Here is a 72,089-nt window from a genome sequence, read left to right as displayed (position 1 = left end):
TAACTGCAACGCAAAGATAAAACAAGCCTCACTCCCAAGTGTCTGCCGCTCCCGTTCCGGTCCTGCTCCTGCTGTGACCGCTGTGCAAAGGGAGCTTGGCCGGAGCTCCTGAAAGAGCACGTGCAACCTCGGTTGGCAAGGCTTTGCGACTGGGTACCAGAGATGCAACTTCACCACTTGGGGGCGCGAGGATCTGTATCTGAAGGACTTCTATCATCCTTTTTTCTCTCCAGGCAGGGACTGAGGGGAGAGGGACCTTAGCGGGGTCACCAGGGCAGCCACAGCAGAAGAAGAAGCAACACAAGTATGAACAAGGTCCAGCCCCAAACCTTTCTGGTGTTTCACTTCCTCCTTTGAGTGCTGAGTAGGTCAATGTATTTGTTCCAGCGACAAGCCTAAAACTGCATTTGGGTAAATAAAGTAGGACTAAGCTACTGCAGGAAAACAAACAAACAAAAAGAACATATCTCAAGCTTTTAGAGAAAAAACAAGCAGCCTGAACTTGTTTCTGGCACTAAACCTACAGGAGAGAAACACTCCACATGTAGCCTTCCTACCCTTAATGACCAAGTGTGATGGTGGGGCTTGGCCAGGTTAAGGTCCCAAAGCAGATCCACTGAACCTTGGCCAGCTTAACCAGGGCAGCTGTTAATAAATTCTGATATCCAACTTCACCAGACAAATCACAGGGTAAGACCTGAGCCTTGGTTATTTTTACAGAAGCTTCCCTTTCCCATCCCCGCCCCTTCATCTACAGCCAGGTTAAGAACCGTTGTCTTAAAGGCTAAGAAGGGAGAAGCCTCAGCAGACCGGAGGGCTCACGGCAGCCACTATAACGTTCAACACAAAGTAGGTATCAGCATCCCTGAACTGCAGACCCCAACTTATGACATCCTGCCCCAGGGGTATGGTTAGTTTCACATTGCTTTCTCTCCATCCGCCGCTCTAGGCTACTCCAAGAGTGGCCGTGCAGTGCGTGGTGGACATCTGCTGCTTTTGGAAACAAACATCTCTGTGTTTCTTTGTGGGCAGTGCTACTGGGACTGTCCGTCAAAGTCCCCAGTTCCTGGCTAAGGGAGGGGCAGATGACCAAAATTAAGACAACCCAGCCCTCTCTCCCAGAAATCTGACTCTTAGGTGGAGTAACACAAGAGCAGAAAATGGTTGGAGCTGAGCTATGCTGGTATGGGCCCAGGAATAACTAAGAGTCCTGGAGTTGTCCTGCCACCTAAGACCCGGACATCTCTTCGAGTCTGTGAGCTGCGCCAGGATCCAACAAGTGCCTCTTTGCTTAAATTAGCCAGAATTGGCATCTATTGGTTGCAATCAAAGAACCCTGATTGATGACTTCATTGATCAGAGTCGGTGAGGTTCTGCTCTGGTAACGCTCCATGCCACCCCGGTCCAATGGGGCTCTGCTCTGTGTCACACCCTCCCTGGTACCCAGGCTGATGGAGCAGCCATCCCTGGAATACTGCCAGTCACTATGGCAGAGTTTGCCTCAGCGGGTCTCACACTGTCTACCAGATGCTCTTGCCCTGAGTGGCACATGCCAGTGCTCACAGCTCATTGGCCAGAACCGGTCAGAATTCCCACGGCCCCGCTCAGCTGTTCCGTGCAACCCCACAGTGCAAACAGCACTAATGGTCTTCAGCGACGCTAATGCAATGATTCAAATATAATGAAGATAATCTGCCGAAGTATTGTTTCAATATGGTTTTGAGGGCTAGCTTGGAAAACTGACCACCGTTCCAAACAACGTTCCTGTAAGAAATGACGTGCCAAGTTCCAAGTAGTTGACGTGCAAAAGGAGGGGTGGAACTCAATCTGCTGAGACGTTGGGCTTCCTATACTTACATAATTATTTGAGAAACGTGGCCTCAGAATCCGACAGGCTGAACTGGATTATTCAACCACAACCATGACAAACAGGGCCGGTTACATAAATTGTAGGGCCCAATTGTGGGATCCCTTGTTCAAAAAGTGAGAAAAAAAATATAATTAAAGTTACTAAAATATAAAGCTTTTTCCTTTCTTCCATCATGGGTGTTTCTTATTTGCTATTAAATGTTCTCGGGAGAGAAAAAGTAAAACTTTAAAGTATTAGCATGAATTTTACTGTTTAACTTTATATCGTGCAAATGATCTTATGTTTGTTTAAATGCAAACATAAGAGCATTTCACAAAACTCCTATTCCAGAGTTGGTACATGTGTATGTATTTTGTGCTGGACAGAACAGTGGAAATGCTGCATGAAACTAATTCAACTACTTTTACTTCGCTTCTTCACTGCAAAGCAAAGTACCAGCCGTCCACCGTCATCTTACTGACAAGTAAGGAGGGGCAGGAGGGGAGATCTCTCTCTCTCCCTTTGCTTCCACAGCATCGTTTTCAGAGCAAGTGGTCGGCTCATCCAGGAGAGGAACAGGACTGAGGAAGGATACCAGCATGTTTCTTGCCTTCTTTCTGTTTTCAAAGCAAGTTCTGATTCAAACAAAAAGCCCGTCTTCTCAAGCTGTGGGAGCCCCTGCTGACCCAGGCGGAGACGCAACGCGCTCACCTCGCACCTGCTCTGAGCTCACCGGAAGCGAACACGCGGCCATCACTGGAGCCGTGTGCTCTGGGGGCACCAGGAGCCATGCAGAAACGGATGCCAGGCACTCACAGTGCACGTCCCTCTCTCCCACGTGCATGATCCGTGGTCCCACTGGACTTCCCTCACAAGGCACAAGTCCAAAGAAAAAATTATTAAGAATTTTGAGACAGTGACGGCAGAGCCTTAAAGCACAGGCTCCTTCTGAGCACAGGTCCCTGTGATGGCGCAGAGCGCAGCCACGGAGACTGCCCTGATGAGACCTTTCCCTTCACCTTTAACTCTGCCACAAAACCAAGGAAGCCTGTAGCTGGCAATTCTGAGGAAGTGTACTAAGAGGTATGAAGTGGGCATGAGCTGTAAGGCCTGCTGTTATTCTTTCATGCCACAGATGTTTATTGAACAGCTACTATGTGCCAGGCACTGTTTTAGGTGATGGAGATAAAACAGTAAAAATAAACAAAACGCCCTGACCTCAAGAAGCTGACTTCCAGCAGGAGAGACAATAAACAAAATGTGTAAACAAAATAGAGTGTTTGTTGGTAGTTAAGTGCTAAGGAAGGAAAACTAAACCAGGGAAGGGGCAGGAAGGATTGGATTGAGGGTGCCACTCTAGGTGTTAATGTTTAACATTTTACAGCCATTTACTGCAATAGTGAAGAACAGAGAAAATATCACAGGAGAAAGCTGAGAGAGCTGATGGGGAGATGGCAGGCGCTGGCAGTGGGAGGGTGGAAAGCTTTTCTGAGGAGGGACTGGTTCTGCTCATGCGGGACCCCTCTCCCCCAACCTGAGGCAGGACACCTGCACAGGGAGCTTCCTGTCTCTTCCAGCCAAGCTGGTCTAGTCTGTGCAAATGTGAAATGAGGTTCATTAAAAGAGAGTTTCCCTGAATGTAAGGGCTGGACAAATGATGAGTTCCCGTAACCTCAGGAAAGTTCAGTAGTCCACATTTAAACCGGGTTTTCAGTCAAAGCTTTCACATTTATGGTTAAATAAGCCAGTTGATTAGGCGCCGTAACTTAAGCCAAAAGTGGTGGGGATCCCCCAACCCACCAGACTGCAAATCAGATGTCCAATTTGCCTAAGTGAAAGCCAGAGGGGGAAGTGTATTCCCCCAGGGTTTTACTATGCCGGCTGAACATAGACCAACACCAAACCTTCCAGAACACTGTACTTCCCAGTCTAGCTTTTCAAACATCTCCAGAAACCATTCAGTTTACTCTCCAAGAGAATTGCTTACTAGCTTCTGATCACTTTTTAAAAATGATTTATAATGCATTTCTTGACAACTATAGTTCCGACAATAGACATTAAGATGGAAAGGTTTAGAAAAAAGTGAAGATTTTCTCTTTATCCCTTGCTTGTATGATGTTTGTACATCAATAGATAAAGATTATCAGGAGGCTCTAGGGACCTTTTTCTTGAGTCATTGTCACATCCCAGGTTCAAATTCCACTTCTATTAATTTTTAAAACGTCTGCTGGTTTGGGAAGATGAAATTATATCATCACTTCTGTAACCAAACCGTGGTGACCTTGCAAAGAAGAAGTCAGCATCAAATATGCTAACCATCCAGACACAGGGCCACGTGTCCCCTCTTTAATTCGGACAGAGCTTAATCTGAAAGTTAACGTTTAGCCAGGTCTTCCTGCTTGGTTCTCCAAGTGTGTCCCCGCGGGTTGGCAAGAGTAGTGGGACGGGGTAGCCTGGATGAGGAAACAGTAACTGGAGGCTGGGATGCTCGCCACCCCAGCCCGGCTTCTTCTGTGCTCTCATGCAGAGCGAAGAGGGCTGGTGGGGACGCCCGTTCCCCATTCACCTCTCCCACTCGGAACTCGGTATGAATGGACTCTGGTGTTGTTATTTATTGGCGGATTCTGTCCACGTCTCTTCAGCATTAAACACTGGCATCTCTGAAGCTGGCTTTGTCTCCCACCCATTGTTGGGTTTGGGCATTTTGAGGCCCTTAAAGAACTTCACAAAGTAGAAGAGAAAAGAAAAGGGGCAGCCAGACAGGATACACTGGTTGTACTATTCTTACCAGTCCATCCAATTCCAAGGAGCTCCTGCATCTTGAATAGTTAATAAAAGGTTAATGTGCAGCTGGGCCCCATGGACCCGCTACCTTTCCCTTAAATGCCTGATAAAGGGAGTCTTTAGGATGGCTCACAGAACCAGAAATGACCGCCTTAAGAAACAATTTACATAGTTAAAAAAATAAAAGGCAAATGTGGGTTCATCAACTGTAACAAAGGTACCTCTCTGGAGCCAGACGTTGATGGTGAGAGAGGGTGTGTATGGTGGGGAGAATGGGGCACATAGGAACTCACCGTACTTTCCCTCAGTTTTTCTGTGAACCCAAAACATTCCAAAAAATAAAGTCCATTAAAAACTAAAAAAATAAAACGCTATGAGGAGATCTCCCTATTCAAAATAGTTTTCATAGCCCAAACTTATTCACATATACTGGGGGGATGAAACAAAGTGAAATTAAAATGAACAATAAAAATATTCTTTATCCTTAGGCAGCAGGTTTTTGCATGCTATTTAAAATACAAGTATTAAAAAACTGATAATCTTAGTGGTTACTATTAATTAAACATTTGCTGTACCCTGAACTAAGCACTTTATCTCATGAACTTAAAAACAACTCTGTCTGGAAAGTGCTATTATTATCCTTACTTCACAGAAGAGGAGACAGGCTTAAGCAGGTGAAGAAAATTGTGTCCAGTCACACAGCCAATAAATGACCAGCTAGGAAATTAGCATTAACTGAAGAGTAAAAAGTAAAGGAGAGGGAAGTCACGCAATATTTTTTGCCTAAAAAGGAACAAATTAAACACATAAAAAATTTTTAATTAAAAAAACTTACTCTTACATCTAAAAGATAAACAAGCTGTAATTAACAAGTTTGGAAGAGAGAAGAGATAAGAGAGGAAAAAGAGGGATGTAGAAAGTGGGTACCATTTTGGGGGTAGAGAGGAGTAAAAGAATTCTGCCTGGGGGTTAAGTTTGGAGAAAAAAAGTGAAGGGGGGGAAGGGAGAACATAAGAAAAGAGAGGAAGAAATATATTAAAGAGTGGGACAATTTAATTTATGTGACTTTCATTTTGGAATGAATTGATTTCAACAAAATGATAGTCTATCGTGGCATCAAATGTGCAAACATACTTTTAAATTACTTAAATTCAATTGTATGGTTACGTAAAAAACCTTTAGTTTTTCGTCTTTGTTTAGTGTGTGCCCTCCCTCCCTAGGACCTAAAGCTGCTGTACCTTATCCCTCAGGCTTGGACCCCCGGGCCTCTTGTGTGGGAGCATCTCACTGCTCAACGTCTAAAGGTATGTGTTTGGGGTACACATGGCCCCAAGTGCAAGCCAGTGGCTTCATCTGGTGCTTAAATGAAGAAACAGCCAATGCTGGAGGAAGCTCTAGCTGTGTTTGTCTTACTGAGCGCCTGTGTACCAGTCTCTTCCTAAAGGATTTTCAGAAGCCTTGACTTTGCTGGATGTTTACTTCCTGTGCTAGTGTAGAAAGTAACCCCCATGTACGGACAAACTTGATAGGCCACTGTACTTCTGCTCACCACCCAACCGCATCCAAACCCTAGAACCATCCAGAACTGTGAGATGAGCCATTAAGAGAGGCCACTGGGCTTCCCTGGTGGCACAGTGGTTGAGAGTCAGCCTGCTGATGCAGGGGACGTGGGTTCGTGCCCCGGTCCAGGAAGATCCCACGTGCCGCGAAGCGGCTGGGCCCGTGAGCCATGGCCGCTGAGCCTGCGCGTCCGGAGCCTGTGCTCCGCAACGGGAGAGGCCACAGCAGTGAGAGGCCCGCGTACCGCAAAAAAAAAAAAAAAAAAGAGAGGCCACCACAATGTCAACAATGAGCTCTCCTGCTCTCTGTTCACTTCATTAAAACATCATTTTAAATGAATGACACATCTTCATTTCAGCATTTTTGAAATCAAAATTACACTGGTGCCTCAATCATCCCAACTAGCAAACGGCCACCACGGAACTAGGAAATTGGGTTCTCCACAGGCCTCTGTTTCACTGCTCTACATGACCTCGGGCAAGTTGCCACCCTGGGGCCCAGATTCCTCAGCTGGACAGATAGAGTCAGATGACCTGAACTCCTCCAGCTACAAACTTCCATTGTCCTGCCTACCTACCGTTTCACAGCAGGTAGAAACTGGAGTTAAAAAGAATAAATCTCAAATTCTGACCAACATATGAACCCACCCAAGACTGACCAGTTGACTCTCACGCATAGGAACACACACACTTGCACACACATGTACACAGCCTCTATCCCATACACCATAGGCAGGCTAAGGAAGTCAGGTCTCACAAAAGAGAGCAAGAGAAACACTCTCTATCACTGCATGGGACTCCCAGGGAACATCTTAGGACAAGCTGATGGTAAGTTCAGACAACAATCTGTCCTTTACCTAAACTATGACTGAACTTCCCAATCTCTGTAGACTGTGTGTTGTTATTTCAAAAGAGCAGAAAGAATAAAGTAGTGAGGAGTTAATGTTTAATTGTTGAGCAGTCACAAAGAAACCCAGAGGAAATTCAGAAAGTTTAAACATCCAAATGGTGAACAGCTCTGAGACCCACATCTAATAACCAGCGCATAATGTATCTATCTCTGTAGCACTTCAGAGCCCCAGATCTTACCTTGGGTCCCTACTTAGATTTTTGTTTCAGTTACCTTTTATCTCTCTAGTCTGTCCTTGTGTTTCTGAATTCCTTATCACCAGGATTTTTTTTTATATTTATAAGTTTATTTGTATTTATTTATATATTTTTGTCTGTGTTGGGTCTTCGTTGCTGCACGCGGGCTTTCTTTAGCTGCAGTAAGCAGGGGCTACTCCTCATCGCGGTGAACAGGCTTCTCATTGCGGGGGCTTCTCTTGTTGCAGAGCACGAGCTCTAGGCGTGCGGGCTTCAGTAGTTGTGGCTCGCGGACTCTAGAGCGCAGGCTCAGTAGTTGTGGTGCACGGACTTAGTGCTCCGCGGCATGTGGGATCTTCCTTGACCAGGGCCCGAACCTGTATCCCCTGCACTGGCAGGCAGATTCTAAACCTCTGTGCCACCAGGGAAGCCCATCACCAGGATTTTTTTTGTTGTTGTTGTTGCGGTACCCGGGCCTCTCACTGCTGTGGCCTCTCCCGCTGCGGAGCACAGGTTCCAGACGCGCAGGCTCAGCGGCCATGGCTCACGGGCCCAGCCGCTCCGTGGCACGTGGGATCCTCCCGAACCGGGGCACGAACCCGTGTCCCCTGCATCGGCAGGCAGACTCTCAACCACTGCGCCACCAGGGAAGCCCTGAAGTTTTCTTTCAAGGAATCCTATTAAAAAGTCAGTTCTCAACTTTCTTAAACGAGAGTGATACCAAGTTTTAAAGCTCTTATTTTTCAAACTCTGATCACCTCAACGTTTTGTGAAAAATGTCTAAGATCTTGAGTTTTTCTTCAGCCATAGAGCCTACAATGGAACACTGACTAAAATTTTAGTTATCCCTGGAAGAAGATGGCATTTCTCACCATACATCCCTATAACGTGCATATTTTTTGAAGTTACCAGTTGATCACAGTCTTGGCCTCTGCTGACCTAAATCCAGCCATAGGCTTCAATAAAGAGGGAGCTTTTGACCTCTCATGTCACAGGAAAATACAGCAATGAATCCTCTAAATTTAAATAAACAGATTCAAATTGTTCCCAAAGAAAGGTTACTAGAAAGGCTTTTCCTCCTGAGAGGCAGCGGAAGTCCACTGGAAGTCTGCCTGAAGCTTAGTATTTATTCTTAGACTGGTCTGAGAAAGGATTTGAGTAACCTAAATAAGAGATTAGGAAAGAGGTGATGATGAGTAGAAGAAACAATCTTCACCTTTGCTACAGCAGATTCCATTTCCGAAGCTCACGTGCAAAAGGAAAAACCTATGGAACCTTCTTTTGCAGAAATGTGAAAATCGGGAAAAGGCCCTTGCTCAGCAAAGGCGGAGCACAGACTGTGAAGTGGCACAGACGCCTTTCCAAGGGCAGTACCACGTGTGCTTGTCCTTCTGACATTGGGAACACAAGCTGGGCCAGCCGCCTCTGCTGTCATGCCCATAGAGCCAGCCTGTTGGGCAGGAACAGCCTGGTGTTCCCTGGCACACTCAGGAGACATTTACCTTTCTCCTAAGAGAGGATGCTCCAGTGGACACTGGATGCATTAAATGGTCAACAGGCAGCAGTGCTTCCAACACTTGCCTAAAGGAAACGATGTCTGTGTGCAGCCTCAGGAGACATTTACTTTCTCTTTAGAGAGGATGCTCCAGGGGAGATTTGTATCACATTGAATTCAACAAGCAATTATTGCACGCTTACTGTATATCAGGCATGGTGTGAGACACTGGGGACAAAAGGATGAACAAGGTGCCCTCCTGCCCTGAACGGTCCCCAAACAAGACCAAGAAACAGGCACAAATAAAGCAACTCTAAGACAACAGGAGCAGAATAGACCAGCGGATGAAAACGGTTCTGATGGGACGTGTGGAGAAGGTGAAGGGTGAAGCGGACAGTGCTGGGAGAGTGCCTCAGAAGTGGTCACACTTGAGCTGGGTTTCCTCCAAACTTCCAGCACCAGGAAGCAAATCCCAATCTTTTCTTCCAAAGCTCGCTGTTCTAAGAACTGGCAAAGGCTTGGAAAGAGCTGCATTCTTTAGATACATAATGTCCTAATTAGTGGCTATCCTCCAAAGCCAAACAAAGAGGACAGCAGACTTCAAAGCCACTCATCTGATGACAGACTAGGACACAGAATGGCTTGAAATGAGAATAAGCCCTGACTGAGCTACATTTTGCTAGCATTCCAATTATCACCGCTGCTGGCATGCCTAATTTATTCACTCAAAAGAGCCTTTTTCTCTTTGTCATCCCACAGCAAGATAAATCTTTCTTCAGTAGTCCCCAAAGGGGAATATTAACAAATTCAATGATTAAAAGATGCTTGTAAACTTGGCCCTGAAAACTGTCATTCTGCTTAAATTCAGTTAAGAGGGCAAGTGCTTGCAACCAGGTCAAATATTTCCTAGCAGGGCCTAGCTTCCTCTAGGTCTAGAGGCCAGCTTTATTTTTTAGCATGAGTTACTTAAACAAATGTTCATCCTTCAGAATGGAGTTATAACCTAATAGTTGATTCTAGTCTAGGACAGTAAACTAAATTTCTATCCTGAGCTTTAATTTTCATTCATTCCAGCACTTAGGAAGCACCCGTTACGTACACAGTAGAGATTCAAAAAGCTCCTTCCACCACTTTCAAGGCCGCTCATTTAACCCCATTTTCATCACAGCACTTACCCTACCTGCCATTGTATTACACACTAGAACATAAGCTTCATGAGGACAGGAGCTTCAGACTGCTTTGATCACTGCTATAATCCCAGAGCCTAAAACTGCCTGGTGGAAAGTGTATTTGCTCAGTGAGACACTTGGTAGTTGACTCAGGTGAATGAATGAGCCAGGCATTGTGCAGTGCAGGGTAGGCAACTAAAGTTACAGAATGTAGTGGTAGCTCCATCATTTCTATATGGAAGGAGTGGATAGGGCTCAGTCTAGGGTTGGAAGGAATGGTTGTGCCTTAAAGCTGGTCTACACAGCAAGCACACTGTTTCTACTTAGATCATGTTGACTTGGAGTGATTTGGTGTGGAAAATAATGGAGATTTTGGAGGAGTAGCTAAATTCCTGCCACTAAATGAATAAAAGTGTTTTTTGGGGTTTTTTTTTTGCAGTACGTGGGCCTCTCACTGTTGTGGCCTCTCCCATTGCAGAGCATAGGCTCAGCGAGCCCGCTCCGCGGCATGTGGGATCTTCCCTAACCGGGGCACGAACCCATGTCCCCTGCATTGGCAGGCAGACTCTCAACCACTGCGTGGGCCACCAGGGAAGCCCAAGAATAAATGTGTTTGACTGAATGAATATCACAGTTTCTAAAATAACAATATGAGATCCTTTCCCTCAGAAAGTCACATTTAGTAGGGTAAACGTGGTATATGCAAAAGTGTTAGAGAAGCCCCAGAAAATCAACAATGAAATGAGGAAGACAGATGAGGACGACTGAACTGAGGCTTATATAAGAGTGGGAATTTTTGCAGTGTTGCCCGTGTGCAAAATTCATCAGTAGTTCCCTCAAATGCACACAGAGACCTCCTCAACTTTGGGTAGCCTCTTTAGGTGAGACACAGGAACGTGAACTCGGAGCGAGGCCACCTGGGTTCACATCCTGGGCCTGCCACTTATTAAATGTGTGACCCATCTCGCTACCCCTCTAGATTAAGGCTAATAATACTCTTCCTACTTCAGAGGATTGATGTGAGAATTAACTGACTTGATAGATGTACTTAGAACAGGGCCTGTCATAGAGTAAATCAAATGATAGTTGTTTATTATTATTAATGGGATAACTATTATTATTGTTGGTGTTATGAATAGAATAGTACGCCTAAGGATGAAATAAATTACCAGTTATGATTTAAAGGCAGTTCTAGTTTCCACCCTAGGCAATGAGGTCAACTGGGCCTCCAAATGAGGGCCCACAACAAGAGAGGGCCAATTTTAACAGTCCAGGTAAACCTTGCCTAAAACACACGTAGCACAACTTTTTATTTTTATTTTTTAATTTTTTAAAATTTTATTCTATTTTTTTCATTGAGATACAGTTGATTTAACATAGCTTTTAATGTAAAGGGAAATCAAATTAAATTATTCATACATATACCTCATGAGCTTAGAAAAAAAGAGACATTACATAGAAGGGAGGCTCCCAATGAAAATAAGGAATTATATTAATTTATACCTTTCAGCCTAGACTCTACAACGTGCTTTGGTTGGAATTAAGATAATTTGGCACCTAAGCAACTGGCCAAGCAAAAGCTACTTTTAACATTTTGTCATTCTTTCTGCATTTAAGACCTTAAACGCTACTGTGAAATATTTGAAAATCACAGAAACTATTTTCTAAACCACTAGATGTAAAATGTCAAATTATCACCGTAAGCTTAACAGTGTTACCATTAACAATTTCCCTTTATGGAAAATAAATTTTAGGAAATCAGTAAAACTTTATAAGGCATTTATTTGTGTTTATACATCAAACATGCTTTTCACTCTTTTATTCACACAAAGCAACAAGTAAAAACTTGACCTTCATCCGTGCAGGTTTCAGTTTCTATGCTCAGAGATTTAGTTAAAATATCCCCAAGAAACGCTTTTAAAAGATAAAAGCCTATGCAATTGGGAGTCATTACACACCAAAATATGCTTTACTATACCAAGTTAAAAGTAAGTTGGTTTCAGCCTTCCCTGGTGGCGCAGTGCTTGAGAGTCCGCCTGCCGATGCAGGGGACATGGGTTCGTGCCCCCGGTCTGGGAGGATCCCACAAGCCGCGGAGCGGCTGGGCCCGTGAGTCATGGCCGCTGAGCCTGCGTGTCCGGAGCCTGTGCTCCGCAACGGGAGAGGCCACAACACTGAGAGGTCCGTGTACCACCAAAAATAAAAAAAAGTATCAAAAAATATAATCTCTTTTAAACTCATTAACCTTGCTCTGGCAGTTTGCTCTGCTTTTTCTATTTCTCAATGATATATTACTCGGTAGAATTATTTTCATTTAATTAGTAACATTACGTTTGTTTATGTGAATCTTACACTTTTCTGAAATATATCATGGTTTACCATGCTGGCTCACATATAAATGTAGAATTGTATATAATAGTGGCCACTTTTTATATCACAGAAATACATTTTCAAATAATTTCTGGAGAATTGTGCACTTCAAATCCATTCCTCTGGTTCCTTTCACTAAAACTCTCTTAAAATTCAATAAATTCAGGACTTCCCCGGTGGTGCCAATGAAAGGGACATGGATTCGAGCCCTGGTCCGGGAAGATCTCACATGCTGCAGGGCAGCTAAGCCCACGCGCCACAACTACTGAGCCTGCGCTCTAGAGCCCGCGAGCCACAACTACTGAGCCCGTGAGCCACAACTACTGAAGCCCGTGCGCCTAGAGCCCGTGCTCTGCAACGAGAAGCCACCACAATGAGAAGCCCGTGCACTGCAAGGAAGAGTAGCCCCCTCTCGCCACAACTAGAGAGCCCGTGCACAGCAACGAAGACCCAACGCAGCCAAAAATAAATAAATTTATATTAAAAAAAAATTCAATAAATTCCATTCATGGATTTCTCATTGAAATTGAGTTCCTAGGCCTCCTCCCTCAAGCATACTCTATGCTAGGGTCACACCACTGTTAAAACAGGTTGATTTGTGATTTATTTATAAGTTAAACTAAAGCCCTAAAAATAACTTTACACCTTTACTTTTCAATCATCATTACATAAAACAACTGGAAACCACTTGGGTTAACTTGGGCAACCTGCAAATGTCAGCTGACTTGGTTTAAAGCTGTGGTTTTCAAATCCCCTGAGGTCTTAGGAAGGTGGAGGGAGGACAAGCCAGGGTCTGTCCTGGTTCTTGGCTCTCCAAACCTCCCTTCAGCCAGAGCAGCTCAGAGCTCCAGTTTTCTCTCTCTTATTTGTACATGCCATCAGGTGAGTTTGTTTTAAAGATATTCCCCTGCTCGCTTGCTTGCTTTCTCTTTCTCTGTTTCTCCACCACCCCACCTTTCTTCCTTTTCTAGTTTTCTCATGCGAATAAGCCCGTGTCTTCTCCTGAGCAACTCAGTCCTAAGTCATCAGGTGCACCAGAGCAAGGGAGGGGTCCGTTCAGAGGGGAAGCCTGGTGGGGGGTGGAGGGGTCAGAGCCGGAGAAGAGAGTGTATTGGGGAGGGTGGTGACGGGGTGAGGAGGGTAGGCAGCCTGGTGCAGTGAGTCAGAGCCCAAAGACGGCAAGGTGTCCACATGAGGGGAGCAGCTTGGCACGGGTGGTCCGTCAGAGCCCAAGCAGAGAAGAAAGGTGCATAGTTCATGTCCCAAACACAGTGAGGAGGGAGGACATTCACACAGGGGTAAGGCTTGGGGCCTGGTGTCAAAGCAGGATGAGAAGAGCGCTCAGGTCAGAAATGGGAGTGACCCAGTGAGGAGAGTCAGAGACCACACGGGGTAAAGTGTCCTTGTCTGTGGGTGGCTCAGAGTGGGATGTCAGCAGTAGGCAGGGTGAGGAGGCACCCCCGCAGAGAAGTGGTCCACTGTTGAATGCTGGAGCCCAGGTGTGGAGGGTATCCATATGTGAGGGCAGCCCAGAACGAGTTGTGAGAGACCAAACAGGGTGGGAAGGATGTCCACACATGGGGTAAGGCACAGCACTGGCTGTTCGAGTGGGATAAGGGGGTCATCGATGATAAAAGCAGCCTGATATGAAGTATCAGAGCCTGAGTGGGGTTACAGGGTACCCAGGTGGGAGAAAGGCAGCTGTGATGATGAGATAGGTGACATACTGGGAGACTGATCAAACAATCTAAATATATTAATGAGATCCAGTCTTTCACTGTCCGAGAAGAGAGGAAACTCATAGTGTTAGAATTGGAGGTATCAATTCAGTATGAAGTCGGGGATTTCCACATAGAGACAGATGTGGAAGTTTAGATATGAGTGTGTGTGTACCAGTCAGAATGGCCATCATCAAAAAATCTACAAACAGTAAATGCTGGAGAGGGTGTGGAGAAAAGGGAACACTCCTGCACTGCTGGTGGGAATGTGAATTGGTACAGCCACTATGGAGAACAGTATGGAGGTTCCTTAAAAAACTACAAATAGAACTACCATATGACCCAGCAATCCCACTACTGGGCATATACTCTGAGAAAACCATAATTCAAAAAGAGTCATGTACCAAAATGTTCATTGCAGCTCTATTTACAATAGCCCGGAGATGGAAACAACCTAAGTGCCCATCATCGGATGAATGGATAAAGAAGATGTGGCACACGTATACAATGGAATATTACTCAGCCATAAAAAGAAACGAAATTGAGCTATTTGTAATGAGGTGGATAGACCTAGAGTCTGTCATACAGAGTGAAGTAAGTCAGAAAGAGAAAGACAAATACCGTATGCTAACACATATATATGGAATTTAAGGAAAAAAAATGTCATGAAGAACCTAGGGGTAAGACAGGAATAAAGACACAGACCTACTGGAGAACGGACTTGAGGATATGGGGAGAGGGAAGGGTGAGCTGTGACAAAGCGAGAGAGAGGCATGGACATATATACACTACAAAACGTAAGGTAGATAGCTAGTGGGAAGCAGCCACACAGCACAGGGAGATCAGCTAGGTGCTTTGTGACCAGCTAGAGGGGTGGGATAGGGAGGGTGGGAGGGAGGAAGATGCAAGAGGGAAGAGATATGGGAACATATGTATATGTATAACTGATTCACTTTGTTATAAAGCAGAAACTAACACACCATTGTAAAGCAATTATACCCCAATAAAGATGTTAAAAAAAATTTAAAACAAAAAATTAAAAGAAGTGTGTGTGTGTGTATACACACACTAGATTTGTCCACTGAAAGGGCCTGGGACTGGTACATTCCCCAAAGCAACAAGTACAACTCATGCCCAAATCTTGGCTTCTAAGTATCACTCTCCACTAAAAGGGCTCTTTGGAGAAATGGCCAATTCCTGGGTTGGGGAAGGGAAAGTTCAAGACGAGTCTAGAACATCCTGTAGCAAAAAAGTAAAAAGGGCTCAAATAGTGAAGATTTGTCAATAGGCCACAGAAGCCAGCTTGCCACTGGCCAAATTAGGGACTATTTGAGCATCAGAATAAATTATGATAATAATGGGCAATAAAGTATGGTCCCTGGGCCGGTAACAACAGCATCGCCTGGAAACTTGTTAGAAATGCAAATTCTTGAGTCCCACTCCAGACCTACAGAATCAGGAACTCTGGAGACAGGGCCCAGCAGTCGATGTTTTAATAAGCCCTCCATAGGATTCTCATGCACACTCAAGTTTGAGAACCACTGAAGTAGGAAACCATGAGTCCATAAAAGAAATAAATGAAAGTTTGACGAGGAATACAGTATCTATATGATAGATCTTCAAGTACCCTAATGTGACATATTGAAATTGAGCACCACCTGATAAGATGTGATGATGTTTATGAAGTAAAAAGTTTGCCAAAGTAACTCTGGAATTTTCGTTTCTTCAAGTCATTAGGATATTCCTATAAGAAAGCATGATCTAGGGACTTCCCTGTTGGTCCAATGGAGTAGGATGCTGCACTCCCAATGCAGGGGGCCCGGGTTCGATCCCTGGTCAGGGAACTAGATCCCACATGCATGCCGCAACTAAAAAGGATCCCACATGCTGCAGTGAAGATCCCGCGTGCCACAACTAAGACCCGGCGCAGCCTAAATAAATAAATAAATAAAGCATGATCTATATACAAAAATCTAGACTTTACAATTTTACCCTATTACTTTTGTAACAGTTTGTCTTAAGTCAGAATAGTTTGAGTCATTCTTTCTGACAGTAACTTGGACTTCAAAGCAAAATTATATGAAGTCAGCTGCCAGCAACAATAAACCATGTCTTCAGCATAAGAAAGAATGTTTTCTGAGCCTGCCTGCAGTATATCCAATAGTTTTACCCTACTGACTTGAAAGAAAAGGCTAATGCAAACATATTGCCGTTTTACTTGACTGGAAATTCGCTAAAGAATTCTAATGAATTATCTAATTCATTAGGAAATAGCTCCCAACTCTAATTCTGGAGGAAATATTAAGGATATGTTCTGCGTATCAATAACCAAGAGTCCTCATCACACTCAAGAGTTAGAAGGAAACATAGGAGTAAATCTTCATGATCTTGAGTTAGGCATTATCTACTGTCTTAGATATGACACTACAAGCACAATCAACAAAAGAAAGAACTGATAAACTGGACTTCATCAAAATTAAACTTTTGTGCTTCAAACAAATACCATCAAGAAAGTGAAAAGACGATTCACAGAACGAGGGAAAATATTTGCAAATCAATTACCTGATAAAGTCTTATATCCAGATTATATAAAGAACTCTTACAACTCAACGACAAAAAAGAAAAACCACCTAATTTAAAAGTCAGCAAAGGATCATTAACAGACACATCACCAAAAAAGACATGCAAATGACCAATAAGCACATGAAAAGGTCATCAACGTCATTAGCCATTAGGAAAATACAAATCAAAACCATGGGATACTTCACAAGCTATAATCAAAGGCAATAAGTGTTGGGGAAGATGTGGAGAAATTGGCTACATTGATGATGGAAAGTAAAATGGTACAGCCACTTTGGAAAACAGTTTGGCAGCTCCTCAAAAGGTTAAACATTGAGGTAACATATAAGCCACTGCTCCATTTCTAGGTACGTACTCAAAAGAAATAAAAACATGTCTACACAAAAACCTGTACACAAATGTCTGTCACAAGATTATTCACAATAGCCCAAAAGTGGAAACAACCCAAATGTCAACTGATAAATCAATAAAATGTAGGTCATCCATACAATATTAATTGGCAACAAAAAGGAGTAAGTACTCATGCATGATAACATGAATCTTAAAAACATACTAAGTGAAAAAAACTAGGTCACCAAAGACCACATAATGTATGACTTCATTTGTCAAATGTCCAGATAAGGCAAATCTATAGACAGAAAGTAGATTAGTGGTTGCCTAGGGCTAGGGGATTGGGGAGTGATTGCTAATGAGTGCAGGGCTACTTTTGAAGTGATGAAAATGTTTTGGAAACAGTGGTGATGGTTTCAAGAATATACCAAAGCCACTGTATAACTTTATCTTATTTTCTTAATTGTATACCTTAAATGGGTGAACTGTATGGTAAGTGAATTATATCTCAATAAAGCTAAAAATAAAGAAGAGTAAAGCATGTTATTTCTTCTAAACATTAAGCTGACAGGAGCAAAATCTGTTTAAAGTGATACTGACTACTCCTTTTCTTGATAAACTGTTAGATAATACCATCAAGGCTTTACAGCAATAACGTAATTAAATATAACAATGGTTCGGATGGTGAAGATAATGTTAGCAATATTATCAACCAACTTCCTCAACCTTTTAGTACTGACCAATTAAAAAGATAGGATTATCAAGCCAAGCAATTCTACCTTTGCCGATTTCTGTTTTTGCCAAATACTACATTTAGAGTGGATGCAAAGAGCGATACTGTTAGTTAAATGGCTTAAAATTCTACTTTCTAGAGTTGAAATTTGGTATACTAAGTGTACTGTTGCAAAAAAAATTTTCAATTACTTCAGATGCCAAATACAAAGTAATTTTTAAGAAGTTTACTTTAAGAGAATGCCACTGATAATAACCTTTATAGAAATGACCCTTAAAAAGTTTAAAACAACCAACACCAATATTATGAAGCCTAACATAACAGATAATAAATGTTGAATGAACTGAAAATAATTTAGCTTTTAAATTAAAACTTTAAAGTTACTATCAATAAAATAAAGTTTCATGTATTTTCATCCTAGACTTTACTATTTAATTTTATCTTCTAAAATGTATAGCAATCATGTGGATTTGTAGATAATTGCTACTACACTGTATAAAGCTACAACATGTATTTGAGAACAAGTTAGCACATCCAAGAGAAAGATTACAGCTCAAGTACATTTTTGAATGTTTCAAAAATCAGAAGTATACAATTCAATACTACCCATTTATAAGAATTTCAGGGACTTCCCAGTACAGTGGTTAAGACTCTGTGCTTCCACTGCAGGGGGCACAGGTTCGATCCCTGGTTGGGGAACTAAGATCTCACATGCTGCATGCAGTGCGGCCAAAAAAGAAAAAAATTTCAGCATAAAAGTGACAAAGATATATAAACAAATGACTTTATATAAAACTGGCCATTGTATGCACTTGACCCAAAGGCATGAATTCCTGTGTTAAGGTGTATGTATTCAATTTAATATTTTTCCTTGGCATCTACAAATTTTTGCTTCCTTTATGCCAATAGTTATCAATTTGGTTAATGTACTGGGGATCCAGTACAGTCCAAGTAAATTTCATTCAAGAGAACAGCATGAGAAACTGGCACCAAAATCATTTCGGGTTTATATATAAGTAAGATTTATAAAAGCTCTAGAAATTACAGAAAAAAATTCTGGAAGAAAACACAGCTTGGACTCTATTTGCAGGTAAACTCCATGAAAAGGAGGCAATTTCTGTTCACTGCTCTACTCCTAGTGCCTAGAACAATGCCTGGCGCATAGAAGGCACTCACAGCTGCTGAAATGAGGTAAAATACGCATAACATCTCCATTAACCTTAGCAAGGGGTAAAAAATCGTCAAGTCACAATATGCACAGAAGGTAAGTTGTAAAATATTTTTTATTGTAAAAACAGAGTCAATAGAGGTTGACAACATAAATGTTATCTCAGAACATTTCCCCCTGGTTCCTGAATTTGCTAGGTTCCTATGTATGAGCAAGTCTCCATTAGCACTTCTCAGATTTCACGGTCCTTTTTGGATATGTTTATTGATTATATGTAAATATTGCTTAGAAACAAAAGTCCACATGATATTAAAACAAAACAAAAAAAAAACCTGTTGTGCCTTTCTTTCACATTTCCTACAGGGAGATCTATATATCTCAGGTGCTTTCACAACTTAAAAGTAAAGTTAGTGCCTTAACCAAACCAAAGAATCCTCCATCACAAGTTATTAAATCAAACCTCTCATGACATTTGCAATATATCCAGATTTAAAGATTTTAAAACAAAAGAATTTAGAATTTAAAACAAACTTCAGACTGATTTTTCATATTTGAAAGACTACAGTTATTTGCAGCATACAAATGGAGAGAGTAGTGCAAAATGCATCAAGTTTTATATGATAAATATACTTTCAACCTAATGGCTGCCTCAAAAGCAAAGAGTGAAAAATTACCTCTTCTTAAAAGCAATCTAGACTGACTCAATAAAGTTCACAATTTAGAAAGATCAATTGCTACTCTATTTCCATAGATTGCAAAATGATTTCAGAAACAGATTAAACATACAACTGTTTTACAAAAATAGAAATATTGTTTGGGACTTTACAAAACTTTATAAAATATAACACTATATTTGTAAATTCAAGATAATTTCACACTGAAAGAGAAAATACTTCCACAGATATGAAGTCTAGTCAAACATTAACTGGTCTCTCTTGACCATTCTCATACATTATTTCTTCCAAATCTTCAACCTAAGGAGATCTGTGCTCTAGCATGAGGTTTTTTTTAAGAGATTGTTTCATTTCAAGAAGTTGTATAAGATTTTTCATTCTAGAAACAATGTTAAAGCAGATGAATTTATACCTAAAAATATGTCTTACTAAAAGTAGCAATAATGCAATGACAATTTGTATTTGATAAATTTCAAACCAAATTCCCCAGAATGATAATTATAATTTGATACCTACAAAAAGTAAAAATATACAATAATCACAACTATTTTATGGAAAAATATTCATATAGAATAAAGAACCTCTAAATTTAGTTATTTGTAGCTGTCAAATGAGAAGTATTTTCTAATTACACCCATTTATAACATTCATTTTACACCTCAAAGAGCACCAGTGTATTTTTAAAACAAACTAAAAAGTGAGAAGGTAGGGGCTTATTACATGCAACAGTGCTATTATGATAAGGCACCACCTGGTATATGAAAAAGCCAAACAAAGTATTTCCAAAGCATGTATTTCTGTTACTGGTGTCTTAACCTTTAGATAGGATGGTTAGAAAAAAGCTAATAACATTATTAACTGACCACATCACACTCCTTTTTCCATCATTCTTTGCTTTTAGTTTTTCCATATAACAGAACATATAATAAACAACAGTGTAGTACATGTTAAATAAACATCTTTTCCCAACCATTCAAGAAAACAGTCTAGAATTAAAACAAGAATAAGAAACCAAAACTTTATCTGATATATTCGCAACAGTCTATCCCTGTAGAAGAATAGGGAGCTGGGGGAGGTGAGGAGAGAGTGGCAGCAGCAGTTGGGGCTGGGGGATGGTAACAGGACCTATTTCCTATAGAATATATTGAGGCACATAGGTTATAAGTTTCTCAGGCAAATTCATGGCTAGAGCAAAACTGACAGAAAGCTCAGGATTTTACATTCCCCCCAGAGCTGATTTCTCAGATAGTCACATCTGATTAAATATTTCAAAATACGCCTTTAGTCACTGCTATCATCATCGTCATCATCGTCAGATACATCATTTAAAGTAGACTTCAATGACTGACTATAAGAGTCCGATCTAGTAGGCTGGCACGTGGCCATGTCCCCAGTAGAAAGCAGGTCATAGCAGAAGTCACAAATCCTCACAGGCTTAGAGGACTGGCTGGGAAGAAGAAATCTCTTTTCAGAGCAGGGCCCACAGACAACAAAACCACATTTGCGGCAGTGGTGACGACGATTAACAGGTGTGAATTTTGCTTTCTGACAACGCATACATACAGTTGCCTCAGAGTCAGGAACCCAGACAGCAGCATGTTCATTACTGGGTGTCTTCCCACTTTTGGAGAGTAAATCAGTAACACATTTATTTATGTGATTCATCCATTCTGATTTCTCAGTGGCAGTGGCAGCATAAACTGCAAACGATTTAGTTGGTGTCTTGATCAGCCATCCATTCCTCAAGTCTCCCTCATCTTTGATAGAATCAATTGTGACATTTTCCAGGGGAATAATATGTTGTTTGTTATATTTTTTCTTCTGGATGACAATATTGCCATATACAAGAATATCATTAAATAAGAAAAACTGCCTTGCTTTAGGCTTTTTTCTGCACAACTTAGTCAATACTCCTTCTCCAATAAGAACCCGTCCAGGTATAGTTAAGGGTTGACCAGCTGCTCCAAAACAGTTTTCTACTATATTTATACGTCTAGTATTTGCTTCACTGTTTGCCAAGCGATCCACCATCTTTTGCTAATAGCCTTAAAAAAGAGAGAGAGAGAAATCAGCACACAGAAATTATAAATTCATATAAGTTAAAAAAATTATACAATCTAAATTTAATCTAACAAATCATTACTTCCACCCAAAGGCAAAATTCCCCAATTGTTTCCCTCTAAGATAATCACTAAGTATACCAAAAGAGCTAACATCTCCCAATTTTTATAATCATCAAAAACATTTATTAACCATCTCCATATAGTATCATTAGCAGGTATTTATAAAAGTATAAACTTCTTACAGACATAAAACAACAAATAATTAGAAAATGAATATAAGCCATCAGCTACATGAAATTTAATCTCAGAGGGATTCTGAACAAGAAGGCCAAATATTATATAAGAGAAACAACTATGATTTTTCCAGTAGGCTCTATTACCATTGAGCTAAAGCCTCAATCCTCTCACCTGGATTACCAGAATCGTTTCCCAACACACCTTACTGCCTTAGCTCTTGCCCCTTAAATCAATCTTCAGGCAGTGATCTCTCAAATGCAAATCTGACCACACCATTACTCAAGATTATTGCCCTTAACCTAAAAAATGCAGAATCTTTAACATGGCATTTAAGGCCCTTCATTATCTGGTTCTTGCTTATCTTCCCAGACTCATCATAAGTCACTCTTTACCTCCAATGTTACGTTCTAAGAAAACCCTACCACCTGTAGTCCATTTCAATCATACATATCTTCTCTCATGCTCTTGTATCCTTTACTATCTACTACCCTCAGCTAACTCTTATCATCCTTCAAGACTCAGTTTAGTTTATCACACCTACTCCAAGAAGTCTTCCTTAAACTCTGTTAGACTAAACACCTTCCTCTGTGCTCTTCATATTCCCTGTACCTTCTGGACTCACTCTCACCGAAGAATTGAAATCTGTCTTCTCCATAGGCTGCAATGGAACCTAAAAGGCAGAGACCATCTGATATCTATCTTTGAAACACACATTGTCTGGCATAGTAAAAGTGCTCAAAAAGGTTGACAAGAACATCTTGGCAATGTGCAAAAAACCCACATTAATCTAGTCTTAAATGATCAAAGATTTAATCTCTAGATCCAATATTGACTTCACTCAAGTCCCAGAGTTGTGCCTATTTCAGACCACTAACCCAACAATACCATACTATAACCAAATCATATCAGAAAGGAGAGGAGCATTTAAAGAGTAAGAGCATAGTTTAAGTTCCAGTATTCAGCTCACAAACTGATGAGACTGTAACCCTTCTTGGCCTCCATTATAAAGGATACAACAATTCTGATTATTCCTGAATTCTGTCTCTCCCCTAATCCTGGGTCCTTACAAAGCCCTCTTGCCTTCCACAAGGGTGGACTCTGCCCTGAAAGTTGTTCCCAAAAATTAATATGACAACACATGGCTCCGAAGTGTGATGGCCTCTCTTTCTAATTAGGGCAAATCTGCCAGCCAATTAAAAGTCTACTGCCCTATGCACAAGTGCATCACAGAAGAGAAAATTTAAAAAGTAAACATGAAAAGAGGCTCAACCTCATTCATAAATAAATGAATAAAACATTAGGATATGTTTTCATTCATCAGATTAACAAAAATTTTAATAATTTCTTAAGATGCAGTAATACTGAGGATATAGGGAAACAGGTACCCTCATACACTACAGAAAATATGTGTACCCACTGATCCAGGCACTCAAAAGATACGTACAAGTATATTCAACACAACACTGTCTGTAACAGAAAAAAACACTGGAAAAGCTCCAACTGTTCATCAAGAGGAACTGGTTGAACAATTTATGATACACCCTTAATAATATGCTAGATATCTGTTAAGAATGTGACAGATCTAAATACAGTGATATAGGAAAATGCTCAAAATATTGATATCTAGGTGGGGGAGTTGAACCTAAATGATCTCATTTTTGTTTCAAATACATACCAAATTTCATCAAATCTAAGATGCTATTGATTTTAAGACACAGCCTCATTTTATGTGCTATTGAGAAAGAAAAATGCTGCCAATTAAATCATGGCAAACTCTTGATTATACGACATCCCAATTTTAGAGACATAAAATACAGTAAAACATGTTCATCTTTAGACTCAATGAAATATGGTATAAGAGCATAATATTAGACACTAGTAAGTATGTAAAATTAGAAAACTATATACCATAATATCAAGAATGGTTATTTATCTCTGGGAAGTACAATTATGGATAACTTTTCATACTTTACATGATAGTCAAACATTCAACAAGTGTTTGTTAGGCACTGATCTGGGTACAGGACAAAATAATAAACAACACAGGCAAGGTCCCTGCTCTTCAAGGCTTACATCCTAGTTGGGGAGGAGGCAAACAGAAAACAATCGAGACCCAAGTAATAATTAACATTGTAAGTTTTTAAAGTGATTTTTAAAAAAATCCACTGGGACTACTCAGTCTACTCAGACTGGATGGTCAGGGTATCTAAAGTGGTATCTTTTCAGCTCATAGGGCAGAACTAGATATGCATACATGAGGGACGAGGATGAGGGAGAATATTCCAGACAAAAGGAAAAACTACAAAGGTCCTAAGGCAAGAAATACGTTGGCACCTGTGGAAAACTGAAAGTATCTATTTATTCCCACCTGAATCAACTACTGATTCTACTCATTATACAGTTATTAATCAGCTCATTTGCAATGCAAACTTTCCTATTATTGCTACTACTGGAATTAATACCACCACAAATTTGTGCAGTGCTTTTCACATTTATTATCTTCTGATTTTAACTGTCTCAAACTGCTGTGAAGTTTTAATCTCCCAAAGAATCATCTAGTAATATTAGCTGAAATGCGAGCTGAAGGAGAAACTAAGGCACAAATAGAGATTCAGGCAGAACAGCCTGGAATTTACTCACTGGGAGCCCAAGCAAGAGCTGAGCGCTTCACATGTATTACTGTATTTCCTACCCAGGGCAACCTTATGATAGATATGCACTATTAGCTCCAGTTTAGAGATGAGCAAACTGACATAAAGGAGTTAAGTACCATGCCCAAGGCTGTCACAGAACTGAGGCTCAAAGCTGATTCCTCCGTGCTGTTACCAGTGTATTATGGCACACTGATTATTCCTTAAGGCTCCACTGGCTCTACATATAAGAACTAAGAAAGCTATTGCTAACCTCTGGACCTTCACCGCAAACCTTAAAAATACTGAAGATAAAAAAATACTAATTTGAGCAAATAACCTGAAAGGGTAAGTCATCATGATTTATTTAGCCAGTCTTCTGATAATGTTTCACTGTTCAAATTCTGCAATACATTAAGCCTGAATCCCTGTTCATAAATCTTTCCCCCTGTTTAAATATGATGCAACAAAAGTGAAGTTTGGGGCATTTTTGTGTGTGTGTGTGTGCGGTATGCGGGCCTCTCACTGTTGTGGCCTCTCCCGTTGCGGAGCACAGGCTCCAGATGCGCAGGCTCAGTGACCATGGCTCATGGGCCCAGCCCGCACCGGGGCACGAAGCCGTGCCCCCTGCATCGGCAGGCAGACTCTCAACCACTGCGCCACCAGGGAAGCCCAAGTTTGGGGCATTAACTGGTATTTGGCTGGAGCAAATAGCTTTCAAAGTTTGACAGTGACGCTGATAAGAAATATATTTCATACTGCAATGTTACAAACAATATACAATTCTATGAATGATGTATTCTAGCATCTTCATTTATTTAATGATAGTTGCAGCCCACTTGACTTCAGCAATGGATTGTGACCTATATTTGAACATCAGTGAACACAAAGAACTTAAGGCCTTTGGCCTTAAGCAATCCTTTCCATTATCCCTGCTGGTCCTAAAATGTTTTCAGTATGTGTCTGACAAGAAAAAGAAATGAAGCACTGATTTTGAAACCCCAGAAATACACAAATGCCCCCCCACACACACACATGAGAAAGAGGTGGTGGGGGCACAAAAGGGAGGGGCTGAGAGAAGGGAGATTAATCAAAAATGAAATCAAAGTACCACCATTAGCTGGATTACTTCCAGACACCCCAAAGCAAGGCTCTTAATAAACTCGATTTAAGGCATTACCCTTTAGCCCAGGGCCTAAACAGGACCCTTTACTTTCCTCCAAAGTCCAAATCCAAATCTACTACCTGTACAGTGAGGTGCCCCAAGCAGTAAGAACTCTCAAAGACTTCTGTGAGAGTATTAGAATACAAGAATACTGGGGCTAGCCAAGGAGTGAGTCCCTGGCATATCTGCATGAAAAGAAACAGAAGACAACTATAAAATGTGGCCCAATTGGACTTCTGTCTACTTTTCTTAGGAAGGAGTATCAGTGAATACAGTAAGAGCTAGGAAGAATGCTTCCCCATCTTCTGGCAGAGATGACTTCTTTAGGATAGATTCCAAGAAGCAAAATTACTGGGTCAAAAGGCACTAATGTTTAAAGCTCTTGCTATCTTTTACAAAATTTCCATTCTGAAAGGTAACACCAATTTACCAAGTAGCACAATGACTATATCCATCCCACCTTGTTTCACACAGAGTTTTTTCCTTTAAAAATTTCAGCAAATAGAGTAGATTTTTTTAAATGGTATCTCATTTTTATTCATTTTTTACTTCTCTTTTATTCATTGTTTATTTATTCAATAACTTTATTGAACACTTTCTAAACGCCAGACATTATCCTTTTCCTCTCAGAGCTCAGAGTATAGTGGAGGAGAAAGACAGTAAGTAAGTAAACCAATAGGTGATTCCAAAAGGTGAAGTGCAATGAAGGAAATCAGCAGTGTGCCAAGATATAGGGAAAAACTCATTTACTGAGTAGTTCAAAAAGACTTCACTGAGGTGGTGCTACACACTGGGTCTTAAAGGATGAGGAGTCAGCCTTGCAAAGGAACTAATACTATGGACAAAGGTCCTAAAACAGGAAAGAACAGTGCTTTCAATTTGACTGAATATTTTATTTCATAGTTACCTCGTGAGACCAGCTACTTTCTAATGTGTTTAGTAACTTGTATTTCTACACTCATATATTTAGGTTATTAATCTATATGAGTATATTACACATAAAGTCTATTAACCCAGTTATTTCATTGCTTTTCCTAGTATACTAAGCTGTAATTTTGTTTATGGTGTTTGACACAAAAGGAGTTTTATTTCTTAAGTAGTTACACTTACAGATATTTTCCTTTGTAATTTTTTTCCCAATGACTGACTCCTAAGTTTCCCTTATCCAGATATCAGATGCACCTATTTATTATTCTCTGTGGTTTAGGTTTTACATTTAATTCTTTTATCCACCTGAAATTTATTCTGTCATAGGTAAAAACCCTTTTTCCTTTTCAAATATTTGCATTCTAAAGGAGCTAACTGCTCCAGAATCACCAAATACTCTGTGACCTCAGATTTCCTCACTTATAAATGGAAATAATAATAGCAGCTATATCGGGAGAGGATTAAATGAGATAATGCATACAAAATGTTCAGCAAGTAGTCAACATGTGGTAGCTATTATTTACTGGTATTAATAATCTAATCTACTGCTTTATGACACTCTATTAAATTTTTATATAGTATTATAACACTGCTTCTGGGCTGTCTGGTCTAATCCATTACCCTGTTTTATAATTCTTTTGTCAGTACCATGCACCTGGTAAAACTAGACTATTTCCCATTACTTAACCTTTTAAATGTTTTACCTAATCTCTTCTGCTTATTTGTCCAGATGACATCTACTTAGAACAGTGTTTCCCAACCTTAGTTGCCTGGAACCACAGGGAAACTCTTAACCTTTAGTATACCATAAAAAAATAGCCATCCCAATTTACTCTCTGAGTCCAAAATACCCTTTTTATTTACTTTTAATATTTTAAGCCATTTTATAACTAATTTACAGAAACAAGAATAAACGAATAGTAAAAAACAATAACTTTAAGAACAATCTTTATAAAAACTGAAACACAGCAAATTTCTTATTCTACATTCCTGTTACTGAAGGTATGTAGATACAAAAGTATAGTATCCTTTAAATGCAACTAACTGCTCATAAGTTGTCATGCATGAATCTATAATATTTCCATTTCTGTTTTTAGGAATATTGTTTACTAATTAATTCTGAGTTTGAGAAAACTCATCTAGAAAATCATCAACTGAAGGCTCATTGTCTGAGATTTCACTTATAATGTTTCACCATCATTATTAGTTTAAGTGTTGCTGTTTCTTTGCACTCACCCTGTGACTTGTCTAATAGTTCTGAAATGTCTAGCTTTGCTCATTTTTTTCTTTGTCATTAGATGAAAAATGAAAAAAATCTAAATTCTCAAATATGCTAAATGAAAGCTTAAAATAAAAAGACTAAGGATATCTCCAAACTGCTTTCGTATCTTTTTGAAAGATGATGCAATACTTTGGTTAATGTAATAATAAAACTGAAAAATGGTGCAATAGTGGTGATTTATTTTATCACTGCATCATCCTTCCAGGCAATTACATCACTTCTATTTTCTTCTTTTTGGTTAAATAATTCCTAAGAAAATAAAATAGTAAAATGCTTCAAGATATAGGAAAAACAAGATCACTCACTAAAATCCTATAATATATCTTAGATTTACACATGTCCAATGAACCCATATGGTAATAACAAGCTATGTTTTTTAATACATAAATTTCCTTTTTGTTTTGAAAATCTCTAAGAAATAATAAAATAACAAAATATCAATCACTACAAATAATTAGAACTGCTTAAAATATCAATAGAAACTCAAAATACAAAACTGAGACCAATAGGTTGTGATGATAGATATTAAAGGTTAAGAAATACTGATATCTAGATCCCTCCCTCTAGGATGTTCTGATTTTACTGGTCTGGCCTAGGTACTGGGACACTTTAAAATTCCTCAGGTAATTCCACTGTGCAGCTAAGGTTTAGAACCATTTCCAATTACAATAAATAAGTGAAAAAAATAGAGACCAAATCCACTGAAATTTTGGTGAATTCATATTACACTTGTAGTGTTCCTAGCAGGTTGATACTATCTCTTCCCAAGGTTTCAAATCTTGTTTAATGGCCCAGTAATTTTGTACATTTCTTCTCACAAGATTGTTACATTACTTAAATTCAAGTATCTCCTATCTTTTGTTGATATTTGAATCTAGTCTCTTTTCCACATTATATTTTCTAATTCATTACTACTACTGATAAGAAAACTACTACTATATCTGTTAGTTTCATCCCACATCCAGCCACTTCAGAGAACTCTACACATGCAACAGTTTTCCAACTGATTTCCTGTCTTCTTTTCCAACAAATGGTGTCTGGCAGCCTTAATTCATAGTTGAAAATGTAAGAACCACAGGAAAAGCATACCAAAAACAAAACAAAGAAACACTCTTAACTTTTATAAAGACAGATTTATATACCAATTTTTAAAAATTAAACCATCCAAGTTTCAAGTTATCTCCTTCACAACTGTAGACAAGAACTACATTTGCATCGTCCAAGTTCCACACTAGTCTTTTGGTAACATCTTGTTTCTAAAGTTAATATGTTCTTCAATGGAGTGTCTACCACCTGTTAAAAATGTAATACTAGAAGAGGCAAAAACTCTTTTTTAAAAAGAGTCAGAATGCTATTTACAATTGAGAAGAGAGCCCAACTGTCACAGAATACTATGGCCCCGTTCTTCTTACTGAAAACCAATACTTCTATCTCATCCCTGCAGGTGAGTTTAAAACAAAAAAATCACCTAATTAATTTCTTACACGTACCCAAGACATCTGATATCAGTGGGCTTCAGTATTCAACTCTGCATTATAATGGAAAAAACAATAAACTATGAACCAAAAGACCTGGATTCTAATCTCAGCTCTGGCACTAAATAAGAGATTTCATACAAGCTACCTAACTGCTCTACACACACACACACACAGACACATACACACACACAGACACACACACAGACACACAGACACACACACACAGACACACACACACACACACACACAGACACACACACACAGACACACACACACACACACACACACACACACACACACACACACACACACACACACACACACACACACACACACACCAGCTACCACCTTGAATAAAATAATCTGCAAAGCCCTTTCTTGTCTTTAAAATAATGAACTCTGATAGTAGATGGGCCACAGTTCTGGTTTACTAAGACTAAAAATTAATTTTTAATCAAACTTTTGACTATGTCTTAATATCAATTGATTTTTTAAAATCTGTGTTACTGCTGAATTAAGACTAGAAACTGTAAAAGGAAAAGGAGAGACAAACAGGAAAGTGGGGAAAGAAGAGATTTTTTTTTTTAAAGCAGCAAGAAACTATCAGAGGTACATCCTCCCTGGGCAAATGTGTAGGTATTAGAACAAACTACCCCTCTCTCCTAATGCACCTAAGTCAAATGAACAATTATTCTAAGCACCTACCATATGCAAAGGACAGAGCAGTTTTTACTTTCAAAAGTTCTATAATTTAGTAAGCATAATAATAATCAGGAAATTCTAGGAAATTCTAAAGACTCTCAATAAAATACTAGAAGAATAACACAAAGAAGAAATACTTGAACATTTAGCAAATTAAATTTGGAATTTTAAAAAATTTAAATATTCTATCAATAAGAATAGACAGTTTTCCCTCCCGTTTCCACTAGCATTTCTGCCACTGTGGCAAACCAATTATACAATATGTACTGCAGAAATCAGTAGTGATCAAGGAAACATTCATTTCTTAGATAAGAAAAAAGAAAGGAACAATCTTTTATATTAATTTTAAACTCATAAAGGTGGATTGATAAGAACTGAAACTTCTAAACTTTGAATCACATTTACAGAGAGCCATAGTAATTTGTTTTATATCTCTTGTAGGCACTAAATTTGCCTATTACTGAAAAGTAGACCCAAATGCACTATACTACAGGCTTAACCAAGAAAGGAAAAAGAAAAAGCATTTACTCAACACCTACACGTGCTAGGCACGTCCACATTTTTCTATTTCATTTAATAATCTCAATTTTGTTAAAATGGACAATCATATCCATTTTACAAAAGAGTAAATTGAGTCATGGACTAGTTAAGGAATTTTCCCAGTCGCACAGCCAGTTTTGTAAAAAAATGCATGTTCTTTCCATTATACTTTGCTACCTTCAGAAATAAATATTCCAGAAATATTTCACTCATGTGGACCTTATTAGGTATTTGGAGAAAGCCACTGATGACACAAAAATCTTAAAACACATGGTAATAAGTAGAACGTATGCTGAAAATAATTCTTCAAACACTAAAAGGAAGTGAAAAGTAAAGTAATGACTAATTTTAGGGTGTTAATAAACGCAGTTTCACATAGGTTAGGCTTGATAGAGAAACTCACCATGGTATACAAAGAATGACTAAGCCACAGTTGAAGGTTTTTTTTTTTCCCTGTACACGGGCCTTTCACTGTTGTGGCCTCTCCCGTTGCCGAGCACAGGCTCCGGACGCGCAGGCTCAGCGGCCATGGCTCACGGGCCCAGCCGCTCCGCGGCATGTGGGATCTTCCCCAGACCGGGGCACGAATCCGTGTCCCCTGCATCGGCACGCGGACTCTCAGCCACTGAGCCACCGGGGAAGCCCAAGATTTTTAAAAATTAATTTAGAAAACCAGAACAGTCACATTGGGAGTTTAAAAAAAAGGTCTTTACAAAGAGAAAGAATACGAACCTCAAGCTTGAAACAAGTCCTCTAGTCTTCAGCATTTAAACCATGCCACACAAGGCAAGATTAATATTCTTTAACTACAGCTATGCTCAGGGAACTCTCTATTAACAACCAAAGAGGTTCCCTGGCCAACGGAATTAATTCCAAAATCCTTGACCTGGTATTCAAAGCCCTTCAGTCAAGCCCCAGCCTGCCCAGTCTATCTTTTCAGTTTTACCTCTTTCTGTATGTTCTCTTTGTTATAGTCAAACCAGACTACTAGCTATTCCCAGGTTATGCTCTGAGCTTCCTCTCCTCTACCTGAGCTCAGTATGTCCTTCCCCACTTGCTGTTCTGAAATCTTACCAGTCAGTTCAGTAACCTCATAGGCACATATTGTTTACCTTTAAATTATCATACCATTTTACCTGTACCATTTATGGCACTTATATTCTATTACGTTGTTTTTTGTTTGGTTTTGGGTTTTTTTTGGCTGCGTTGGGTCTTCGTTGCTGCACATGGGCTTTTTCTAGTTGGAGGCTACCCTTCGTTGTGGTGCACAGCCTTCTCATTGTGGTGGCTTCTCCTGCTGTGGAGCACAGGCTCTAGGCACGTGGGCTTCAGTAGTTGTGGCACGCAGGCTTCAGTAGTTGTGGCTCGTGGGCTCTAGAGTGCAGGCTCAGTAGCTGTGGCACACGGGCTTAGTTGCTCTGCGGCATGTGGGATCTTCCCGGACCACGGCTCGAATGTGTGTCCCCTGCATTGGCAGGCAGATTCTTAACCACTGTGCCACCAGGGAAGCCCTCTATTATGTTCTATAAAAACTTGTATACCTGCTTATTCCCAACAGATTTGGAGGTTCCTGAAAAAAAGAAGATCATTTCCTACAACTTCGTATTCCCAACAGCACCTACAAAATTGCTTGCATATACATGCCATCACTGTGCACTGAGCAGTTAAAAGCAGCAGCAGCTTCTTGACCTTGAGTTTTATGAAAATCAAAGACTTCATTTTTGACATCCATAGTACTAATTTTCACACAAAACAGGAACCACACCCTTCACTAGGCCCACAGATTTTAAATTTACAAGGCAAATGTTCTCGTCTATTTAACTATAGTATCTAACTGTGAATTCTAAGTATTGAGCATAGCAGATCCTGTTTTTAAAATCTCAATCTCAAGATAATATATAAAAATGATTTCTTCTCTTACTGAAAAGCACAGCTGTTTAGTTAGCAAATAAAAAATGATGGTGTATGCGTATTTTCAACATCAACAATATTCAGATAAAAAACTTCATCATTTCAAAAAGTATTTGTACAGGGGCAGTTGTACAGTGCTGACAGCTGTTAAATCATTGTATAATATTTGAAAAATAAAGCTGGTACCCATCACATCCCTAACAAATTTTCTTTAGTATTTTTCAAAGCAGTTACAATCTACTCACTATGTTCAAGACTTTATGCTTTGTGTTAAAGGGAAAACAAAAATGAACCAGACACTGGGAATTAAGACATGTTCCCACAAGGTTTTAATAAAAAGCACAATGAAATAAATACTATAATAAAAACGTTAAAGCGGTAAGGAAGAACGCAGCAGCTGAACACTTGAAACAGGTTCTGAAAAATACACTGAAAACAGGTTGTGAACTTCAAGAGGCAAAAACATGATACGTAAAGGCATAAAGCTCTGCAAGTAAAAATGTGTTTTTAAAAAGTTACATGTACAGCTGCAGAAGAGGCTGGAGAAGAGATATTTGGTAGAAAACTGGGAGAAAAAAATAAGACAAGAGATCTTCTTGGTTCCTGACAGTTCTTTTTGAAGCTCTGGGAAGGAGTGGCCTGATTTGATCTGGATTCTTCTAAGATAACTGTGGAAACAGTGAAAGATTTCAGGAGGGAGAGACTGAAAGGACCCAGCTGAAAAATTATTGCAAAAGTAAAAGGGAAAGTTGATGAGAGTCTGAAGTTTGCAACAGGAAAAGAAAGAATCAGTAATGTTCAGGATTGCCATAACTAAACTAGATGTAGAAGAGTAAAATTGAAATTAAATCCCTGGGTTTTTAGTCTAAGCAATATGGAAGCTAGTAAAATCAATAATTTTCAATGAATTTCACGTAGCAAACATTTACTGATTACTTACTCCGTACAAAGATAGAAGTACTCAAAACTAACAATCTTTGTGAAGGAGGACAGACATATACCCAAGTTTATATACACAAGTATATATAATTCATGTATTATACATTAGGGTGTGTTTCTGCAGGAAAGAGGATAATGGAAGTAACTGATAAGGAAGGAAACACCAAACAAAACAAGAAAGTGTTTGGTACTCATATAGTATGCTATGAACTGAGGAATATGATTACCTCAATCTGTGCACTCAAAATCTAAAGGAGCAGAGGAGAAACAAACCAAAAACATAAAATTTTTTTTAACTAAAAAAAATAAAAAGAGTGATGAAACCTTAGACCAAAGAGTGTAGTTGGGAGGTTAATTTTGACCAGGGGGAATATTTAGGAACAACTCTTAAATGTCTAGAAATTCAAGCTGGGCCTTAGAGCAAAAGTAGTAGGTCAAACTATTTAGGGGAGAGGGAGAGAGATAGGAGATGATGGTGTACAAATAGAATATATTCCCCAGAGAGGAAATAATTGAGTCCAGGCTGAAGGAGGTAGGACGTGGAGAATGTATAGTGGTAAACTAGAAACCTGGCAAGATAGGGAAGAGCCAAAATGCAGAGGAAAGTAAGCATCACACTCAACAGTTTAGACTTCATTGTAGAGGCAATGGGAAGACCAAGGAAAATAGGAAATAGGAAAATATTAATAAGTCCACAGAAGCAGAACACAGGATGAACTGGAGAGACTACCAAAGAAGCAAAACTGGAGACAAAAAAAGCAGGAGCATATTACAGTAGTCTCTAAGTGAGAGGTAACAAAAGCCTAAGCCACAAATTTGACAGCAGAAATAAAAAGGGGAAGATGGAAGTAAGAGAGATTACTGAGGTAAGGCAGAAAGGATTGAGGAACCAACTGAATGGGTTTGAAAGTGAGTACAAGACGACTTCAAAGGTTTAAGCATAATCCACTGGGTAGATCAGATGCTAGTTTTGTTTCAGGAGGGGAAGAAATCGGTCTGGGGCATACTTATCTTGAAGTACCTTCAAGGTATACACAAGACAAACATCTGTCAGACAAACAGAAACCCCAAGATGAGCAGGGAGCTCCAGGACAGAAAGAGATTTCAGAGTTATCTGTGAAGAGATGATCACTGATGCTGTGGAAGAGAGGAGAGGGCAGAGGACTAAACTTTGGGGAATGCCTAGTTTAGAAAGCAGGAGGAGAGAAAAGGGGAGACAAGAAAGCATAAAGCACCTTTTCAACATGCTTTCACATGTCTCCCAAGTCTCAGAGACTAAATGACCTCATTGTGCCAAAAGGTCACAATAAGCAGTGAAACGTGGGGAAAAAAATCAAGGACTGAAGGTAATGTACAGTAATATTTCAGAAAGCACTGCCCTTTGACCCTGGAATTTTTAATCACAGAAATTTATCCTGAGAAACAAACTCTTGGGGTTGCGGGGAAGGGAGGCTGTACCGTAAAGTTTTCCCTCTGGCATCAAGTCTAATAGTGACAGACAGAACTTAAATTTCTAGCCCTAGAGAGGAATGGCTAAATATAACATTAAAAAAAGCCAAATACCATAAAAGAAAACATTTTACCACGTAAAAATTTTAAACTTCAACACTAAGAGGAAAAAAGCCTTAAAGTTAAAGAAAAAGTTGCACAATATGACAAAGGGTCAACATTTTTAATATATAAAGGGCTCCTGTAAATCAATGAGATAAAAGGAAAATATCCCAAAAGAAAAATGGGTAAGATACAAATGGCAATTTCCAAAGGAACAAATGAAAATGACCAGTAAATGGAAAAATGCTGGCTCTCAGTGCTAATCAAAGAAATAAATTTTAACTGATGTATTATTCACCTCTCTAAGATGTGGAAAAAATAAGCACTCATATTCTTGAAAGTATACACTGGAATAACCTTTCTAAATGCCATTTTTGGCAATATAATCACTTTAAAAAGTTTACACAACAATTCTACTTCCAAGAATATATGCAAAAAATAATCAGACCAGTGTACAAAGTTGTTCACATGAAGACGTTCACTGTAGCTTTGTCTATAATGTTGAAAAGTCAGAATCAATCTAAATGTTCAACAACAGGACATTAGTGAAACAAATTAGGGCATATCCATATAATGGATTTTTAGATAGCTTTTTGGAGAACACAGATTAATATTTAATGTGGAAAACTGTTAAATATGGCAATTTATTAAATAAAAGCTTTTAAACAGCACATGCAATATAAAAAAATTTTTTTTTAAAGTCTGGAAAGACACCCACCAAAAATTTAGTACTGGTTATCTCTAAGTACTAGGGTGAAATATTTTGATATTGCCTAATTATTTTATATTGAACACATATTCTCTCATAGACAAAGAAAAAAGTTTTTAAATTAACAAAATGCAAAGAATGTTGAGAAAAATATAATAAACACAAAGTTACAGGTATAATTAATAAAAATATAACCAAAGAATACAAAAATCTTTTTTATTTTTTTCCCCAACAACTGTTTAAATGAAACAAATACAAAGAATTAAGGATAGTTCCGCTTATGGAAATGGAAAGGAGAAAGGGATTTAAAAAGTTGATGGAAAAAAGAAAACAGAAAATTCACATCATAAAATCCATAGAAGGAAGCAAAGTCATCTGTTAAGAGTCAAGCATTTCAAGATTGGGGTTAGCAACCTAAGAGTGAAAAGGCAACAGAGAAAACGAGTCAACTTTGGGATAAGAAAGGATTAGAAAGGAACTAGTACACAGGCAGCTGGAAAACAAATATTTAACAGTCACCATAGATGTGACTTTCTTCAGGAGTGCTACGCAGGGACAAAAGTAGAAAAAGTAAAAGGTGATATTTACAAGTTGAGAACTGACCAGTTATATACAGCAAAGGTCGAGGAGAGGAGGACTACGTGGTACTAGTGGGTTCACAGTATATGAACTATAGAGTTCAGGACTGGAAAAAAACGAGAAAACTAACAGCATAGGAGGGACTGCAGGTGACAATGAGAACAAAAAGCTGGTTCATAGTTATGATGGAAAACAGGCCCTTGAATCACCTCGGGTCACAGATTAAGACCTGAGGTCTAAATGATGATAAGGTTAAATAACACAGGCATCCATGTAGGTTGTTAATGCAGAGTGGAGACAGTTGCCACCGGGCTTAGTGAACTGTAGTTCCAAATGTGGCCTTTCTGTTCTGAAATGAAGGTAACTGTTATTTTAACTTCTGTGCACGTCACTTTCCTCTAATGCAAATTCATTCTTTCTAACCTGACGGGGAATTTGGCTGGCACTTAACCTCTCTCTGCACTTTATTCAACAACAAAATGAAGAGAATAAGGAGATGGGAGGTTGAATTAATGGTTCTCAACCCTGACTGCACATTAAAACAAACAAACAAAAAACTGGCAAAGCTACCTATGCTTTGACTCCAAACGCAGTAACTGTGACTGATTTGCTCAAGGGTGGGGTTCAGAAGCTCCTCAAGAAATTCTAATGTGCACCAAAGTTGAGAACTGAAGTATGTATTTCTAAAGGTTGCTTCCCTTTTAAAATTCTATAATTAACTGCCACTCTGCTCATTTGCTAATTAACTTACTGAATATCCTGCACCACGCACTTCCACAAACATCATAGTAAATCTTCACAACACTGTTAGGCAAATACTTTTGTGTCCATTTCACAAGTGAGTCCAGTGAAGCTTAAAGAAGTGAAGTGACTTGTTCAAGAGTCACAAGCTAGAATGGAGCAGACCTAGAATTCAGGTTTGGTTTGATTTGGTTCCAATCTACCCTACATACAACTTGCTTTCTCTAGCACTCACAGCAACTACTTGAATGCCTTCTATATTCTCTCCCAGGACCTCCCAAACTGAGCACACAGTTTGTGGTTTATAGAGTTATTGGAGAGAAAGTTATGGGGGCAGGGAATTAACCCCAAATTCTACAGTAATTTCATTACAGAACGCCACCTAGTTTAAGTTTTGCAACTTAAAACAGCACTGTGAGAGTATATCTACAAAGACTATTTTATTAAGCCAGCATACACCTTGCTATTAAGCATGCAGCTGGTGGTACAAAGCTGGTTCTCAAAGATAAACTTATCAATAGAAAAGCAATTGTTGTATGTTTTCCAATAAGCAAGGCATTCTAAAACAAAATTCTAAGACAATTCTAGCAAAACAATAATTGGTAGAGAAATGAGAGTTGCTCTATCAAAGAGCTTAAATGTATAAATATGACCTTCAAAATTTTCAGGCATTACCTCTACTTCCATTCAGTGCAAATACTAAATACAGTTGCACTTTAAAAGTACGATTATTATCCTTTTGTACCCACAGCTGCTGCTTTTTTGTTGATTATACTTCAGTCCATTATCTACTTGGAAATTTCATAACATTCAAGTTCTGTATCCCCAGTCCAAAATTAATTGAGTTACCAAGGTAAATCCCCCCCTCCCAAAAACAATTAGAGAAGATTTAACTACTTATGCCCATGGAAAGTACAATTTAACAAGAAATTCATGAAGTATATTTACAAGAAACATATGTGTATTCATCCATTCAAACCCTTCCTGAACATCTGCTATATTCTTGGGACGCTGGGGATGAAGAGGCAAGTTAGACCTCATGTAATGCCTGCTGTCAAGGAGGTGCCATGACAGATAAATGTTATATTTACTGAGATGCAATAGGATAGATAAGTGAATTATTCTCGGGGAGAAAGGGGGGGTGGGAGAAGGAGAACAGGGCAAAAAAGCGTCAAAGAGTATATACTCAAGTGAGTATTTTTAAGAGGAAAAATTTCCTTGTAAATCAGGAAATTTCCTAGGAAATACTCTAGGAAATATATATGCTGAGGAACTAAATTAAAATCAGGAAGAGCAGCTAAGACAGAGGAACCAAGGTGGACACAGACTGCACCACAGGAATGAGTTATGTACCCTGCAAAGTTATGCTATTAAAAAAAATGAGAAGGCTTCAGTCATAAGACCTCAGTTAAATACCAGCTTGGCTGCTACATTTGTGAAGTTAGTTAAATCACCTCAGTCTCAGTAACTCTTACATCCAGAAAAATAAATATGTATAATGGCAATTACCTGACAATGAAGCAAAACAAAAAGAAAACCCTAAGAAAATTAGCAATCAAATCTGAGAAGCTATATTTTTACCTACAGTTCAAAAAGAGAAATTCTCCAAGACATGTTGAAGGGTTTATCTTATTTGTGGTTAAGAGTGCTTTCAGTACAATTAACAGAATTTGGAAGCTCAGATGCCTTTATTAAAACTAGTAATTTACATTCATTTACTAGGGTGATTCAAGCTGAATCTTTTTTGATGCTTTCCTTGGTCAGTACACCAGGTTTTATTTTTTGAGGCGATTACATGTGCTTTCCAAATAAGTAACTTAATACCATTCACCTCCAATGCTGTGAGGACCCGAAACGATTTAAAATAGAAGCCTTCGTTAATACTGAATTAACCTCAGGACCCCATGAGCTACCAGAGTACAGAAAAATGTAAATGCTCAAAACAAGGTAGGCATGCACCTTTAAGGAACTAAAGTGAAGGAAAAAACTTCGCAATGTCAAGATCACTTCACCTTATTCCTAAGTGAACAACACATGCCTTTAAGTCTCTCAGTGAACGTTCGTGTCTGTCTTTACTGAATTTTTTTCAGTAACGTACTAAAACACAACAAAGAAGGTATTTATCAGCTTACATACTTTGTGAGTCTATGAATTACACAGAAGGGCTTGGTTATCTGTAACCTTAATACCACCCATTATTCCCACCGCACACTCACAAGTTACTGCTACAATGTACTAAGAGAGCGCAGGGGTATTCAAGACACATGAACAGCAAGCTCTCGGCCTTCAATAAAAATTTTAAAGGAAAACTAAATTCGTCAGAAGACCATACGACTTTAAAAGACTCCAAATAAGTAAGGCGTTAGAGCCAGCGCTTCTATCAGAGCAAATTCTGCGGTGCCATTTTTTGCCCGAAATCACATAAAAATGTTGTTCAAGTTACAACATCCCTGATGCCCAGACCCTGCAAACTTTTTGGATAGAAAGATGTTGGCACCCTAAGACGCCGGTGGCCACGACTGGACCCCAGTCCTCACGCCTCACTTCTCGCCCAACCTCGGGGCCCCCTTCGCGCATCTGCCCGGCCCCCTCCCCGCGGCCCCGTGGACTGGACGAGCACCGGCGCGGCCCTGCGGGCTGCCCTCAAGCCCGGCGGGCGGGCGCGGCTCCCCCAGCGCGAGGGGAGCGGCCCGGGAGCGCCCCGTTTCTCACAGACCCCAACATGGCGTCGGTCGCCGCCGCCCGAGACGACGACACCTCCCCGCGCCGCCGACGGCCCGGGGACCGCGGTGGGAAGCGCCCAGAAAGTTTCGCTTCTCCTCTCCCGGCCCGCCAGGAGCCGCCGGACAACCAACCCCGGCTTCACCTACCCGGCCGGGCGCAGAAGGCGGCTGCAGAGAAGGTCCGACTCCTCCTCGCCCCGGGCGCCGGGCGCAGACTCTGCTTGCTCCCCCGCCCGAGCCTCCCAGAGTGTGCAGCCAGCGGCCCCGCGCAGCCGGCGCAATCCGGACTCAGGTGACCCTCCCGCCCCTCCAGACGAAACCCACAACGGCCGCCGGAGCTGGCCTCTCCCCTGCGCGCGCACGGGCGCGCCGCCACCCACACGCCAGGCGCGAGCGCGCGCACGAGCACACCCACACCGCTCGCTCTCCGCCCTTTCTTGCCTGTTCCCTCGCCCCGCCCGGGCGGCCCCGCGCGACGTGCTCGAGGGGGCGGGGCCACCGCGGAGGCCACACCCACCTGGGCAGCCGGGGCGTGGGGTTGGTTCCTCCGCGCCGAGTGGGGTAGTGGGTCCTGGAGCTGACTGAGTGCACGTGGGACGTCTTACCTGCGTTGCCTCGCGCGGGCAATCCCTTAGAAAGGATTGTTCATCTCACCAAGAAGGTCTTAGCGAAGCTGGAAGAATGGAAGGAAAGCTGGGCCCCCTCTCCCCCCACCACCGAACGGGCCTCCGCGGGGAATTCAAGAACTTCCCGCAGCCGGGAAATAAAAGCTTTGGATTTAAAGCGTCGGGGCAGACATTTGTTTGCTACTCCCACTTAGCACGGCGTTCCTTCCCCGTCACATCTTCCACTTGCTTTCCCTAAAACCCCTACCACTTGAAACAGGGAGCTGCGGCTGCAACACATACCCCACGTACTCTGCACAGCCTTTTAAGTGATGCCTTTATTCCCGGACCTAGAACCCCGGTCTTTCCAAAACTTTTCTCTGACGCCGCAAGCCTCATCTACCTACTTCACACACCTGGAAACAGTAATAATAGTATATAAGGTTAAACCTGCCCTTCTTCATTTATACCACAGCTAAGCGCGCTGGTGGGTACGTGAAGAGATGTTAAAGATGCCTAAAGTAGACAAGGAATGGTGGGGGGAAGGGACAGCATATTCACTTCAAGCAAAAAGTGTATAGGCGGAAATTAGATTTGGGTAAATTTTCTTTCCTATTGATCTATTATTTCAAGATTTTGAAATAATACCTTTTTTTTTTTTTAACCTTTGATTGTTCCTGAATTAGAGCCGCCAGCGCCCACCTAGGGAACATAAGCAGGTCTTGGTTCCAACCAACCTTCTTTTGGTCTGGGATTCTACCCCCACCAGGTCTGCAGCCTCCCATCTTCCCCTGGTCAATATCTCAGAAACAAACAAATGTTTTTTAAAAATTAGTAACTAGAACAAAACTGGCAAGGATGATTTTTTTTAAATAGGAAAACAAAATCACCGTCACAGAAATCTTTACATGTGTTAGCTATAGTTGTCTCTGTAGACAAATACAGACGTCCCCAGGACTCTCATCTCAATCGTCTCCCAACTTCATTTAGCCTCATCCACCTCTCCGTACAGAACAGCAACTGTCAGTGGAAGAAAGGATGGACTTGATCATCTCCAAAATCCCTTTAAAGTGTGAGATTAGGAATTGCTATGCCTGACTGGTTGTCAAAGGTCTAGTCTGGAGCAATAGTCACCAAACATTTTTCATCACCCACCTATCAGTAAAAATGTTTGGCCTCTCCCACCTCCCAGTATACGTATTTAGCTCATCCTAAAAGGCATGGACTTAGAAGCCAAAATGACTACTCAAATTTTTGCTTTGCTGCCAGCTACCTGTGTCCTTGGCCACATCCAAATTTTGCCTTAGTTTCTTCATTTGTAAAATGAGGATAATTAAAGTATCTACCCCACAGTGTCATTATGAAGATTAAATGAGTTAATATTTGTAAAGCATAGTGCCTGGTAGATGGTAAGGGCTATATAAGTGTTAAATAAATACATATATAATTAATTATGTATAAAATAATATATGTAACATATGTGTGCATATATGTATATACACACATGTCTATTATAATGTTGATGTAAAACAAATAGATTGCCAGTTATTTCTCCGGTAAAAATAATTGCAGTTCAGGGTATGCTACCATGGCAAGGCACCTGCAAGTCTCCCCCCCACACACACACCCCCAGTAAGAAGAGAACTCTTTTAATGAGGGGAAAAGGAACTTCGGAGGGCTAGAGTAAACAAAGAGTCCATTGGAGGAACTGAGAGTTCCAAGTACAGGGGCTTTTCATTGGTAGAGTTGTGACAACCTCTCATTGGCTGAGCTCTTGCCAGGCAAGAAGAGGAAATCTTTCTTCCTTTTGGTCTCTGCTACTGTCATAGGGCTTAAGAGCTCCCTCTTCTGGTCTCCTGACTCTATATTAACTGAGGTTTCTGTTTATTAATTTTTATGATATGCCTAATATGTTAGGTACATTAAAAACATATTCACAAAATATCAGAAATAATGATTTAAAACATACATGTGTATGTGTGTGTCTGTATGTTTTCTTTCTGTACTCTGCATATTCTGTACCCTCCTTGGTCTGTGTGCACCCCAACTTAGAGCCCATTGGCAAACACAGTATTGACGAATACAGTAGCCACTAGCCACATGTAGTTACATAAATTAAAATTTTAGTTCCTCAGTCATACCAACCACATTTCAAGTTCTTAAAGGTCACATGACTAATGAACAGTTCAGATATAAAATATTTCCATCACTGCAGAAAGTTCTACTGCGTAACACTGACAAAGCTGAAAAAAACAAGGGACTCAGGCAGTAGGATCAACTCCTGACTCAAACCTGTAACTGTGGTACCGTGTTCAAATCAAGTGATAAGATCTCTCTCTGAGCCTCACCTCTCTACAAAGTGAAAATAAAAATAGGAACTACCTCATGGATTGCTGAAGAGGAAATGAGATAAGGTGTGTAAAGTCTTTGGCAGACTGCCTAAAACATAGAGGAACTTGAAAATGTTAGTAAAATTTGAGTTTAACCCAATTCTATCCATATAAGCCTGAAAGGCAAAGGTCTTGTTATTGTCCTTGACTCTAGTGAGTAAGTTTTTCAAGGATATGTATTTTGGAAAAGACAAGAGTTTGGTTAACTTTTAGTTGAAAACAGAGCATTCAGAGAAAGATGGCAAATACCTGGATTTCAGTTACTGCTTGATTTCTTTGTCCTCCTCACCCACAACCCACGGACAGACCCTGGTCTTCTCCCAGTTGCGCCCATCTCAGCGAAATGGCCCTGCCATCCACAAACCCGATGAGTCATCACTACCTCATCCTCTTTCCCATCTTCTTTATCCAATCTCTTTGCCTCCAAAATATTGTATGATCTACCTCCAGAACACTTCATCTGATCTCTTCACTTCTTGTGTCCGCTCCACACAGGGGCAATAAAGGCTTGTGTCACTCCCCACTGAGGCTGCCATATACAGTGGTACAGGTTGTAGTAGAACAACCTTATGGAAGAGTGCCTCTCACAGTGAAGCATTGTAAACTTTACATTTATCACAGATATTCTTTGGCAGGTGTCAATGAAGTGCCTTGTTGTAATAAAAGTATTTTACAACAATTTTCCAACAAGATGGAAATGCCTTGAGGAGTGGATACCTTTTTCTAATTTGCCCAAATGTGCCATATGGGGTAGTAACATTTCTACTTCACTTAGAACAAAATGGCAGCTCATCACCAGGTCCTTTAAGGCCTAGCAGAACCCAGCTTCTGTCATCCTCTCCACCTTAAGATGACGCCACACTCCACCAAATTCCAGTGATGTTGACCTGTCATTTTGAAAATATATCATGTTCTTTTCCACTGTTGGAGGCCCACTGCCCAGGCTACTTGTCTATCTAGACAGCCCCAAGCCCAGCCCGCCCTGCCCTTCGCATAGCTGTGGCTCCTCGATATCTGTCAGGCCTCTGTGCCCTGAGAGAGTGCCCGTTATTCTCTGTCACAGCCCTGTGTGTTTCCCTCTCAGGACTCAGAGGTCTGTCTGGACACTGTAAACTCCATGAAGGCAGGGAGCTCATTGTCTTGTTCTCCTTTCTATCCCCAGATCCTAACAGGACAGGAGGTTGTCCCAGCTTGTCAGTGGTCAGTCAGCTCAGCATTATTGCCACCCCTTTCTACATTCACCTCTGCAGATGGGGAGGAAGCCTAGAACTCTATTTTCCAGAGAACTTTTCCCTGAATGGTCCCAGGTTAAATTCTGCCAATGGAAACACATATATGAGATCTGAAAGGCAGAAAAGGAGAAATCATTTCTCTCCAGTACACCTTCAGGCAGCTCAGACGACAGGGAGCTGTTTTCCTAGACTTCTGAGAAAATATCAGACAAACCTGAAAAAAATGACATTCTATTTTTAAAAGGGTGTGGGGGGGGGCTGAATTCTGAAAAAGGGCAGTGGAAACGTTCCAGATTAAAAGAGGCAAACGAGACATAACAACTAAATGCAATACAGCCCGCCCTCTAGATCCGCAGATGCAGAATCTGAGGATAGAGGGGGTCTGACAGTACCATGCTATTTTATACAAGGGACTTGAGCACCTGCGGATTTTGGTATCCGTGGGCAGAAAGGTGGGGGAGCAGGACGTGGGGGAGGGAGGGCTTTCTGAAACCAATCCCCCCTGCGGATACGGAGGGATGACTGTAACTGACACTATACTGGGTCCTGTACTAAAAGGGGAAAGTGCTGCAAAGGATATTACTGTGTCAATTGACAGAATTGGAATGTGAACAGAAAATTAGATGAAAGTGTTGTATCAAAGTTAAATTTATTGTTCTGGTTATATAAGAGAATATCCCCATTTCTAGAATATACACACTGAAGTACTTAGGAGTAAAGGACCATGATGTATATAATTTATCCTCAAATGATTCAGAAACATTTTTAATATATAACATATAATGTAAATATTAAATATGAAAGAGAGAAACCACCTATATAAATGATAAAGCAAACGGGGTGAAACGTTAGTAGGCGAATTTGTATAAAGAGTATATGAATATATAGGTACTATTTCTATTCTTGCAAAATGTAAGTTTGAAGTTATTTCCCCCCTCAAAAAAAGTTAAAAAATATATATATAATGAAGCATTAAATAAACTATAGTGAATAATGCAAGACAAACTAGGATAGTTGTCTTAAATATCCAGTCTCAAAATAGGCCCAGCCTGATAGCTACAATTAAAAAACAATACATTTGCTGTTTTTTTCTAATTCTTCTGTGAACAAAAAGTGAATTTACTCTTCTTGCAGAAGACAAATGCTCCCTGGCTATGGGAAAATAACCTATCATACACAGGGTGTCATTCTAAACATTTAAATATGGGACATTTGTGGCTTTGCTGGCCACTGTGTCCTACGAACTAGATTGGGACAATATATTTCCTGCAGATACTGGATGAAATGGGAACAGATATTATATTCCTTATAAAAATTCATCATGTAAAGAGAGTAATCCAAATTATAACCACATCCCCAAATTGCAGCATTGCACACTTTTCACTTTGAAGAAGGAAGTCCCCAGTACCCATGGAAATACAATTCTGTGTTGTTTTAACAGAGAGCCTTATAGTCAGTTTCTAGATCATTTAGAAAAGTTTCCAGTGCTTGCTTGGGCAGCACATATACTAAAATTAGAAAGATACAGAGAGGATTAGTATGGCCCCTGCACAAGGATGACATGCAAATTCATGAAGTGTTCCATATTTTAAAAAAAAGAAAGAGAAGATGGTGTACTAGGAGGATGCAGAATTCATGTCTCCTCACAACTAGGGCACCTACCAGGCACCAGTGGGGGACCACAGACACCTAAGGAGACGGGAGGAACCCCCAGCAACTGGGACGTGGGGCGTGGGGGGGAGTGAAGGGGGAGGAGAAGTGGAGGCGGGACTGGACTGGTGCCCCTGAGGCGCGGCTGGGGGAGGGGAAGGGATCCCACGCCAGAAGGGGGAAATTGGGGAACCATTGGGAGGGCAGAGGATCAAAAGGGAGCGTGGCCAGGTTTCCCGCGCCCACTTGGACCACCAGGAACCTGCTGAGATCCTCTGCCCACTGAGAAGGTCCAGCCGCGCGGGTCCTGAGGGAGTGGGAGGGAGGGAAGGGGGAGCAAAAGTAAAGGTCGGACCTCCTGGACCGGCACCCCTGAGGGGTGGCTGGGGGAGGGGAGGAGTTTCTATAGCCAGCGGGACCCACCCATGCTTAGGGGTCCAGCAGCGACCAGGGAGACCCTAGGGGAGTCAGTGGAGGGGGGGGTGCAGCGTGAAGGAACTGAAGGGAAAGGGCCAGATGCCTTCCCTGTCCACTTAGACACCCGGGAGCCTGTTGGGCTCCCAGGACTAATCCTCTGCCCTCAAAGCCTCCCTCCTGCCCTGCAGAGCCCAAGCCCCGCCCCTACACCCCCACCCAGGGCCCCACCTCTACACTCTGAGACCCCCTCCAATGAGCTGAGCCTAAACCGAACCCAAACACCCTCACTCAGGGCCCTACCTCCTAACTCGGGAACTCCACATTCCAGAGGCCCTCCTTTCCACGTGCTGCTGCTCCCCTTCCATGCAGGTCCTAAGCAGAGGCCCCGCTCCACGTTTGAACGTTGGCCCCCCCACCCACGTAGGTCCCTACCCACCCTAAACCCCACCCCTGCCTAAGTCGTTGTCGTCGTCGTCCCCCCCTCCCCCCCCCCGTCTAAACTCTGCCCCCATACCCAAGGCCTTTTATTTTTTTCCTTTTCTTTTTTTCCTCTTTTAGACTGGGATTCTGTTTTATCTTGTTGATTCATTGTTGTTGATTCTTTTGTATTTTTATTTTTCCTAATAAATCTTTTATTTTTCTAACTTTATTTTATACTTTGTTAGTGATCTTTCCTTTTGGCTTGTTACCCCTCCCCCCCTTTTTTTTTCTCTTTTCTGTTGTGGTTTTATTTTACCTTGTTGCAGTTGTTTCAATTATAGTTTTATTTTTACTAATATATTTTTAATCTTTCTAATTTTATTTTATTTTTTATTCTTTGATATTGTACTGCTCTTTTTTCTTTCTTTCTTCCTTTTTTTTTTTTTTTTTTTAACTGCACCATGAAGCTTGTGGTATCTTGGTTCCCAAGCCAGAGGTCGGGCCCAAGCTCCTGTGGTGGGAGCTCTGAGTCCAAACCTCTGGACTAACAGAGAACCTCAGACCCCAGGGAATATCAATCGGAGTGAGGCCTCCTGGAGGTCCTGATATCAGCACCAAGACCCAGCTCTATCCAACTGCCTGCAAACTCCAGTGCTGGACATCTCAGGCCAAACAACCAGTAAGATAAGAATACACCACCACCCATCAAAAAAAAAAAGGAAACGACCAAAAAAAATTTTACAGACGAAGGAGCAAGGTAAAAACCAACAAGACCAAATAAATGAAGACAAAATAGGCAGTCTACCTGAAAAAGAATTCAGAGTAATGATAGTAAAGATGATCCAAAATCTCAGAAACATAATGGAGAAAATAGAAGAAACATTTAACAAGGATCTACAAGAACTAAAGAGCAAACAAACGGTGATGAACAACACAATTAATGGAATTAAAAATACTCTACAAGGAATCAATAACAGAATAACTGAGGCAGAAGAACAGGTAAGTGAGCTGGAAGATAAAATGGTGGAAATAGCTGTCAGGGAGCAGAATAAAGAAAAAAGAATGAAAAGAATTGAGGACAGTCTCAGTCCTCTGGGACAACATTAAATGCACCAACATTCGAATTATAGGGGTCCCAGAAGAAGAAGAGAAAAAGAAAGGGTCTGAGAAAATATTTGAAGAGATTATAATAAAACTTCCCTAACATGGGAAAGGAAATAATCAAGTCCAGGAAGCACAGAGAGTACAATACAGGATAAACCCAAAGAGAAACACACCGAGACACATATTAATCAAACTATCAAAAATTAAATACAAACAAAAACTATTAAAAGCAGCAAGGGAAAAGCAACAAATAACATATAAGGGACTCCCCATAAGGTTAACAGCTGATTTTTCAACAAAACTCTGCAAGCCAGAAGGGAGTGGCAGGACGTATTTAAAGTGATGAAAGGGAAAAACCTACAACCAAGATTACTCTACCCAGCAAGGATCTCATTCAGATTCGATGGAAGAAATTAAAACCTTTACAGATAAGCAAAAGCTAAGAGAATTCAGCACCACCAAACCAGCTTTACAACAAATGCTAAAGGAACTTCTCTAGGCAGGAAACACAAGAGGAGGAAAAGACCTACAATAACAAACCCAAAACAATTAAGAAAATGGTAACAGGAACATACATATCAATAATTACCTTAAATGTAAATGGATTAAATGCTCCAAGCAAAAGACATAGACTGGCTAAATGGATATGAAAACAAGACCTGTACATATGCTGTATACAAGAGACCCACTTCAGACCTAGGGACACATAGAGACTGAAAGTGAAGGGATGGAAAAAGATATTCCATGCAAATGGAAATCAAAAGAAAGCTGGAGTAGCAATTCTCATATCAGAGAAAATAGAGTTTAAAGTAAAGACTATTACAAGAGACAAAGAAGGACACTACATAATGATCAAGGGATCAAGCCAAGAAGAAGATATGACAATTGTAAATATTTATGCACCCAACATAGGAGCACCTCAATACATAAGGCAAATGCTAACGGCCACAAAAGGGGAAATCGACAGGAACACAATCATAGTAGGGGACTTTAACACCCCACTTTCACCAATGGACAGACCATCCAACATGAAAATAAATAAGGAAACACAAGCTTTAAATGACACATTAAACAGATGGACTTAATTGATATTTATAGGACATTCCCTCCAAAAACAGCAGAATACACTTTCTTCTCAAGTGCTCATGTAACATTCTCCAGGATAGATAATATCCTGGGTCACAAATCAAGCCATGGTAAATTTAAGAAAATTGAAATTGTATCAAGTGTCTTTTCTGACCATAACGCTATGAGACTAGATATCAATTACAGGAAAAAAAATCTGTGAAAAATACAAACACAAGGAGGCTAAACAATACACTACTAAATAACCAAGAGATCACTGGAGAAATCAAAGAGGAAATCAAAAAATACCTAGAAACAAATGACAATGAAAACAAAACGACCCAAAACCTATGGGATTCAGCAAAAGCAGTTCTAAGAGGGAAGTTTATAGCAATACAATCCTACCTCAAGAAACAAGAAACATCTCAAATAAAGAACCTAACCTTACACCTAAAGCAACTAGAGAAAGAAGCACAAAAAAACCCCCAAAGTTAGCAGAAGGAAAGAAATCGTAAAGATCAGATAAGAAATAAATGAAAAAGAAATTAAGGAAACAATAGCAAAGATCAATAAAACTAAAAACTGGTTCTTTGAGAAGGTAAACAAAATTGATAAAACATTAGCCAGACTCATCAAGAAAAAAAGGGAGAAGACTCAAATCAATAGAATTAGAAATAAAAAAGAAGTAACAACTGACACTGCAGAAATACAAAGGATCATAAGAGATTACTGCAAGCAACTATATGCCAATAAAATGGATAACCTGCAAGAAATGGACAAATTGTTAAAAAAGCACAATCTTCCGAGACTGAACCAGGAAGAAATAGAAAATATAAACAGACAAATCACAAGCACTGAAATTGAAACTGTGATTTAAAATCTTCCAACAAACAAAAGCCAAGGACCAGATGGCTTCACAGGCAAATACTATCAAACATTTAGAGAAGAGCTAACACCTATCCTTCTCAAACTCTTCCAAAATATAGCAGAGGGAGGAACACTCCCAAACTCATTCTATGAGGCCACCATCACCCTGATACCCAAACCAGAAAAGGATGTCACAAAAAAAGAAAACTACAGGCCAATATTACTGATGAACATAGATGCAAAAATCCTCAACAAAATACTAGCCATCAGAATCTGACAGAACATTAAAAGGATGATACACCATGATCGAGTGGCGTTTATCCCAGGAATGCAAGGATTCTACAATATACGCAAATCAATCAATGTGATACACCATATTAACAAAGTGAAGGAAAAAACCATATGATAATCTCAATAGATGCAGAAAAAGCTTTTGACAAAATTCAATACCCATTTATGATTAAAAAAAAAAACTCTCCAGGAAGTAGGCATAGAGGGAACCTACCTTAACATAGTAAAGGCCATATACACAAACCCACAGCCAACATCATTCTCAATGGTGAAAAACAGAAACCATTTCCTCTAAGATCAGGAAAAAGACAAGGTTGTCCACTCTCACCACTATAATTCAACATAGTTTTGGAAGTTTTAGCAACAGCAATCAGAGAAGAAAAAGAAATAAAAGAAAAAAGTAATAAATAAATCCAAATCAGAAAAGAAGAAGTAAAACTGTCACTGTTTGCAGATGACATGATACTATACATAGAGAACCCTAAAGATGCTACCAGAAAACTACTAGAGCTAATCAATGAATTTGGTAGAGTAATAGGATACAAAATTAATGCACAGAAATCTCTTGCATTACTATACACTAATGATGAAAAATATGAAAGAGAAATTAAGGAAACACTCCCATGTACCATTGCAACAAAAAGAATAAAATACCTAGGAATAAACCTACCTAAAGAGACAAAAGACCTGTTTGCAGAAAACTGTAAGACACTGATGAAAGAAATTAAAGATGATACAAACAGATGGAGAGATATACTATGTTCTTGGATAGGAAGAATCAACATTGTGAAAATGACTCTACTACCCAAAGCAATCTACAGATTCAATGTAATCCCTAACAAATTACCACTGGCATTTTTCACAGAAGTAGAACAAAAAATTGCACAATTTGTACGGAAACACAAAAGACCCTGAATAGCCAAAACAATCTTCAGAAAGAAAAACGGAGCTGGAGGAATCAGGCTCCCTGACTTCAGACTATACTACAAAGCTACAGTAATCAAGATAGTACAGTACTGGCACAAAAACAGAAATATAGATCAATGGAAAATGATAGAAAGCCCAGAGATAAACCCCAAGCACCTATGGCCACCTTATCTTTGATAAAGGAGGCAAGAATATACAATGGAGAAAAGACAGCCTAGCCTCTTCAATAAGTGGTGCTGGGAAAACTGGACAGCTACATGTAAAAGAGTGAAATTAGAACACTCCTTAACACCACACACAAAAATAAATTCAAAATGGATTAAAGACCTAAATGTAAGGCCAGACACTATCAAACTCTTAGAGGAAAACATAGGCAGAACACTCTATGACATAAATCACAGCAAGATCCTTTTTGATCCACCTCCTAGTGAAATGGAAATAAAAACAAAAATAAACAAATGGGACCTAATGAAACTGAAAAGCTTTTTCACAGCAAAGGAAACCATAAACAAGACAAACCTCAGAATGGGAGAAAATATTTGCAAACAAAGCAACAGACAAAGGATTAATCTCCAAAATATACAAGCAGCTCATGCAGCTCAATATCAAAAAAACTACCCAGTCCAAAAATAGGCAGAAGACCTAAATAGACATTTCTCCAAAGAAGATATACAGACTGCCAACAAACACATGAAAGAATGCTCAACATCATTAATCATTAGAGAAATGCAAATCAAAACTACAATGAGATATCATCTCACACCAGTCAGAATGGTCATCATCAAAAAATCTACAAACAATAAATGCTGGAGAGGGTGTGGAGAATAGGGAACTCTCTTGCACTGTTGGTGGGAATGTAAATTGATACAGCCACTATGGAGAACAGTATGGAGGTTCCTTAAAGAACTAAAAATAGAACTACCATACGACCCAGCAATCCCACTACTGGGGATATACCCTGAGAAAACCATAATTCGAAAAGAATCATGTACCGAGCTTCCCTGGTGGTGCAGTGGTTGAGAGTCCACCTGCTGATGCAGGGGACACGGGTTCGTGCCCCAGTCCTGGAAGATCCCACATGCCACGGAGCGGCTGGACCCGTGAGCCATGGCCGCTGAGCCTGCGCGTCCGGAGCCTGTGCTCCGCAACGGGAGAGGCAACAACAGTGAGAGGCCCGTGTACCGCAAAAAAAAAAAGAGTCATGTACCACAATGTTCAATGCAGCACTATTTACAATAGCCAGGACATGGAAGCAACCTAAGTGTCCATCGACAGATGAATGGATAAAGAAGATGTGGCCCATATATACAATGGAATATTACTCAGCCATTAAAGGAAATTAAATTGAGTTATTTTTAGTGAGGTGGATGGACCTAGAGTCTGTCATACAGAGTGAAGTAAGTCAGAAAGAGAAAAACAAATTCCGTATGCTAACACATATATATGGAATCGAAAAAAAAAGGTGGGGGTTCTAACAAACCTAGGGGCAGGACAGGAATAAAGATACAGACATAGTGAATGGACTTGAGGACACAGGGAGGGGGAAGGGTAAGCTGGGACGAAGTGAGAGAGTAACATTGACATATATACACTACCAAATGTAAAATAGATAGCTAGTGGGAAGCAGCTGCATGGCACAGGGAGATCAGCTCAGTGCTTTGTGACCACCTAGAGGGGTGGGATTGGGAGGGTGGGAGGGAGACACAAGAGGGAAGGGATATGGACATATATGTATATGTATACCAGATTCACTTTGTTATACAGCAGAAACTAACACAACACTGTAAAGCAATTATGCTCCAATAAAGATGTTAAAAAAAAAAGAGCAATAATACCAATAGCTGGTGAGGATGGAGAGAAACTGGATCTCTCATACATTACTGGTGTGAATGTAAAATGGTATAGTCACTCTGGAAAAGTATTTGTCAGTTACTTACAAAACAAAATATGCGCCTATCATACAGCCCAGCAACTATACTCCAGGGCATTTATCCCAGAAAATTGAAAATTTATGTTCACAGAAAAATCTGTTCGTAAATGTCCATAGCAGCCTTAGTTGTAAAGGCAAGAGAGAAAAAAAAAGAGACAACCCACATGTCCTTCAAGGGGTGACACTCTGGAATATTCATACAATGGAAGAGTACTCAGCAATAAAAACGAGTAAACTATTGGTGAGGCAAAAAACTGGATCTCAAATGCTTTATGCTTAGTGAAAAATGTAAACCACAAAAGGTTACATACTGGATGATTCTATATAACAATCTTGAAGTGACAAAACTACAGATTTGGAAAGAGATTGGTGATTGCCAGGGGACAGGGAAAGGGTGGAAGGGTTTTATATATATAAGGGTAGTAGGAGGGAGTTCCTTTGTAATGTTGAAAGAGTTCTATGCCTTGATTGTTGTGGTGGTTACATGAATCTATAGAAGGGATAAAATTGCATAGAACTACACACACATACACACACACACACACGAATGCATGTAAAAATTGGTGAAGATTGAGTAAGACCTCTTGTAACCTATAAGCTACTTAACGGTGTTAGACAATGTCAGTTTCTTGGTTTTGATATTGTACTGCAGTTAGTTATATGACATGTCACCATTGGAGGAAGCTGAGTGAAGGATACATGGAACTCTATGTACTATTTTTGCAACTTCTTCTGAGTCTATAATTATTTCACAATAAAAAGTTTTTTAAAAAGTTAAAAATTAAAATTAAAAGAAAGAAAAGTTTCCCAATTAAATGACATAGAAGTATCCCTTAAAAATAGTGCAAGACAGTAAAATGATCAGTGGTTGCCAGGTGTTGGCAGGAGGGAGGGCTGAACACAGAGGATTTTTAGCACAGTGAAACTATTCTGTGTGATAGGATGATGGTGGGATACATGTCATTATACATTTGGCAAAATATATACTGTACAACACCATGAATGAACCCTGATGTAAACTGTAGACTTTAGGTAATATTGACATGCCAATGTAGGTTCATCAATTGTAACCATCTGTGGAAGATGTTGATAGTAGGTGGTGTTGTGCATATTGGGGAGAAGGAGGTATATGGGAACTCTGTACTTTCCCCTCAGTTTTGCTGTGAACCTAAAACTGCTCTAAAAAATAAAATCTATCCAAATAGAAAAAAAAAGTTACTGCATATATTCCTTGGAGAGATTGGAATTTAAGCTTGGGGACTTATTTGAAAAGCTTTTTGGCAGGCATTTAAATGTATTTCTTGAAAGATTTATTGTAAATTGCATTTCTCAGACTACTGCTCTTTTAACCATCTGTCAAGTTATCTTATCTTACAATCCAAAAATGACATTTAAATCTGAACAGAGAAGTTTATCCATATTTTTAAAAATTAAGTTTTCTTGGCAGAAATTTGATCTTGATCTTGGAAACTTTATCATATAAACCTAGTACACTTCAAGAATCCTGTGACTTTTCCCAACAATGGATAAAAATTGATCAGGGATTTGCCTCAATTCAAACTAAGTTTACATATTTCTAACAGGGACATCATTTACTTATCATATTGAAAACTAAGGAAATAGTTTTATGCTCATCTATATCTTATTAGAAACATAAGGCTTAACACCCTGTACTAAAATAAATTCCAGGTATATGAGTGAATTGCAATGTAAAATTTTTTAATTTTTGTATAAAAAAGCCATGTAAAATACGTATCTATCTTTGGTAGGTTATGCATGATTATTTTCTTTGCTGTAATTTACCAATCTTCTATAATAAGTACATATTTTTTAATTTTTGTAAAAAACATTCAAGGCATAGTCATGGGTAAGTTTTTCAATGAAGCGTGAATCATATTCAAATACTCATACACAAAAAGACACAATGGCTGCTTTCTTCGGTAGAAAATTCCTAAATGATTTGCATATTACCTTCTCTGCCAGTGGTAGGAAATTATACAACAAATGCCTTATTTCTCAATATTAACTGCTGTAAATGACAAAACATTAACCTCAACAAGCAGTTATTGAGTAAGCTTACCATCTATAAAACTAGCTCAAAATAGGTATACAACCTGCAAAGTTAGAACATTGTATTAAGGTTTTCAAAGTTGGTGCCAGATTAAATGAAATTGAACAGAAACTTTAAATCTACATATTACCAGGGAATTTTTTTAAATTAATTTATTTATTTTTGCCTGCATTGGGTCTTCGTTGCTGTGCACAGGCTTTCTGTAGCTGCAGCAAGCGAAGGCTACTCTTCGTTGCAGTGTGAGAGCTTCTCATTGAGCTAGCTTCTCTTGTTGCGGAGCATGGGCTCTAGGCCTGCGGGCTTGCTCAGAAGTGGTGGCTTGCGGGCTCTAGAGCGCAGGCTCAGTAGTCATGGCACGCGGACTTACTTGCTCTGAGGCATGTGGGATCTTCCCAGAACAGGGATCGAACTCGTGACCCCTGCATTGGCAGGTAGATTCTTAACCACTGCACCACGAGGGAAGTCCCAAAGGAATTTATTTTTTAATGCAATAGATTTTCCTAGAATACTGGTATAAATAAGTTGTCCATACTTTTATGTAAAGAGAAGAAATTTAAGCATGATTTCATTTAAAATTCATTTTCAGGGCTTTCCTGGTGGTGCAGTGGTTGAGAGTCCGCCTACCGATGCGGGGGACACGGGTTCGTGCCCCGGTCCGGGAAGATCCCACATGCCGCGGAGCGGCTAGGCCCGTGAGCCATGGCCGCTGAGCCTGCGCGTCCGGAGCCTGTGCTCTGCAATGGGAGAAGCCGCAACAGTGAGAGGCCTGCGTACCAAAAAAAAAAAAAAAAAAAAAAAAAATTCATTTTCAAATAAAAATAAAAACTTTTACAGTTTGGAGCCAGATAGACCTGTCAAAATCTGATTCTGCAAATTATTAGCTGTATAACCTTGTGTAAATAGTTTAGCTGTTCTGCACCTCAATCTTCTTATTAGTAAAATTTGTAAAATGGGAAAAATAATCCCTGCTCCCTAGAATTATAAAGATTAGGGGTAACATAAGTAAAGCACATAGCAAATAGCACGTGCTCAGGAAACAGTGGATGTGGTGGTAATAGTTGTAGTGGTAAATGTTGTTGCTATTGAAATTTTTAATAAAATACAAATTTTACCACTTATGTAAAAAGGCAGGAAATAGTATATTAAACTTTGACATGCCTGACTCACAGATCCCTGGCCAGTTCTTGCAAAGAGACTTCCTCCATATTTGTGCCTCTCTGTACGCTTGACATTGAGAACAAACAAGGAATGTTCATAAGCAGCACAAATCCTATGTAACGAGTGGTCATTCAGCTGCAACCACCAAACTGCACTCCTCACCTGGTCTCCCTCTGACTCTGTGTGGAACCAACCCCAACACTCACCTCCAGCCCCTACTTCTGCTCACACCTACCCAGAGGTTTCTTTACTTCTTAGGCCAAGCTCAGCCACCAGGCCTAGTGGGCACTGGGACAGGCAGGCCAGGTGGAACAGGGCACCTGGTTCTAGAAGAGAGGCAAGGTGGCTGGACCAAGAGAAAAGGTCCAAACTTCTTGCTCCGCTGCAACTGGGCCTCAGCACATACAATCATTGCTTACTGCGTTATGACTCATGCATAAGGAAGTCCAAATTTGGAAGTGAAACAGAGTGGCAAGGTGGCCAAAGCAGCCAAGAAACAAGAAACAGAGGTAAGAGATATAGGCTCACAGCCAGGGACCATAGGACTTGGCACAGAGGACTGTTTCTAAGCTGGAGTCAAAACTCCTAAGGGTTGGAAAGGATGTTTTGATCTGGAAAATCCTGAATATCTTTTCTTTTCGGCTGCTTGGGGTCTTAGTTGTGGCACTCAGGATCTTTGTTGCAGCGTGCAGGATCTTTCGTTACAGTGTGCAGGCTCTTCTTACACAGTGCAGGCTTCTCTCTAGTTGTGGTGATCAGGCTATAGAGTGCTCAGGCTCAGTAGTAGTTGCGGCACACGGGCTTAGCTGTCCCATGGCATGTGGGATCTTAGTTCCCCAACCAGGGATGGAACCCGTATCCCCTGCGTGGGAAGGCAGATTCTTAACCACTGGACCACCAGGGAAGTCCCAGAAAAGCTTTATTTTTAAAAAGATAATTGGACATTAAATGCCCCTGAAGAGCTTTCCATGGATGTTGGATAACAATTACTGATTACAGCCCTTTAAAAGATGTCAAGTTCAGACTCCTTAACAGAGCCCCTCGCTATCACTCCTCAGCCTCCCTTTCTGGAGAGCTTAGTTTTCCTCTCAACACATTCAGTAGAGGATACTGGTTATTTTCCCTCCTTGCATCCATGTACCCTTCTTTTGGTAAAACAACATCCCAGTTTTGTTTTGCATAATCATTTCTACCCCACTCTCAACAAAATGTTTTGGATGGGATTAACCTTCCCTCAGCTCCAAGGAGGAGCTGGTTTTTAACAAGCAGGCTATCCCATACTCCTAAATACAGTAATTGGTCCCATCAGAATAAAGCCCAACATCATCAGAAAATCTACAAACAACAAATGCTGGAGAAGGTGTGGAGAAAAGCGAACCCTCTTGTACTGTTTGTAGGAATGTAAATTGATGCAGCCACTATGGAGAGCAGTATGGAGGTTCCTTAAAAAACTAAAAATAAAATTACTATATGACCCTGCAATGCCACTACTGGGTATATACCCAGAGAAAACCATAATTCAAAAAGACACATGCATCCCAATGTTCAATGCAGCACTATTTACAATAGTCAGGTTATGGAAGCAACCTAAGTGCCCATCGACAGACGAATGGATAAAGAAGATGCGGTACATATATACAATGGAATATTACTCAGCCATAAAAAGGAACGAAATTGGGTCATTTGTAAATGTATCTAGAGACCCATACAGAGTGAAATAAGTCAGAAAGAGAAAAACAGATATCATGTACTAATGCATATGTGTGGAATCTAGAAAAATGGTACAGATGAACCAGCTTGCGAGGCAGAAATAGAGACACAGTTGTAGAGAACAAACATATGGACACCAAGAGGGGAGAGTGAGGGCGGGGTGTGGTGATGGTGGGATTAATTGGGAGATTGGGATTGACATATATACACTGATATGTATAAAATAGATAACTAATAAGAAACTGCTGTATAAAAAAAATAAGTAAAATTCAAAAAATAAAAATTAAAAAAAATTTTTTTAAAGAATGAAGTCCAGGAATTTTATGTGACAATTGAAAAAAGAGATGTTCTTTCTCCTGTGGACATGAACAAGGAATCATAAAACCTCAGGACTTTTGGTATCCATCTTGGGACCACAAAGGAAGTCTGCCATAGGATGCAGCTCACATAGTGGAAGCCAGAACAGAGAGAGGAAAAGAAATGAGATCTTGACGCCAACAAGCCTTACCTACAGCCTGAACCACCTCTGGCCTTTTTAGGTGGATTGAGGTCCCTTCATTGTTTAAGTCAGTGGAAGCTGGGTTTTCTGTTGCTTTCAACCAAAAGACTCCTAATTAATAGTACCAACACTATGACCCAGCCACCTTGAGTCACTAAAATACATGTATTTTTACTTCAAATTATAGTTAAACTGAGCTCAAAATGTATTAAGCATAATCACCATAAAAAGCACAATCTGGCTAGCTGACGAACAAAATCACCATCTGCAGCATCTAGAAAACATTTATAAAACTGAGAACATTCCAGATTTCCAGCTGTGGAGAAGCGCCGTTCCTTAAGTGTTGACTGGCTGGCATCTGCAATTTTAGGGCACTTGGCTCGACAAATGACCATGGGCAGCTCTCTGAGCTCCCAGCTTTTCTCAAAAATATCTGCTGAGCAATCAGGTTGGGCGCCACTGAGAAGAAACCTTGGGGTCTTGTGAAGACCTCATCTGAGGCCTGATGACTCCTCCGTATGGAGAGCATGCGAATAGAAAAACTCCATTGGAGTCAAAGGTGTGCTTCTAACTTCCTGCCGTGGTCATTTGAATGGGTAAGTCTGAGTTCATGCAACGCAGCTCCAACCAATGTGGCTGAGTCAACTGGAGAGGCTTCAAGGTAACATAAAAAGAGGAAATGGAGGAACACTTTTTAATTCGGGGAGCCATATTCTCCCTTCCCTTCATATTTATAATTCTGTTCTCTCACTACATTTGAGCCTCCAGGGGACTTCCCTAGTAGTCCAGCAGTTAAGACTCCATGCTCCCAATGCAGGGGGCCCAGGTTCGATCGCTAGTCAGGGAACCAGATCCCGCATGCAGCAACTAAGAGCCTGCATGCAGCAACTAAAAGATCCCGCGAGCCGCAACTAAAGATCAGGCATGCCACAGCTAAGATCCAGTGCAGCCAAATAAATAAATAAATAATTTTTTTAAGAGAGAGAGAGAGGGAGAAGCCTCCAAGATAGAATGAAGTAACAAAATAAAATTTGCCAAGGGAGACCTTCCAGAGGTAATGGAGTGAATGAAACACATGGTTTGTGGTCTTCTCCATCATACAAATCCATCTTTTCTTGAGTCATATATTTTTCCTCTCTCCTTCTTGGTGTTGACAAATATTAAGGTGTTCAAGGAGAACTTTTTAGATTTCTGTGGTAATGATGGATGAAGCAGATCCATTAAACGTAAACATGAATTTTTGAAGACAGCAATTTGGCAAGATGGGTACACAACTTGATAAGGTCCCTCAAATGCAAGACTGTCTTTTTTATTTATTTATTTATTTTTGGCTGTTTTGGGTCTCTGTTGCCGAGCACAGGCTTTCTCTAGTTGAGGCGAGCGGGGACTACTCTTCGTTGCGGTGCGCGGGCTTCTCATTGTGGTGGCTTCTCTTGTTGTGGAGCACGGGCTCTAGGCACACAGGCTTCAGTAGTTGTGGCGCTCAGGCTTAGTTGCTCCACACCATGTAGGATCTTCCCAGATCAGGGCTCGAACCTGTGTCCCCTGCATTGGCAGGCGGATTCTTAACCACTGGGCCACCAGGGAAGTCCAAGACTGTCTTGATATACACTTTTGCTTATTACAAATCTCAGAAGAGCATTTGCATTAACTTACTTGCAATTTCAGATCTAAGTTGAAGCCCTAGTGTCAAGGTTAGTTTTCTAAATCTCCATAAAATATCAAAGAAAACCATATCTGCCCTTTTTTGTTGTTGCTGGTTTGATCTCACAGACGAATGTAGGAGAAGGTAAGAACATAATCCTCACCTGTATACACTGAACGAAAGAACGCAATTACAGAACAGTGGTAGAAAATATACACAGAAAGTCGGCAAGATGACTCATAAGTACCAGCAATGAAATAGCTCGGCGTTTGTATATGGTGTGAGAGATCTTCCAACAGCTAACTAATGTAATAGAATAATGAATCACTCGGGACTAGATTTATTTAAAAGTTCCTGTAAAGTACACCTACATATGTAGTACCAGAAATGCCGCTGACTTTCAGCAAACATCAGTATGAGGGGGCGGGAGGGGCGGGGAGAGGCAAGGAGGTCCCCTGCTGGTAAATTCCACTGCCCCAGCTGCCCTTGCTTTAATTATGTCCCCCTCACTTTCCCTTGCACCTGTCTGTCTGGGGAGCAGTGGGTGTTTGGAGGTTAAGCCCCAGGGGCCCTGCATCTGGCTGAGGCCGAGGGAGACCTCCCTGGCTCTCTTTTCTTCTCCTCTGCAGGCGTCAGGCTGCCAAGGACCCGTCCCTCTTTGAAGCCAACACCACCCATTTCATCTCTGGCTTCATTTTCTCCTCCAAGGCTGGAGATCCAGGTTTGCTTGTTTCACCCAGCCTCTGCTTCTCTCTCACAGAAGCACACGTGTCCTTTCCATGCCACGGCTTCACGGAGGATAAACCAAAGAAGCAGGCGGTGAAAGAACAGTAAGTGTGGGGATGCCTCAGGGCTCAGAAACTCTTAGCAGCATCTCACCTTTGGGGTCCTGACTCCCCTGGGCGTCCCTTGGCCTCTGCACGCTCTGAGTTCTCTGCACTGGATAGTTTCACAAGGACAGAGCTCACCTCTCCCTGGGATGGGGTGGGGATGGGGGGATGGGTGAGCACCCCACACTCCTGCCCGCTCTCCCTCAGGCTTGATGGGCTCTTGGGCTTGCAGTTCCAATCAGGACCGAATGACAGAATCAACTAGTATCGCCTCTGACGCCATTTTTCTGAAATAAGTATTTGACATTTCCGAGGGCCCCAGACCCAAGAACACTTCTTTCTGTGTATTCGCTACTCCATAGAGAAACGACCTGCTCTAGGCCTTTCTTCACACAGCCCACAACAGAGCAGAGTCAGACTGCCTGCATTTCAGCCCTTACTCTGTCACTTGCCTGCTACCTAAATGACCTCGGGCATGACACTGAACCCCTTTAAGCCTCAGTTTTCCTCACCCATTGAATTGTGGTGAGGTCTCAAAGAGATAGTAGCGCGGTTCCTGGTACACAGTAAAAATTAACACCAGGACTCTTGGCAACATCTGGTAGCCACGGTCCCGCACCTAAAGGGGTAACGCCTGGCATGGCAGGGGCCTCCTGGACTTTGCTCCATCACTGCAGCCGGCAACCATTCCGATCGGTCAGCACCTGTGCCGTCCTGGTTGCCAAACATTTTAAGTCTTAATGCTGGTTGTACTATGTGTACTGAAAGCAAAGTCACACAGAGGAGTGTGTGCTAATGGGTCTTTAAAGTGTAGGAGAGGTGAGAAAAGGAATCACAAGCAGAAGCACGGGGTGTATGGGAGGGAGCAGAGGTGGCTTTTGTCTGCCCTGTGATAGGCAAACAGGATCTTAATGGCTCACAGCCTAGTAGAGAAGCACAGGGAAGACGGCTGTATTATTTCCTGTGCTACTATAATGAATGACCACAAACTGGGCTTAAAAACAAAACAAATTTATTCTCTTACAATTTAGGAGGTCAGAAGTCCAAACTGCCTCTGAAAGTGTGGCAGGGCCATGCTCCGTCTGAAGACTCTAGGAGAGAATCCTCCCTTCCCTTTTCCAACTTGTGGTGGCTCAGGTGTTCACTGGCTTGTGGCAGCGTCCCTCCAATCTCTGCCTTCCTCTTCACGTGGCCTTACCCTGTGAGTCTCTGTGCCTCAGATCTCCCTCTGCCTTTCTCTTATAAGGACATCTGTCATTGGAGTTAAGTCCAGGATGATCTCATCTTGAGAGCCTTCATGTCATTACATCTGCAAAGATCTTTTTTTCAAGATAAAGTCACTTTCACAAGCTCTGGGGGTTTAGACTTGAACATATCTTTTGGGGATCCACTATTCTATACTATCACCCCACTACAATTACACACAAAAGCAGAGGCCTTTGCACACAGATGGCACTTAATAAATACTGTGGCTGATACAAATCTTTATTGCGCTTGATGACTTTCAGAAGACTGTAATTCTATGACATTGAAGAGTGTGATGTGGGAGCCTTGGTGCTTACCCAGAAATGGTCCTCAGCAGTGTTCTGCTGCTCTGGCTCTAGCAGAGAATCTGTTGCATCATCTTTTCTAGCTTCTAGAGGCCATCTGCAATTCCTTGCTCCCATGTCACTCCCGCTACTTCCTTCTCTGACTCTGGCCCTCCTGCCTCTCTTTTTTTTAAAATTAATTAATTATTTTATTATTTATTTATTTATTTTTGGCTGCATTGGGTCTTTGTTGCTGCACGTGGGCTTTCTCTAGTTGCGGCGAACGGGGGCTGCTCTTCATTGCAGTACATGGCCTTCTCATTCCGGTGGCTTCTCTTGTTGCGGAGCATGGGCTCTAGGTGTGCAGGCTCAGTAGTTGCAGCTCACAGGCTCAGTAGTTGCAGCACGTGGGCCCTAGAGCATGTGGACTTCAATAGTTACGGCATACAGGCTTCAGTAGTTACAGAGCACAGGCTCAGTAGTGGCCCCTGGGCTTAGCTGCTCTGCAGTATGTGGGATCTTCCCGGACCAGAGCTCGAACCCATGTCCCCTGCATTGGCAGGCGGATTCTTAACTACTGCACCACCAAGGAAGCCCCTGTCTCCCTTTTATAAGGACCTCATAAGGACCCTTATGATTAGATTGGGCCCATCCAGATAATTCAGAATAAGCTTCTCATCTCAAGATCCTTAATTTAATCACATCTGTAAAGTGTTTTGCCATGTAAGATAACATAATCAGGTTCCAGGGATTAGAATGTGGATATCTTTGGGGGCCATTATTCTACTGACCATATCTGGGAACTCAGGTTTCATTCTAAAAGCAGTAGAACTCAATGGGTTTCAAGCAGGGAAGTGAAACCAGCAGAATCAGCAGATGATAAAAGCAGAAGAATCATGCTAGATAGCAGAGACAAAAAGACTAGGTATGGCCAGAGGATTTTAAAGTAAGCTAGAAGCACCCCATACAATATTTTTAAACCTACGGAATATCTGGTCACGTGTAGGATAACTAGTTTTGGTCTTTCTCAATTAATCCTTTGAAGTTTTTATGAAGCCCTGAGTCCCAGGAGGTCTTTGGTTATTATTTATTATAGGTGGACAGCTGGACAAGGTGGACCCGCATGACTATTTGGGCCAAGATTCTATGCCCACCACGAGTAAGCCAGGTGTGTGTGTGTGGCTGGGGTAATGCTGTTTTAGTAGGCACAGTTCCTTGTCAAAACATTGCCCAGTAGAGAAAGATACTGGAACCAATTCAAAGATCAGGAAGTGGCCAAACAGCAATAGGAAAGAACGCCATAAAACTTTGAGAAATCCAAGAATGTGGATTATGTTGATTCCTGGAAATGCTTTATCACCACTAAGTAAAAAGGGTGAACAGAATTGTTCATACTGACTACATGTGTGTTTAAGGGATATGTAAATTCATAAAGATTTTCATAGAGTTTTAACTTTTCTCTGAAGTTGGTGCAGTTTACTCAAACATGTCTGGGCTTCTGGCAACAGCTTCCTGTCTCTGATCTTGCACGGAGTTGCTCAGAATTGCCCAGAATGCCTTCCAGGGACTCCTTTTGGCTCGCTTCTTTCTGCTTCTCTCTTCACTGGGTTTCTGATCCCCTTCCTCCCTACTTCAACTCTCTTTACCTACCTCAATGCTACCTTGTTTAGATGACCTGTTAGAATAAAATTCCTGTGTTCACTGGCTGCCCCTGCTGGCCCAGGAGTCCTGGCTTCCCCTTCACAGCTATGGGTGAGAACATCAAGGCTCCCTGCCCAGGCCACTTAAGGTCAGACAAGTCAGGCCAGTCCAGCAGGTTTCATCTCCAACTAGGGGATCAGAGAGATGGGATAAAAATTCCTTTCCAGAAACACATTGCCTGGAAAAGTTACAAGTTATTTACCAACCAGTATAAGAAAAACTGCATTGTCATAAATTTTTCATAGCAACACAAATCTTAGAGCTGACACTGAATATTGGGATCCAGAAAGGGTATTATCCAATGACACCTTGATGGGGAAAAGCGAACAAACATGGAAAGGCCCAAAATGTCCTTCAGGAGACTGGAAGACAGCACGGTTCTGATGTGTAATTATCCATTACATCAAACCATACAGCCCGGGATTGAGAAGCAGGGGAGAATAGCATAAAGATTTCAAAACACAGATTCTGGACCCAGATTTTCTGAGCTCAAACTCCAACTTTGTCACTGTTGCTTTTGGACAAGTGATTTAACCACTTTTTTTTTTTTTTTTTTTTTTTTTTTTTTTTGCGGTACGCAGGCCTCTAACTGTTGTGGCCTCTCCCATTGTGGAGCACAGGCTCCGGACGCGCAGGCTCAGCGGCCATGGCTCACAGGCCCAGCCCCTCCGCGGCATGTGGGATCTTCCCAGACCGGGGCACGAACCCGTGTCCCCTGCATCGGCAGGCGGACTCTCAATCACTGCGCCACCAGGGAAGCCCGATTTAACCACTTTTTATCTTAGTTTCTATACCTGTTCAGTCAGGATAATAATAGTACCTTTATTGGGTTGTTTTGAAGATTAAATGAGAAAATATATAAAAAGCACTTAGAACAGTGCCTGGAATGTAGCAAGCCCTAAATGTGTGTTCGCTACTATTAGTTTTACTGAAATCTGTCCAATGCTGTACATCACTGATTTTGGAAACTGCTTAGATAACCTATCTGGCTTCTTAAATAAGTGGCACCCATGAACCCAAACTCACAGAGCAATGAAATTTTACCTGTTGATATAAACTCTCCAAAGGCATCTTGGTGGTAGCTGGATAGGAGGCTGAAGCATGTTCTGTCTGGTGCATGGTTTATTGGTGAAGCAAGATGCTAATAAGATCACAGGGCAGAATAGTGAAGTCTTTGCTCCTCCAACCATCTCTCAAGCATAAGCCACTGGCCCAAAGTACATCTAGTCACCATTACTGGCCATTATTGGACTGTGGGCACCATTATGGGAGAAATTACCACAGCTCTATAGGCAACATATGATAGGTCATTAGGATTCCCCCAGCTGAATAAATAATGCATTTTACCACCATCCAGGGGATTGGATAAGGATAATTCGAAGAAGATAGAGCCAGGGACTTCCCTGGTGATGCAGTGGTTAAGAATCCACCTGCCAATGCAGGGGACCCAGGTTCAATCCCTGGTCTGGGAAGGTCCCACATGTTGTGGAGCAACTGAGCCCGAGCGTCACGACTACTGAAGCCCATGCGCCTAGAGCCTGTGCTCTGCAACAAGAGAAACCACCTCAATGAGAAGGCCGCGCACCGCAACAAAGAGTAGCCCCTGCTCGCCATGACTAGAGAAAGCCCACACACAGCAATGAAGACCCAACACAGCCAAAAATAAATAAATATATTTATTTATTTTTAAATGAAGCAGATAGAGAGGAAAAGAATCCATATAAGAATATACTGATACCCAATTTTGAATTGCTTGGAAGTGTGACAAAATATTACATAAAAAGAGGCAGAGATAGACCCACATGCATAATCTTGGATAAGTAACTTTCACTTTACCAATCACAGTTTCAGCTTCCTTATTAACAAGGGGATGGGGGTGCAGACGGTGACCTAGATTAGTCTTACTGGAAGACCAAATCCTTTCTTATGTGAAACATCCAGAATCTCACATGGCACATTATTAGAAACACTATCTTAGAGGATCTGTAATGAGGAGTAGCCCATTTACTATGCCCCCAGGGCTTCAGCAACAGCTCACCTGACTCAGACAAAGGTCTCCTCCCCAGGTCCCCATAACAATACCTCCCCTTAGCACTTCCCTGTGCCCTTGGGTCTAGGTGTTATGTCCATTGATGTTATTCCAGTTTTCAGACTCCAAACACATATGTGAATATGAATATTTATGCATAAGCTTGAAGACAGAGAGAAAAGAGAGCCCATAAGAGTTTCATATTGGTCTGAAACTCAAGACTCCATTTAATTCTTCTGGGTCCTCTATCTTGATAGAACCTGGCTGATGGTCTCTGGTGTCATTTAATGTCCTCTCTGGGTTAATCTCATGGCATTCCCCACTCCCCACCCCACCCCCACCACCACCACCACACTCACCACTCAGGATAATTGCCTCAGTGCTGCTGAATTTGTTTTTCTACAGAAAACAGTATAGTGATTCCCCTACAGTAGCTGCACCATTTTATGTTCCCACCCACAGTGCACAAGGATTCACATGTCTCCATACCCACACCAACATTTGTTATTTTCTTTTTTTTATATATAATAGCCATCCTAACAGATGCAAAATGCCAGCAGATGTTTTTAAGATCATTTGGGTAGGAGGGCTTGCCAACACAACTTAACCAGACACCTGCCACCCAGACTATTTAATAGCACAATTAGGGGACATCTTGCCACTTCTATTTAACATAGTACTGGAAGACCTAGCCACAGTGATCAGACAAGAAAAAGAAAAAAAATGTCATCTAAAATGGAAGGGAAGAAGTAAAACGGTCACTATTTGCAGATACAGAAACATATATATGTGTGTGTGTATATATATATATATATATTTGAAATATATATATTAGAATTAATAAATGTATTCAGTAAAGTTGCAGGATACAAGATTAATACACAGAAATTTGTTGCTTTCCTATACACTAACAATGAACTTAAAAAAGAGAAAGCAGGAGGGACTTCCACAGCAGTCCAGTGTTTAAGACTCCACACTTCCACTGCAGGGGGTGCAGGTTCAATCCCTGGTTGGAGAACTAAGATCCCATATGCCTTGTGGTGTGGTCAAAAAAAAAGAGAGAGAAGGCAGGAAAACAATTTAATTTATAATTGCATTAAAAAGAATAACATACCCAGAAATAAACTTAACCGAGGAGGTGAAAGATCTATACTCTGAAAACTGTAAAACACTGATGAAGGAAATTGAAATTGATACCAAGAAATGGAGAGATATCCTGTGTTTTAGGTTAGAAGAGTTAATATTGTTAAAATGCCCATACTGGGCTTCCCTGGTGGCACAGTGGTTGAGAGTCTGCCTGCCGATGCGGGGGACACGGGTTCGTGCCCTGGTCCGGGAGGATCCCACATGCCGCGGAGCGGCTGGGCCTGTGAGCCATGGCCGCTGAGCCTGCACGTCCAGAGCCTGTGCTCCACAACGGGAGAGGCCACGACAGTGAGAGGCCCGCGTACCACAAAAAAAAAAAAAAAAAAAAAAAAATGCCCATACTACTCAAAGCAATCTACAGATTCAATGCAGTCCCTATCAAAATACCAATGGCATTTTTCACAGAACTAGAAAGAAAATTTGTATGGAAACACAAAAATCCCTGATTAGTCAAAACAATCTTGAGAAAGAACAGAGCTGGAGATATCATGCTCCCTGATTTCAAACTATACTACAAAACTACTGTAATCAAAACAGTATGATACTGGCATAAAAACAGACATCTAGATCAATGGAACAGAATAGAGAGCCCAGAAACAAACCTAAGCATATATGGTCAATTAATCCATGACAAAGGAGGCAAGAATATACACTGGGGAATGGACAGTGTCTTCAGTAAATGGTGTAGGGAAAACTAGACAGCTACATGCAAAAGAATCAAAATGAACTACTTTCTTACACCATATACAAAAATAAAATCAAAATGGATTAAAGACTTAGAGGTGAGATCTGAAACCATAAATCTCCTAGAAGAAAACATTGGCAGCACACTCTTTGTCACCAGTTGTAGCAATATTATCTTTGGATCTGTCTCCTTAGGCAAGGAAAACAAAACCAAAAAATAAACAAATGGGACTATATCAAATATAAAGCTTTTGTACAACAAAGAAAAATGTCAACAAAATGAAAAGTCCATCTACTGAATGAGAGAACATATTTGCAAGCAATATAGCTGATAAGGAGTTAATATCCAAAATATATAAAGAACTCATACAACTCAACATTAAAAAAATCAAACAACCTGATTAAAAAATGGACAGAGGACCTGAATAGACATTTGTCCAAAGAAGACATACTGATAACCAACAGATACATGAAAAGGCACTCAGCATAACTAATCATCAGAGAAATGCAAATCCAAACCACAATGACGTAACAACTCACACCTGTCAGAATGGCTATCATCAAAAAGTCAAGAAAAACAAGTGTTGGCAAGGATGTGGAGAAAAGGGAACCCTAGTGCACTGTTGGTGGAAATGTAAACTGGTGCAGCTGCTATGGAAAACAGAATGGAGTTTCCTCAAAATGTTAAAAATAAGACTATCATATGATCCAGCAATTCCCATTCTGAGTATTTACCCAAAGAAAACCTAAACACTAATTGGAAAGGATATATGTACTGTATGCATCCCTATGTTTATTGCAGCATTAGTAGCCAACATGGAAGCAACCGGAAGTGCCCATCAATAGATAATGGATAGAGAAAATGGCATATATGTGTATATGTGTGTATGCATATATATAAAGTGGAAATTACTCAGCCATAAAAAAGAATGAAATCTTGCCATCTGCAAAAACATGGATAGACTTAGAGGGCATTATGCTAAATGAAATAAGACAGAGAAAGACAAATACCATATAATTTCACTTATACATGGAAAGTAAAAAACAAAACAAATGAAAAAATAAAACAAAAAAAGAAACAAATTCATAGATATAGAGAATAAACAGGTGGTTTCCAGAGGGCAGGTGGGTGGGGGGATGAGTGAAAAAAGTGAAGGACATCAAGAGGTACAAAATTCTAGTTACAAAACAAATGAGTCATGGGGATGAAATGTCCAGTATGGGGCATATAGTCAATAATATTGCAATAACTTTGTATGGTGACAGATGGTAACTGACTTGTATGATCACTTAGTAATGTACAGAAAGATGTTTTTTTCTTAATTTTTATTGGAGTATAATTGTTTTACAATATTGTGTTAGCTTCTACTGTACAGCAAAGTGAATCAGCTGTACGTATATATACATCCCCTCTTTTTTGGATTTCCTTCCCATTTAGGTCACCACAGAGCACTGAGTAGAGTTCCCTGTGCTATATAGCAGGTTCTCATTAGTTATCTATTTTATACACAGTATCAGTAATATGTAGAAATACTGAATCACTATGTTTACATCTGAAATAACATAGTGTTGTAGGTCAATTATACTCCAATTTTAAAAAAGGAGAGAAAGAAACACAGCTGTTATTGTGATATGAAGAGGAACTGATGGCAACTGAACACATGGTGGGGTAACTTACAGGAGGGGAAGCCTAAGACTAGGAAACTAGAAAACATGAATCTTTTGTAATGGATATATATATATATATATATATATATATATATATATAGCCATTTGCTCCAGATAAGTGAGGCATCATCTTTATTATACTGGACTGTAAGCATGACTGCTCTTTGCTCTATAGGGAGACACTATATCTTCCAAGGCTGTTCAGTATATAAACTTCCTTAGATGAAGCTAAGAAAGATAATCCAGATTAAAGGGAAGTCAGTATCTGCTTGCAAGCCATGAAGAAACAAGAAAGATACATGGAGAATTATCTCCCAATAGTAGTTACTAGCAAATCCCCCTTCCTCACCTTTTCGTATAAATACTACGAGTATCATAGGGTTTAATCGTGTGTGCTTTGATTTGAAGTTTATGAATGTGAATGTGGACATTCTAAAATCTTTTCTGCATGGTGATTATAATGGACCACTGAAGCAATGCTTAAATGCAAAGGTAAGATGCCTATGGTCATTTTATTCTTTTAAGAGTTGTAGAAATAGACCAGCCTTTGCCTGGGCCCTTGTAGGCTGTACCTGGTAAGTATTTACCAGCCCCACCTAAAAGAGTACAGATAGGTGTCCACCTAGTTTAACCAGGCTACCCAGAATGACAGGACAGGCACCAATCATAGGAATCTAGCATAGGGATTTACAAATTTAAATGCCTACATTGGCCAGGCTGGTAGGTAAATGAGTGAGGTGGTCAGTTGTAATAACTAGAGTAGTAGCGACAAGAGCAACAGGAGAGACCATGATCCGTCTGAAGTTGGTGGCCACTTCTCAGCTTCAACTGATTATTTTCATGTAAGAATGAGGGTCCCAAGTTGCTTGACTTTTTTCCCCAAAGAAATTGGAAATGGGACTTCTATGTGATATCATTTGCTCCTTTAAAGGTTGACAACTAATGCAAGTTTAAAGTATTACAAGTGCCCAGGAGAAAACCCAAAGGAACAGTGGGTTGGAATTGAGAGAGCAGTCATAAAGGAAGGAGCCAGCTCTGATAGACCCCTTATCTCCTCTTCTAAGGGGGTAGCTAAAACCTTGGTTGACCATAGTCTTAATAGGTAAACCCAACTGATTAGGAGAACATAAAGTTAGGAAAAGTAGATGGAGATCTGCTAGAATCACTTTCCTGCCCTCTCGTCCCACCCTCACTTGTCCCACACCTCTCACCTCCCCCAGGGGAGGAAGAATGACTTACTTTATTGGGAATTTAGAAAAAGGGAATTGTGCATGTCTGGATCAGTTCACTCCTCTCCCTCTCTTTGAGATTTGTCTGCCTACAAAGGACGCAAGATTGGGTCTCTTCCTTGATGTCTATGGCGTAAGTTTTACAGTAGCCAATTTGCATGGCAGGGAGTGGTGGGGCGTGGGGGCAGGTCCCTGTGGCTATTTACCACTACCAGAGACAACAGCATTCCCTGAGTGCCACTCAACATCAACTTCTCTCAGTAATAAAGCTGACGTGTTATTCTCCACCCTATTGACACTTCAGTCTATTTCTCAATTGTTTCCAAATTTGGGCAGGAATTAAGGTGTGGCATTTATTTATCCCTTCCAGCTCAAATGGGCATTATTATTATTTCCACTTTACAGGTGAGAAAACGGAGGCATTGGTTGATTGAGATCTATCTAGTTCCACATTCTCTGCTCCTAAAAACCACCAGTGCTATTTTTGCCTGCCTATTAGCCATTCCTCCTTCTTCTAGTATCAACATTTTGATCTGGGCTTCCCTGGTGGCGCAGTGGTTAATAGTCCGCCTGGCAGTGCAGGGGACACAGGTTCGAGCCCTGGTCCAGGAAGGTCCCACGTGCCACGAAGCAACGAGGCCCGTGCGCCACAGCCACTGAGCCTGCGCCCTAGAACCTGCGAGCCACAACTACTGAGCCGGCGTGCCACAACTACTGAAGCCCGTGCACCTAGAGCCCATGCTCCGCAACAAGAGAAGCCACTGTGATGAGAAGCTCACGCACCACAATGAAGAGTAGCCCCTGCTTGCCTCAACTAGAGAAAGCCCATGCAGCAATGAAGACCCAACACAGTCAAAAATAAAATAAAGTAAAATAAATTTATATATAAAAAAATTTTGGATCTTACATGGAATTTTCACTGTACATTTGATAGGGGTAAGGTTGACTCGCCCCTTCTTCTGGGAGTAGGATATTTCAGAGCTGGTCAGTCAGAGCAACAGAACCGTTCATCTGAATACTGTGATTGGCTCAGGAATGAACAGATGATACAAGCTTGACAAACTAGAATCAATTAAACTTAACCTGGTACAATGCTGGGGAAGAGACATACTCTCTTCCCTGTGGGGTCCTCAGAAGAAAGGGATAAAAGCCTGGAACTTCTGACAGCCATCTTGCCACCAGAAGGACAATGTGTATAGAGCCTAAAGAGAGGAACAGAATGTAAAAGTGGTGTGTCAGTTAACAACAGATTGCCTCTTGGCTCCAAATTCACCCTTTATTGTCTATTCTAAAATAATGTAGTGGGTCCTTCCATATTTTTCTTTACCAGCTGTCATGATATTACACTTTGTCAATCGAGAGCACTGGAGAAACATGGCAGAAGAAAGGGTTCTGCTTCCCGGTTCCATGTGTTCACTGGGAATGGGGGCCACTTCTCCAGTGTCTGCCACTTGCAGCATCAATGGCTTTGCTAGTATCTGCTCCTTCAGTACCAGCAGCACACCCAGTGGCCAGCATCTTACCCCGGCACCTACTTCAGATACACTTCCTCATGAACAGCTTTCCCCAGCCCTGTGGGGATGAATTTCCAGTAAGTTGC

General features: G+C 40.7%; 1 protein-coding gene and 1 non-coding gene across 6 annotated transcripts; one reads left to right on the top strand and one right to left on the bottom strand.

Annotated features, from left to right (window-relative positions):
- Nucleotides 1–18,938: 18,938 nt before the first annotated feature.
- PLEKHF2 (pleckstrin homology and FYVE domain containing 2) lies at nt 18,939–40,093 on the bottom strand. Of its 5 annotated transcripts, XM_060128182.1 has the most exons (3): nt 39,840–40,093; nt 32,081–32,109; nt 18,939–21,560 (listed from the first exon to the last, which is right to left on the bottom strand). In XM_060128182.1, exon 3 carries the CDS (start codon nt 21,544–21,546, stop codon nt 20,797–20,799), a length of 750 nt encoding a protein of 249 aa, XP_059984165.1. In that variant the 5' UTR covers nt 21,547–21,560; nt 32,081–32,109; nt 39,840–40,093; the 3' UTR covers nt 18,939–20,796. The 5 variants fall into 5 exon arrangements, with proteins under 5 accessions (XP_059984165.1, XP_059984163.1, XP_059984167.1 ...); XM_060128180.1 differs by lacking the exon at nt 32,081–32,109 and having other exon boundaries at nt 39,840–40,092; XM_060128184.1 differs by lacking the exons at nt 32,081–32,109; nt 39,840–40,093 and adding an exon at nt 39,686–39,703.
- A 5,310-nt stretch (nt 40,094–45,403) lies between these two features.
- Nucleotides 45,404–45,510, top strand: LOC132508446 (U6 spliceosomal RNA). The gene has a single exon (XR_009536585.1). It is a non-coding gene; the product is annotated as a U6 spliceosomal RNA (small nuclear RNA).
- The last annotated feature ends 26,579 nt before the right edge of the window (nt 45,511–72,089 follow it).

Source organism: Lagenorhynchus albirostris, chromosome 17 (genome assembly GCF_949774975.1).
Source record: "Lagenorhynchus albirostris chromosome 17, mLagAlb1.1, whole genome shotgun sequence".
In the NCBI taxonomy this organism is placed as follows: domain Eukaryota; kingdom Metazoa; phylum Chordata; class Mammalia; order Artiodactyla; family Delphinidae; genus Lagenorhynchus; species Lagenorhynchus albirostris.
The sequence above is the reverse complement of the archived record's forward strand: the minus strand, read 5'-3'. Positions and strand labels throughout refer to the sequence as shown.

Excerpts from the sequence above, each read along its gene's own strand:
- PLEKHF2 (XM_060128182.1), bottom strand. The coding sequence starts at position 21,546 with ATGGTGGATCGCTTGGCAAACAGTGAAGCAAATACTAGACGTATAAAT.